The sequence below is a fragment of the Neopsephotus bourkii genome, unplaced genomic scaffold (genome assembly GCF_033783945.1).
Source record: "Neopsephotus bourkii isolate Nb327-2 ecotype Australia unplaced genomic scaffold, CSIRO-AGI_Nbou_v1 NB_575, whole genome shotgun sequence".
Lineage (NCBI taxonomy): Eukaryota > Metazoa > Chordata > Aves > Psittaciformes > Psittacidae > Neopsephotus > Neopsephotus bourkii.
In genome coordinates, this window is record NW_026901076.1 from 157,064 (window position 1) to 229,152 (window position 72,089).

General features: G+C 45.4%; 1 protein-coding gene across 2 annotated transcripts; it reads right to left on the reverse strand.

Moving 5' to 3' along the window:
- Positions 1 to 1,199: 1,199 nt before the first annotated feature.
- Positions 1,200 to 28,670, reverse strand: LOC133211156 (serine/threonine-protein kinase H1-like). 2 transcript variants are annotated; one of them, XM_061351321.1, is made up of 3 exons: positions 28,334 to 28,668; positions 26,370 to 27,385; positions 1,200 to 1,875 (listed from the first exon to the last, which is right to left on the reverse strand). In XM_061351321.1, the coding sequence occupies exons 2-3, from the start codon at positions 27,300 to 27,302 to the stop codon at positions 1,858 to 1,860; spliced, it is 951 nt and encodes a 316-aa protein (XP_061207305.1). In that variant the 5' UTR covers positions 27,303 to 27,385; positions 28,334 to 28,668; the 3' UTR covers positions 1,200 to 1,857. The 2 variants fall into 2 exon arrangements, with proteins under 2 accessions (XP_061207305.1, XP_061207304.1); XM_061351320.1 differs by lacking the exon at positions 1,200 to 1,875 and having other exon boundaries at positions 26,237 to 27,385; positions 28,334 to 28,670.
- Between the last annotated feature and the right edge of the window lie 43,419 nt (positions 28,671 to 72,089).

The following is a 72,089-nucleotide window of genomic DNA, read 5'->3' on the forward strand; positions in this document are numbered from 1 at the left end:
CCACCAGCAGATAGCATCATGTGTAGAGGAGACCCTGCCTTTGAACATCCAGCCCAGCACAGACAACCAGGGTGCCAGGAGCAGCTGTACTTCAGTGCCAATCACTTCTGAAGCAGCTCGAACCCCTTCATAGGCTGCCAGTACCCTTTTTTCAGTGGAAGTATAGCTGGCCTCAGATCCTCTGTATCCCCGAATCCAAAAGACGAGGGGTTGACCTCAAGTCTCCCGTAGAGCTTTCTGCCAGAGGCTCCAAGTAGGACCATTCTCCCCAGCTGCAGTATAAAGAACATTTTTCACATCTTGCCTGGTCCAGACTAGTCCAAGGGCTGCTGCATGAACTACAGAATCATCAAATCAACTAGGCTGGAAAAGACCTTCAAGATCATCAAGTCCAACCATTACTTTAGGGCTACCAAGACCACCACTAAACCATATCACCGAGGACCTCATCTGTATGGTTTTTGAACATTTCCAGAGATGGCGATTCCACCACTTCCCTGCACACCCTGTTCCAGTGCTTGACAACCTTGTCAGCAAAGAATTTTTTCCCAGTATCCAATTTAAACTCCCCAGGCAGAACTTGAGACCATCGCCTCTTGCTCATTTGCTTGTTACTTGGGAGAAGAGACTGATCCCCCCCTCGCTACAACCTCCTTTCAGCTAGTTCATAGAATGGTTAGGGCTGGAAAGGACCTTAAGATCATCTAGTTCCAACTCCCCTGCCATTAATTATCTCTCCTTCATTTTGTTCAAAAGCTTGCTGCTGCTCAGGGCCCCATTCAAAATCATTCTTCTTCTGGGTCACGTGATAGAGAGGACTTACAATCAAGCTGTCATTTGGGTTGTGCATTCTCCAGAACCCCACAGCACCAGATTTCCCTCCTGGCTCTTCGGCTGTGGGAGAAGAGGCCAGACGTTCGTGCTCTACTCACTATGTTCCTGGGCAGGCTCGAAGGACCACCGGAGAGGTTCCATTCAAATGGACTTTTAGGTATGAAATCGAGGAGCGACAGCAATGATGGTGGCACCGTTGCAAAGCTGACTGTGTGCTGAATGTTCCCAGCACCAGATTTCCCTCCTGGCTCTTCGGCTGTGGGAGCTGAGGCCAGACGTTCGTGCTCTACTCACTAAGTTCCTGGGCAGGCTCGAAGGACCACCGGAGAGGTTCCATTCAAATGGAATTTTGCACTGTCCATATATGGCTATTAAAGGGTAAGCGGGTTCTACTGATCACTCCTTAGCTCTCCAGCCTATGGATCAGCTTATGGGTGGCAATCAGGGAGTCTCGGTGCGATATTGCTGCCGGTGCACTACTGTGGTCACAACTGGCACTTGTTGTTCTTCGACCTGTGCACAGGTATCTACTAGAGCCTTATACTCCTGTGGGACTGTTGTGCCAGGCCATCCGACCCACACAGTCCAGTTAACATGAGTGTCTCTCTCCTCCACCTTGCTGGAGGCAGGGCCCCTCTCATAGCAATCCTAAGATTCTCTACTTACTCCTTGTAGAAAGGGATTAGAATTCCTTATCATAGGAGTTGGAGTAAAATCAGCTTTTCCAGTCCACCTGGGAAGCTGCTCACCAAAGCCTGGAGCAGCAACTTCATTGGCAGGATCATCCTTGACTGTCGTTATTCAATTCACACACCCATTCCTCCAGAACTGAGTTAGGTTTTCCATCCCACTTCCTCATGGGTCTTCTCCATGGTCCCACAGGTAAAACCATAACGTGGCTCATGGCGTGTACCTCCTCTATCTTCTCTCCCGGGCAATAGGGCACCTTCTGTTAATAGCTGAAACATTGGTTGGTACACATGAGGAGCTGGACAGATAGTCTCAGGTGTTTGACCTCCTGGGTCAGGAGTTTTTCCACAGCTGAAATGATGGAAAGCGTGAGATTGTCTTCAAACTCGGAGTTGACAACTCACTTTAGCTACTGTTGGTGGTGCTGCCTCATTCCAGGTCACTGATACCAATGAGTGGGCATATGATGATGGCACACTCCATGTAAGCTTCTACCACGAGTCGTGTACATTCAACTTCATCTGGATCTATGGGCGCATTCCCAGCATCTGGCCTATGATAGATCACCTCTAGAATAGCTAATTTCCTCAGGGACTGGATACCTCTCTCTATTGTGGTTCACTTGGCTGAGTGGCACATAATATTGTCCTTGTAGGGATACCTTTCCTTCACATCTGCCAAAAGCCACCTCCAGAGGCTGAGGGCTCATTTCCGTTTTGCAACTGCTTTGTCAATTCCCCCTTCCCTAGCAAGTGATCCCAGCTGCTTGGCTTCCCTACTTTCTAGTTTGTGACTATCGGCCCCATTATCCCAGAATCAAAGCAACCAGGTGATTATGTGCTCCCCTGGAAGACGGGTGAAACCTTTTCGCATATTCCACAACTCAGTCAAGGCTCAGGATCAATAAGTTACCTTCTTCCTCTTCCTCTGATTCATGTAGTAATAACTCTCCTTCAGATGGCACCCCCTCTAGTACACGCACTGGGTCTTCATCTTTCTTCACTACAGGAGCTGCTCTTCATGGCTCTCATTTGCTTTTCCCTTTACTTATAGGGGCAACTCACATGAGCATGGATTGGTCCTTTTGTTTAGCTGTAGTGTCTTTCACTGTGGTTGTGTCGGAGGAGCGACCCGAATCAAGAAGACAATCTCAATATGAGTTACGCTTCTTGTTCGATTTATTGCACAGGCTCACCTAATTTATACCATTGGTGATAGTTTACGTGACAACTGTACATCTTTCATTGGCTACATAAACCTGTCCACGCGCCTGTCTATACATTGCTATTGGCTAAGCTAAGTTTTACACACGTATCTCTGCAACAGCAGGGTGCATGTCTTGCGATAAGCGGTGCATTCCTTGTGGCCAGCAAGCTCCTGTTTCAACGTTCTGCTTGCATTTCTTCGACTCCAGGCCTCCTCGGCTCAGCTGAGTCAGAGGGAGTTCAAGGCTGTCTCACTCGGCTCTAATCCTGGGTTGTGCAGGCCCTCATGAGAATAACCATTGCTCCACAATTCCCCCATTTTTCTTTTGCACGACCCAGGATGCTTGCTGTCACACAAGGAAAATTTTGCTAAGTGATCTACTAAGTAAGCGTTGCAAACATTGTAATAAGCAAGGTATCAATAGTAAAACAAAACCAAAAGCAATCAATCCACATATGCATGCCTTAATCAAACTACATAGCCAACCACTTAACCCCCAGGTTGTGCTGTAGCCCATACAAACTTAGAATACGTATCTACTGTAATATGTACATAATGCAAATGCCCAAACTCAGAAACATGAGTGACATCCATTTGCCACAGCTCCAAAGCCCTCAAACCCCGAGGGTTGACCCCAAGTCCAAGTCCTGGTCCATGGTTGCTGCACTGAGGACAACTTCAAACAATTCCAGTGGCTTCAGTCCATGTCAGTCGATACTGTCGCCATAGGCCTCGTGCATTTCGATGGAACGGAGCATGTGCCATCCGTGCAGCATCAAACTGACTGACGATAGGACGAACGTGGCTTACGAGTGTATCAGATATTGCGCTACCTTCAGCTAACCCATCTTGACTTTTGGGGCTCAGAATATGAATGATGTAATATTCTGCTGAACGCTGGCGGATAGCTTGTTAAGGTTGTTGAAAAAGAGTCATAAGACGCTCATTCCACGTTTCTCTAATAAATGCATCTTCGATTTGTTGTACTACGCCCACCACACATAACAAATCGGTGACCACATTAAGCGGGATATGTAACCAACACAATATTGCCCAAACAACTGCAGTTAACTCTAAAGTTTGTAACAAATCTCCTGACCTTGCAAAAGTTTGTGATGTTTCCATTGATTGCCCTGGCACCATGTGACCACTGCACTGATTTTTTCCCTGCATCTGTGTCCTGGGTTTAGCAGCGGCAGTCATTTTTTCTCCTTCTTGGTAGCTGGTGCAGTGCTGTGTTTTGGCTTTCGGGCTGGGAACAAAGCTGATGAAAATGATGTTTTGGTTTGGCCAGGGATTTTGTGAGCCTCATGCTCTGCCAGGGAGGAGAGGAAGCTGGGAGGAGGCGGAGACAGGACACCTGACCCAAACTGACCAAGGAGATATTCCATACCACAGCACGTCATGCACAGGGGGGAGCTGGGAGGGGCTGGAAGGATGGGGGGGTCGGCGGGGTCGGACTCGTGGTTCGGCGCGTGGTATTGTGTTCCTTTCCCTTACTATTTTCTCTTATCATTGTTGTCGTTGGTGGTAGCGGTGGTGATTTGTATTGTACATTAGTTGCTAGACTGTTCTTATCTCAACCCGTGGGAGTTGCATTCTTCCGATTCTCCTCCCCATCCCTCTGGGAGCGGGGAAGGGGGGGCAGCCCCTGGGGAAGGGGGGGGAGGCTAACGTGGGCCTCGATTGCTTCCAGCCTGGCACCACTCACTGGGAGTAAGTGCACAAGTTGTCTGGCTGGGGTTAAACCACGACAATCTGTATACACAGTTAGCCCTCCCTGAATGGGTCTCATGGATAACTTTGGTCATGTTATCCATGCATTGGACAGTAGCAATGAGGCTTCTTTTCCCTTAGGTAAATCCACCGAGACTTTCCCTTCATATTGCAGCAAGGCCATCTGCAGGCTAACGGAATGCCCCATTACCCACTCTAGGTCCTCCACAGCTATAGGAATGTGAATGCTAGCTGGCTCTTCTCCTGAAATGGCAAATGTGCATGTTCTCCCTTTTCTAATGATTTGTCCAACCGCTTCCATGCGTGTTTGAATGCTCTTGCGAGCTTGCAATGGCAAAAATAACCATTCCAAAATAGCCAAGATGCCTCCCCCATTTTTCTTTTGCCATTGCAAGATCACAGCAAACACTGACTGGGCATGAGAGACGACCGTTGCTCTTCAGAAACGACTACTGGTTTGTCAGCTTGTGCACCCTTTAGCAAAGAACGTAAAGGCATTAGCTGTTCGTTAGTAATTCCAATAAGAGGCCGGACCCATTGCAAATCCCCCATTAGGGTTTGAACATCAGTCAACGTCCTCAGCTCTAGGTGCAATTCTACTTTTTGGAGCCATACAACAGAATCAGATATAAACCATCCCAAAGGTCTGGCATGGCATGTGTCCTCACCGCTCCATGCCTGCTGGGCTCCAGCCAGCAGTGGAGTTAAAGGTTCTTCTTGGTGGCAAACACAGAGGCCAATCCAGTCTTGCCCTTGATTGTGGTAGCAGGCATTTGGTCAGCCTCAATCCTTGCACCTTGTTGTCAATGCAGAGTTTCACCTGCTTCATCCAGTAACAAGTCATTATTATGGCAAGGCACACACAGATTTACATTAGCAGAGTAACTATTACAGGGTGCAGCAGCATGTTGAAGATGCTGATGCCAGCAAGGGACTAGCCAAAGAAATTTCTTACCAGTGGAATTCTCCCCCCTCTTAATTTATCATTGTATTAGAATATTTCTATCTTTTGCCTTAGCATTTTCTAGCAGCTACTACAAATTTGCATACTCTGACATCTCTTTTACAAGTGACAAATGTATACAAGGTGTAGTTTCTTATTAGTAACTGGCTAGTAAATACAGGTGGTTTTATACACAAAATCACAGCATCTAACAATAGCTACTGTACAAGCACACATATTCAAGCTGTTACTTTTCAGTTGCTCCCAAATGATGTTTAGCAATCATTGGTTTTTCTCTTTCTCTATCTCATTCTGCTTGGGGTATTCACGTTCAGCTCCTGCAGCTGAGGCATCAGGTTCCTCCATTCGTCTGTCCAGATCATGGCAAGGCTTGACAAACTTTGCAGGCATTCGCCATGGACCTGTAGGCAGGAGGACACAAATATACCCCCTCCTCCAGGTTATCAGTTCTTGAGAAGTAGATAGGTTCTGTATCTGCCACCCTGATGCTGCTTAGGTGACGGCTCGTAAGGCTTGTGGTTGCACTACCCCTCTCGCTTTCTCAATTAGCAGTTCTTGTTTCAACCGATCTATCTGTTCCTCCAAGTCTTGGATTCATCCCCAGGTTACTTTAAACATATTAAGCTTGGTTTTGTTTTATTTTGCTTTGTTTTTTTCTCTCCTCGGCTCTGGTGTCCATCCTGGTCCTTCCACCGGTGGAGCACCAGGAGCCGAATCGGAGGGCAGCTTCTTTTGGACATAGGGACCGAACTCTTATCAAATAATTTTTTTTTAATTTTTTGTTCCCGAAGGTGCTCACCCTGCTTTGCATGGCTACAAACGCCAGCCTGCCAGGCAGCAGCTACAGCTGCCTGCCTGCTTCAGCAGCAACCATAAATACCTGCCGGCAACCTCACTTTTGCATTAACCCTTTCTTGCCCGAAATGTTAAACTGCTACCCGTTAAAAACTTTTACATGAACCCAACAACAAAAAATACACAGAACACCGTCTGCCCTCAACACACACAAACACACACACGTATGGGATCCCACAAGCACACTCCACACAACTACAGTATTTGAAGAACAAAATTCAGACAATCATTACTTCCACTACACAATCCCACATACAGGAGGTGGCACAAGGACCCTGTGGAGACTAACAAGAAACCAGCTCCAAGAAGCATCATCACAGTGCGAGGAGGCAGGCCCAATCTTAGCGGCGTCCCCGCAGAGGCTCTGTCTCCCTCACATTGCATGAGGCTTGAGCTTTTATAGTGACTAAAGTGCACACTCATTCCAACACAGGTGGCCAGCCTATGTTGGAAGAAGTAGCCAGCAGTATTTATAAAGGTCTCCAAAGGTCGATAGAAACCTGGACATACTTATGTTTACCAACTTCTAGTACATGAGTATCCATCCTGAATCGTTGGTCTGAACATTTTCAAACCCTCTTTAGTGCTAATCGTGTAGTCCAAGACAAAGGAATCCAGCACATTCTGCAACATCCGGTGAAAAACGAATTGGATCTAGCCCCTACCATGGGAGAGACTCTTAAGGCCATACAGCAGGTGAAAACTGGCAAGGCAGCTGGGGTTGACGGAGTCCCACCTGAAATATGGAAGCATGGAGGCCAAGCACTTCACGCTAAATTTCATGAGCTAGTTGTGTGCTGTTGGGAACAAGGCAAAATACCGTCAGACTTTCGTGACGCAATCATCGTCACTCTGTATAAGAAAAAAGGTGTCAAGTCAGACTGCTCAAACTACCGTGGTATAACTCTGCTCTCCATTGCTGGTAAAATTCTTGCAAGAATACTATTGAACAGACTAGTACCTGCTATCGCAGAAGAACTTCTACCCGAAAGTCAGTGTGGTTTCAGGGCTAATAGAAGTACCACAGACATGGTATTTGTTCTCAGACAATTGCAAGAAAAGTGCAGAGAACAGAATAAGGGGTTATACGTAACTTTCGTTGACCTCACCAAAGCTTTTGACACTGTGAGCAGAAAAGGCTTGTGGCTGATCTTAGAATGATTAGGTTGTCCCCCCAAGTTTCTGAAAATGATTATTCTGTTACATGAGGATCAGCAAGGCCAAGTCAGGTATGGTGATGCACTCTCTGAGCCTTTCCCAATAACCAATGGTGTGAAAAAAGGTTGCATTCTCGCACCGACCTTATTCACAATCTTCTTCAGCATGATGCTCCAAAGGGCTACAGCAGACCTCGACGAACAAGACGGCATTTATATTCGATACCGTACCGATGGTAGCCTATTCAATCTAAGGCGACTGAAGGCCCACACTAAGACCCTAAACCATCTTGTCCGTGAACTGCTCTTTGCTGATGATGCCGCCCTTGTTGCCCACACAGAAGCAGCTCTGCAGCGTTTAACATCTTGCTTTGCGGAGGCGGCTGAGGTTTTTGGGCTGGAAGTCAGCTTGAAGAAGACAGTAGTCCTCTACCAACCTGCACCGCAAGAAGATTATCACCATCCCCATATTACCATCGGCGAGTCAGAGCTTAAGACAGTTCAGCAGTTCAGCTATCTGGGAAGCATCATTTCCTCGGATGCCACGATCGACAAAGAGATAGACAACAGAATAGCAAAGGCATATGGAGCCTTTGGAAAACTCCATAAAAGAGTCTGGTGTAATAAACACCTGAAGAAAAGTACAAAGATCAGTGTCTACAGAGCCGTTGTATTGTCTACTCTTTTATATGTCTTATATATTGTCTACTTTTTTATATTACTCTTGTAGTAAGTGTGGGTAAATGCCCTTCCCAAATCTTCGTTCGCGAAGTCAAGCCATGATGATGATGATGTCATGAGTATCACAGAGAGAATGTATTAAATGAGTTGTATATGGGGTCATAAGTCCTCAGTCCATCACAGTCTGCCCGATACTCCTGATAAGAGCATACGAGAGACCTTCCCACTGCGGGCCTTGATGCAGAACTTTTACTTTAACGTAAAAAAGGTTGCTGCCTTCACTTTAAGAAGGACTGAAAACATCCATAAAACGGATGCCCTAAGATCAAATTTCAATTCATTCAATCACTGACAAGGGGGGTGTCCTGGGGCAGTAATTTGTCACATCTAATATTGATGCAGAGGGTTGACCAATGTACAGGGGGGTTGTACAGGGGGGTTAGAGGACTTTGCTTGCGTTAGAGGAATTTACTTGTGTTAGAGGAATTTACTTGCCTAGACAAGGTATTGTCTGTTGTAAGTGCTTACTAAGCAGAACAAAGACACCAAGTCCTATTGATAAGCAAAAGCAGGCACCTGGTCATATTGATAAGCAGACACCTGATTATAATGATAAGTAGCTATTGATAATGAAAAGCAGGCGCCGGATACGGGAAGAAGCAGATGGTTTATGGTTGGGGCACCGACCAAACCCTAAGGCCATATGTGTAAAGACTAAAAGGTGACAAGTTCAAGAAGAGGAAGACTCATTTACTTCATCTTGAAGACCCCTACCCACAGGAGGAAAACTCATTTACTTCATCTTGAGACCCCTGCCCATGACCAGAGGGGGCACTGCGCAGGCGCAGAGGACTTTCTAGGTCATTATAATAGGTAGATGTGTAGAGACATGAATATGTTTTCGCGTATTGTGCAACCTTGTAACTTTAGAGGATAAATGTAGAGGGAAACAACACTGAGGCACGCATGGCTTTGAGGGCACGCATGGCTTTTGGAGGACCAATCCCCCGTGCGTCTTCAGCTGAATAAAGCATACCTACTTTACAACTTTAACGAAGTTGTGGAGTCTATTCCGCTATCAATTTGGCGAGCCAGGCAGGAGATCTCTGTCGACTGCAGGACCGGCTGGGAGACGGATATCCTGGGCGCCCCAGGCCGCTTGCCTGGAGGAGCTCCGCTTCTCGTCCGCTCACTGCAGGGACAGACAAAAACCTGTGCCAGCTGCGGAAAAACGGTATGCTTGAAATTTATTTTAGTAATTTTGGGGGTCTATAAGTCATACGCTTGACCCGGGGCTGCTGGTAAGGCGCGCAGAGACGTCTGGCGCACAGCGTAGTTCCCCTTGGTAGGTAGGGCTTGCAAACGGACTCGCCGACCGACAGAGCGGCCGCTAGCGACCCTGGTGGTGGGTCGGGTGAGTTCAGGAACTCCCCAGCAGGGGCTGCCGTAAACTAAGAGAGTTCCAGGTTTTGGCTGCATCTCAGATTTCGGGAGCCAAGAGGACGGTAAGCGAAACCGCTGTGTGAATGTATGGGGTGCCGTGTGTACCCTTGTATGACTGAGACGTGGCATAGCTACGAAGCGAGTGCAGAGTCCTAATCCGCGGTTCCGTATTCTCCGCGAGGAGAGCGGCCGGAGACGGACGAAGTGTTTATGTTTCCTGTCTGTTGTCTTGTGTGTCTTGTTTGTAACTAAAGGTAGTTTAAAATTAGGGGAGGGAGCAATTGCCCCTCCTATGTTGGCTAGCTTCACGCCAGACAGCAAGAAAAGATTCTATGTGTGCCTTGTGGGAGTGAAGTGTACGGTGGTATTGTGGGAGTGTAACTGTATGTGATGGTGGCATTCCGCGTGGGTACCTTGTGGGAGTTGAGTGGATGTGACGGTGGTATTGTGGCTGTGTGCCTTGTGGGAGTTAAGTGGACGTAACGGTGGTATTGTGGCTGTGTGCCTTGTGGAAGTTGTCCTGTGTGTGGCCTTGTGGGAGCTAAGTGGACGTGACGGTGGCATTGTGGACCTTGTGGGAGCTAAGTGGACGTGACGGTGGCACTGTGGACCTTGTGGGAGCTAACTGGATGTGACGGTGGCATTGTGGACGTTGTGGGGACGTGACAGTGGCATTGTGGACCTGGTGGGAGCTAAGTGGATGTGACAGTGGCATTGTGGATGTTGTGGGAGCTAAGTGGACGTGACGGTGGCATTGTGGACGTTGTGGGAGTTAAGTGGACGTGACAGTGGCATTGTGGCTGTGTGCCTTTTGTGGGAGCGTGGCTGCATTTCACATGGATATTGTGGCTGTGTGACTGTAACAGTATGTGGTGACAACGTGTCTACTGCAAAGTTTGTTTTTTTGTTATTTTAGTCACACAAAATTCTGGTGGGCTAGATATTGTTCTGGATAATCAGAAATTTCTGGCTGGCCATTTCTTGGAACTAAGATAAGTGGATTGATCTGTGGTGGAGTCACAGAGTCCTGAGGAGTTCTCGGGAAGTGAGAAAAACCTGAGAACGTGTTTGTAAAAGTATCAAAGAAGTTTGAGGAGACGTGATTACAAAGGAGAAAGTAAAATGGGAATAAACCAAAGGAAAGAAATATTAAGAAAGAGCCCCTTAGGGTGTATTTTGGTAAATTGGAAAGAAATTACAGGGCCCGAGGGCTCAGAAAATAAGAAAACCCTGATTAAGTACTGTAACCAATGGTGGCCTTTATATACTTTGGAAGATCAGGAGAAATGGCCTAAAAATGGAACTCTGAATTATAATACGTTGTTACAATGAATGTTGGTTTTGAGGTTGCCATGAAAATGGGATTAAGTGCTGTATACAGATATGTTTTTCACTGTGGGAGATCACCCGGAGTGGCAGGCAGAATGTGAAATTAATATAGCTCTGCCAGATCCCTAATTCTGGCTCTGGAAAAGGACAAGGAAAAACTGGAAGCTAAGCTGGAGAGATGTTGTTTGGCCTGGGATATTGGGGAATGATGTTTGAAAGTTATAAATAGGAAAATTATGTATCACATACCTCTGAGAGAAGCACCCTCTGTATCTGTCCTATCAGATATTGATAAGGAGGAGGAGATTGCTGTCACCTGCGGCAAGCAGCACATTCACATTCTGAGTTAAGAAAGGGTTAAACCAGAAGTGCTGTTGCAGCGGCAGGCATCTGAAACCTGAAAGGAGGGGAGCTCGCGCAGCTCCTGTGTTGTTTGATCACGGGATGGGTGCTGGGGCAGACAAACAAGTGGGAACAGACATGTTGACAGACGGGACTGAGGGGTTGTCGAATAAATGTGGACAGAAGTGCTTTGAAACTGATGGAGGAGGAATGTCGAGCAAAGGTGGGGGAAGTGGATTCTTCTCCTATGGGACCGGATCGGTGTGTGTGTGCTGTGGGGAGTTTTGAACGTTGGAAGTGAGACTGCCCTGCGGGGTAGGGAGTGCCATGGGGTGGCTCCGGTGGCTGAACTGGAACTAGGCTGACAAGGGACCTGGGGAATCTACCCTAGCAGATCCACTGGTTACATTAAATCTATGGACTAGAGGAAATAAAGTGGAATTTAGGTGGATACAGGAGCAACTTATTCGGCGTTAAATCAGAGGGAAAAGAATTTGTTACAGATGTGGGAGCTACTGGCCACCAAGAAAAAAAAAAAAAAAAAAAGTGCAAAACGATGCAACCCTTGAGGTACAAATTGGGATAACAAATACGAATGCATAAAATTTTTATGCATGCTGAATTCTCTGAAATCTTCATTAGGGCAAGAAGCAACATTTAAAGAAGGCAAAATGGAATTAAGAGTTAAAAATCAATTTTTGAGTATATCTTTAATTCAACAGAAAAAGCAAACAGGAGGACCTCCCTGAAATAGAAGAAATCCTTAACCAGGTGTATGTGGGAGTATGGGCATCTGAAGTTCCAGGTAAGGCGAAAAATGCTTTGCCTGTTAAAGTAGAAATAAAAAGGGGGACCTGCCCAATTAGAATAAAATAATATCCAACACAACCCACATTTATTTATTAATTGAATGTGAATTGGAATATAATACTCCTATCTTGCCAGTAAAGAAATAAAGTTGCAGATTGGTTCAAGATATCAGGAATCAACAAATTTATAGAGGATATTTATCCAGTAATAGCTAATCCATTTTCCTTATTGACTAAATTGAATCAGAAATGATTTGCCGTCTTGGATTTAAGGACTCTTGCTTACCATTGGCCAAAGAAAACCAGAATTTATTTGCTTTTGAATGGGAAAATCCTGACACAGTAAGGAAAACCCAATTAACTTGGACAGTATTATCTCAAGGGTTTTAAAACAGTCCTTTCAAAATCAGCACTGGAACTAGAATCATGGAAATCACCCACTCAGACAGGGACTCTGTTACAATATGTGGATGACCTATCAGTTGCTACTGAAACAAGGGAAAAATGTGTTCAGTGAATGGTGGGATTATTGAATTTTCTGGGACTGAATGGTTATTGGGTAACCAGACATAGACCCAACTAATCCAAACCCGAGTCTCCTACCTAGCATATGAAATAACAGGAGGACAGAGAGAACTTGGAACTGCTAGAAGAGAAGCCATTTGTCAACAACCATCAAGAATCTCCGTATGTTCCTGGGAGTGACTGGATGTTGCCGACTTTGGATGTATGATTATGGTGTTCCGGTAAGACCCCTAGATGAACTGCTAAACCCCTCTCTCTTTATTCATCAGAGGAGGCCTTTAGAAATTTAAAAGCAGAGCTAATGAGAGCTGCAGCTCTGACTTTTGGATATGACTAAATCCTTTTGGCTATATTCCTATGAAGAACAGGGAATAGCTTTGGTGGTCCTTACTCAGAAACTAGGACCCTATAAGAGGGCAGTGGTGCATTTTTCAAAACAGCTGAATGAAGTGAGCAAAAAATGGCCTGGATGCCCAAGGGCTGTGACAGCAGTTGTCATGAATATTGAAGAGGCTCGAAAATTCACCTTGGAACAAAGGATTACTGTACTAGTGTCCCATGTGGTATCAGCAGTCCTGGAACAGAAAGAAGCCCACTGTCATGTTTTTTAAAATACCAGGCCACCCTTGTGCAACATCATGATACAGAAATTGTGGTCAGTGTTGTCAATCCAGAATCCTTTTGCAGAACAACCAACAGAACTATTCACACCCGACTGAACTGTGCCAACCAGATTTGAAAGAAACCTCTGGAACGTGCCCTGCAATTAGCTAAAGGCAAAGGGATAAATCTTTGGACTGATTCCAAATATGCATTTGGTGTGGTCCATGCACAGTGTGCCATCTGGAAAGAATGAGGACATTTGAACACACAGGAGAAACAGATTAAACATGCTACAGAAATTCGATGACTACTGAAAGCTGTTCAGCTACCTGAGGAAGTAGCTATTATGTATTGTTGAGGGCATCAACAAGGTGAATCTGATCAGGAAATTGGAAATAATTTGGCCAATGTTGAAGCCAAATGAGCAGCTGAACAATCTAAACTCATTCCCTTAATCCCTGACGGCAAACTAACAATTGAGAAATCTAAACCTAGGTATTCAAAGGAGGATAGAAAATTGATTGGAGCTCTCAAAGGAGAGGAAAACAAACAAGATTAGGTTCAGATAGCTGATGGGCGAATTATAATCCCCTATAACCAACTCTGGAAGCTAGTTCAGGAAGAACATAAAACTCATTGAGGTAGAAACTCTTTGTATAAATACTTAGATGAACAAATTAAAGGAAGGAATCTGTATAACATAGTTCAATTAGTGACAATGTCAGCTCTGTCTCAAGAATAACCCTAAAATTGAAAGTAGAAATCAAATTGGTACAATTGGGGAGGAAGTTATCTGGGACAGCACTGACAAATAATTTTTTTCTGAATTATTGAGACCAATATTTGTTGGTGCTAACGAATACTTTTTCAGGGTGGCCAGAAGCATTCCCTTGTAGAATAAATAATGCAAGACAAGTAATTGGAACATTGTTAAACAGTGTAATACCTTGTTCTGGAGTACCAGAGGCAATTTCTTCTGACCGAGGCTCAACCTTTAGTACAAGAAATTAGCAAAAATTAGAAATTCATTGGCAACTACATGTTCCATACAGGCCAGTGGGCAAGTTGGAAAGATAATAAAACAACAGATTAGTATGTCAAGATACTGATACCAAGCCTTACCACTGGCTTTATTAAGAATTTGAACTAAACCTCGGTCGAAAGAAGAGGCTATCCCATGTAAAATTTTATATGGAAGACAATATCAGTCCCAGTTTAAAGGAGAAAGTCTTCTGGAAGTGGGAGAAGGTTATCTCCTAAAGTTTCTGATCAATCTGGGAAAAGCAATTAGAAGAAATAAGAAAATACTGAGGACAAGAGCGAGGGGCGTGGATTATCCGACTCACCCTTTTAGATCCAGAGACTGGGTTTAAGAATTTTTCAGGAGATCCTCTACGGGAGAAGTGGAGCGGACAGTACCAGATAATATTGACCACCTTTACAGCAGTGAAGATAAAGGAACAAAGAAAGCACCAGAACCAGAGAAGACATGGCAGATCGAACCTTCAGGACCCTCGCATATGAAATTGTATCAGTCATAATTTGGATTTATGTGATAACTGACATACCACCTTGGGACTAATACTTATACCTGAAATTAATGCAGAATGTTACTAAAGTTGTTAATTGTAGTGACTGTTGTGTGTGTGCACAGTTGCCTGAATCAGGGGAAGATCAGGGCCTTCCATTAATTGGCATTCCAATTTCCAACACTATCTCATGGAAAGATGTACTACACCAGGAACCAGAATAGGAGACTATGTTTGTTTAAATGCCACAGGTGTAGGTCACTATTCACATTGTAATCACACTATTAATATAGATGGTATTGTGGTTCAGTGGTGGCCTGTTCCTGAAGGGAAAGGATGGTATTGGTTAAGTGAGGGTTTAACCCTATTGCTGAACAGAGTACTGCATTTCATAGTTTTGTGAGATGGCTAATTCCATCTTTGGGAATAAGTGAATTAGAGAAGGCAATCATAAATATCGCAGCAACCATAGGAAATAGAAAGTAAAACCATTGATATAATCCCAGTGGAACAAGGATCAATGAGAACTCCTGTTCCTGAAACAGATCTGGAGGAAATCTGGAAACAAACAAATATATTTAATAAAATGGCCAAGGATGATACCTCCTGAGGTTTGAAGAAGTTACCTTCATGGTTACCTGATCTCTCCTGGTTAAGGCAACTGGTTGCAGGAATATTAATGTTAATTGTTTTAATATTGACTACTTCTGGTATAATTTTCTTCCTGGAATTATAAATGATCTATGATAAATTATGAAGATTGAAAAAGAAATGAAATGTAAATATCAAGTAGAAACAGGAAACTATTTCAAAAAGACTCTGGATGGTAATAGCAGTATATAAAATGTTGCAACAGAATTTTCAAAAGGACAGAAAAAGGGGTATAGACATTTGTTGGTACTAATAGACACCTTTTCAGGTTGGCCAGAAGCCTTTCCAAGTAGAAGCGCACAAGCCAGGGAGGTAACAAAGATATTGTTACAGGATGGTTGTGAGGATTTTGAAGGTATGTGCTCCATAAATTTATCTGACCATTCTGAATCAATTCATTCTAAGCTCCGAAAATTGCAGGAAAACATGCAAGAGCTTAGAGTTGTTGGAGGCGGATTGGATGAATGGCTAAATAACCTAGGAGTTACTGGATGGTTCAGGGAAATACTCAAACAAGGCCTTCTAATGTTGGTTATAGTACTACTCATTTTAATGATTGTACCTTGCATAATACAATGTATATCAAGATCACTTCAGAAATCGATAGAAGGAACATGGATAACTCTGTCATAAATAATATAGTAAAAGAATTTACTAACTTTATAGAAAAAGGGGGGATTGATGCAGAGGGTTTACCAATGTACAGGGGGGTTGTACAGGGGGGTTAGAGGAATTTACTTGTGTTAGAGGAATTTACTTGCCTAGACAAGGTATTGTCTGTTGTAAGTGCTTACTAAGCAGAACAAAGACACCAAGTCCTATTGATAAGCAAAAGCAGGCACCTGGTCGTATTGATAAGCAGACACCTGATTATAATGATAAGTAGCTATCGATAAGGAAAAGCAGGCGCCAGATACGGGAAGAAGCAGATGGTTTATGGCTGGGGCACCGACCAAACCCTAAGGCCATATGTGTAAAGACTAAAAGGTGACAAGTTCAAGAAGAGGAAGACTCATTTACTTCATCTTGAAGACCCCTACCCACAGGAGGAAGACTCATTTACTTCATCTTGAGACCCCTGCCCATGACCAGAGGGGGCACTGCGCAGGCGCAGAGGACTTTCTAGGTCATTATAATACGAAGCGGGGATAGAATATGAATATGTATAGGCGTATTGTGCAACCTTGTAACTTTAGAGGATAAATGTAGAGGGAAACAACACTGAGGCACGCATGACTTTTGGAGGACCAATCCCCCATGCATCTTCAGCTGAATAAAGCATACCTACTTTACAACTTTAACAAAGTTGTGGAGTCTATTCCGCTATCAATACATTTATCTGCAAAACCAGTAACCTCACGGGGGGGGAGGGGGGGGTGCTGAACTAATTCTTTTTTACAGTACACTGTTTCTTTTTACAATGTCCCATCCGTCCACAATTATAACATATCATACCTTTAGTACCCCCACAATCGCCCTAACCTTATTGTAGAAGGGGTTTAACAGCAGTGGCAAAGGCAGTAGCCATGTATCCAGCCTTTTCCTCTGCTGTGCTCACTTTAAATCATATCTGAAGTTGGGGAGTAAGCAACAATTGAGCTATCATATGGATATCATATGGTGCTAGGACATATGCAGAAAAAATATGTGCGATAATTGCCTGAGTATACAATGATTTTAATCTGTAGGATGTTACTGGTTGACGCACATCCTTTACTACCTTTAAATCCAATGCCTCCCACTTCTTTCTCTCCTGTGGAGTGTTAAACACCAGGAATGCTGAGGGACCCATAGCCGAAAACTCCCCCATAACAATTGTATCTTTGGTCATCCCACCACAAGGTTTAGCAGGGTTATTACCATAATCCCCTACCCCGTGCCCAACACCCCCTCCCACTCCCCTTTCTTTACTATTGGATTGTAGGAGGGTGGGGCAGAGGGTTTGGAGGTTTCTTTTGTTTCCAGTGCTTCTAATTTCTTCAGAAGCTGTCGCAGTTGACCATCCCTGAGGCTGGTTCGCATCTGCCGACAAGCCGAACTGTCTGAATTGTCTGAGTCGGGATCAGGAAGGGGGGGGGGGGCGGTACAAGTCTGGTTCTGCCGGAGACTCTGGGCCTTCTTCCTCTAGGTCGAAGGTGACCGCGTTTGCACTTTCTACTTGTACTTTCGGACATGAGCGCCATTTCACTTTATCTTCCCCCTTATGCTGAGGAGGCTTCTGTGATGCCGTGCCAGGCACAACGGGGGGGGGCAACTACCATAGAGGTAGCACTCTCCTCTACCTCTGATTGACTTTGTGAAGGAGCAGGGGCCAGGAAAACAGATGCCACTGCTGCCTGTTCCGATTTCATTTCCTTGAAAGTCTCAATTATCCATCTCCATAATGTAGAATACTTCAGGGCTTCCTTTGTCCCTTTACTAATCTCATCCCACAATGCCAGGCCTATACATTCCCAAAGCAAGTATTGAGAGGGCGTTAAAACTAAACGGGCTAGTGACATACAATCATTAGGTGTCATAACCTCTGACCCAAAAACATAAGACAAAAGGTGTCTCGCTGGTTCAGAGTGAAGCCCATACTGAGAGACAGTAGCCTGCAGCTGCTGCATTAGCTTCCAGTCGAAAGGATGCCACTATGCCCTGGGCTGTCCCTGGGGTGCTGTTATGGTCTGAACTGGGAATGCCAATGCCGATGCTGCTTGCCACTCACCCTCCAAAATGGCATCTCTGATAACCCCAGACCAACGACTATTTGTTGCAGTGGGTTTCACTAATACCCCATTAGTAGTTGTCTCCTGGACATCCCCCACAGGAATTCCACCCATCTCCCTTATTCCCTTTTCAATGTCCATTACAGATCGATCTGAGGGTCCTGACTTTTGAGGGGAGAGGGGTCCCGGGGTGGTCTTAGGGGGTTCCCTTGGTACGCCGTTGGGTTCCAAATCGATGTCAGACTCGTCTGTCGTGTAATGCGGGCGAGTTTCCCGGGGACGAGAATTGGGGCCCCTTGGTGTAGGTTCAGGGGTCTCCCTTTCCCCCGCCTGTGAGGGTTTCTGCAGAATGGAGGGTTTCTGCAGTTTCCTTGGCCACTTCTTCAGGTGTGTCCTTAATAGGGATAATAACACCTTTGGCTGTATCGGTCAATAGATGGTCAAAAACACGTGTATCAGGCAGGGGGGGCCCTTCTGATCCCAGCAGCTTAGTAGCTGCCATAGCCATCCTCTTCTTTGCCACCATCTGCTGCTGCTGATTTATGACCTCCCTCCAGGTGACCCCCAAGTCTTTAGCAGACTTATTCCCCCCTATGGTAGCGTCCCACAAAGAGTCCCCAATTTCCCTCCATTCATCAATGCTGAACATTAGCTGTGGGCCCTTAAGGTGTCCTTTCTCCTTCGCCCACCGACATAGCTCTCTGAGCTTTTTCGTGCTCACACTAGCCTCTCGCTTAGCAAGTAATTGTTCTAAAAGTGTGAGTGCCGCCTCTCGATCCATGGTGGATTTTAGAGTGTGGTCTTACCCGTGCAGGTGTGGGTGCGCAGGCCACATCAGCTGTCACTCCTAGCCGAGCTTCACTGCTTTTGCCAGCACCCGAGCTGCGCCGCTTTTGCGAGTAGACGCTTCCTGCACTGCCAGCTCCTCGCTTCCCCCGTCTGTGCCTTTGCTGCAATGGCCGGACACAGTTTGGAGACGTCCGAGTCCAACCTCGAGTCCCTGTTCAGGCGCCAAAAGTCAGAGGAGCGACCCGAATCAAGAAGACAATCTCAATATGAGTTACGCTTCTTGTTCGATTTATTGCACAGGCTCACCTAATTTATACCATTGGTGATAGTTTACGTGACAGCTGTACATCTTTCATTGGCTACATAAACCTGTCCACGCGCCTGTCTATACATTGCTATTGGCTAAGCTAAGTTTTACACACGTATCTCTGCAACAGCAGGGTGCATGTCTTGCGATAAGCGGTGCATTCCTTGTGGCCAGCAAGCTCCTGTTTCAACGTTCTGCTTGCATTTCTTCGACTCCAGGCCTCCTCGGCTCAGCTGAGTCAGAGGGAGTTCAAGGCTGTCTCACTCGGCTCTAATCCTGGGTTGTGCAGGCCCTCATGAGAATAACCAATGCTCCACATGGTTGGAGTGGCTGCAGTGTCCGTTGTCGGGGTCTGAGTAGCTGCTGTGCTTGTTGCTGGAGCTCAGGGAACTGCTATGCCTGGGATGTGAGTAGCTGCGTTGTTTGTTGCTTTGCCATCAGATCCAACTCCTGATCCTTACAGAACAGGGCTCCATAGGTGTAGGCTGAGCCCCAGCACACTGTAGCGAGATGTCCCTCTCTGCTATTGCCAGGACTACAGCACACCTTGTTTAAGTGTTTTGCTAATTTTCTTGCAAATTATCTTGAGTTTTACTGAATCTTTTTGCTTTGTGTTTGTGAAATAATTATCTATAGGAACACCTTGGTTTACGAAGTTAGCATATAAGTTAATACATTGTCGTGGTTTAACCCCAGCCAGATAGCTTGTTCACCCACTCAGCCCCTCTTCTTGCCCTCCCCCTACTCCTGGAGGGACAGAGAGGAGAATCAGAAAGAATGCAACTCCCACGGGCTGAGATAACAGTTTAGTAACTAAGGTATAACATAAATCACTACTGCTACCACCAATAATAGTAATGATAAAGGAAATAACAAGGGAAGAGAATACAACACCTCATCACCAGGCGACCGATAACTCGCCCCCCAGCCCGACCAAGCACCGACCGATACCTCCTCCAACCCTGCAGGCCCTCCTAGCCCTTCCCGCTAACTCCCAGTTACCTCCTGGGCATGATGTGCTGGGGTATGGAATACCTCTTTGGTCAGTTTGGGTCAGGTGTCCTGTCTCTGCTTCCTCCCGGCTTCCCCTCCTCCCTGGCAGAGCATGAAGCTCACAAAGTCCTTGGCCAAACCAAAACATCATTTTTATCAGCTTTGTTCCCAGCCCTGAAGTCAAAACACAGCACTGCACCAGCTACCAAGAAAGAGAAAAATGATTGCTACTGCTAAACCCAGGACACACATGTTGCTCTGTTAAGACAATCAGCCACACAGCTCACTCACACACACCCGCCCCATGCACAGACTCCCAAAGGGATGGGGAGCAGAACTGAAAGAATGTAACTCCCACTGGTTGAGATAAGAACAGTCCAGTAACTAAGGTACAAAACCACTACTGCTACCATCAATAATAATAATGATAAGGGAAATAACAAGGGGAAAAAATACAATTGCTCATCACCCACCAACCAATACCCAGCCTGACCTGAGCAGCGATCTAGCCCTTCTGGGTAATGATTCGGAGAAAACTCCAGGAACAAACTTGCCAACAGAAGTTTCAAGCTGACAAGCAGGTATTCTTTATTACGGCCCCGGGAGACACGGGGGATAACTCCAGCTAGCATGTATCTCCCTAATTGCCCCACAAGCCATCCTTTTATAGCCCCTGGGCATACATACATATTCACAAGGCTACATATGGATTACATCATTTTCCAGAGAGTTCCCCGCATGCGTATAGAATTGTGGTGGTGGTCTCTGAAGGTCGTTTACTTCTTCCAACAATCTTCATCACTTCTGGCAGCCTTTGAAGCACGCGCAGTAGATGCTCATATCAGTGTAATTGGTTCGTTAGCACCAGAGACATAATAATCCTCCCATCCTCCTACTTATCTGTTAGTTCAACTGTAGCCCATCCTGGACACCTGCCATTCCCAGATACCCCTTATCCCTGTGTCCTGTTTTTCTAGGCTGTTTTTTTTTTAAAGCTATGTCAACTATACCGATATATCTTGTGAGAATTCTCAGTATGTTCTCTAGCTGCACTCTCTTTATATATTTTTCTCTATGTACCCTTCACCTCAGTAATTTTCCATTGTTACTGTTACAAAGCCATCAAACTTAACACTACTTAAAGCTACTTCTAAAGATTTCTATATCCCATTTTGCAATTTCGTGCCCCCCCTTGTCTCAGTAACTGCCCCCAGTCCTACATCCTGGGCATGACGTGCTGTGGTATGGAATACTTCTTTGGCTAGTTTGGGTCAGGTGTCCTGTCTCTGCTTCCTCCTGGCTTCCCCTCCTCCCTGGCACAGCATGAGATTCACAAAGTCATTGGTCAGACTAAACATTACTTAGCAGCAACTCAAAACATTGGTGTTATCAGAGCTGTTCCCAGGCTGAAAATAAAAACCACAGCACTGCACCAGCTACTAAGAAGTTGAAAAAATGACTGCTACTACTGAACTCAGGACACTCTGTTACTCAAAATCTGACGCTGTGTTGCTTAAGTCCCTGTTTTCTGTGACTTACTAGGCTTAGTCCTTACTCTCTAGACAATAACCAAAGCACCTAGGGTCTATTGTACATAGGATGAGCTATTTCACAACCTGGCAAGGTAGAAATCCAGCTGGCCAACTTGGCAACAAAACTTACTTTTAAGGTGACCTGAAGTAAACAGCCTTCATTATAATACTAAAAAACACACCCACAGATCAAGAAGAGCCTCACCCAAGCGAAGACCCTTCCCCCACGCAAGCATAGTAGCAGAAGAGAATGACACTGCAGATATTATAATTGCACATACATCACTAACCAATCATTGTAACGGGGAGCGTAATATCTTGTAATTTTTCTGTATAAATGCAAGGATGAAATCACCATTGGGTGTGACCAATTTGTGGAAATTCCACCTAGCACCCAGCGCTGCAATAAAGAAGTGCCTGCTGCTTAATGCTACATTAGTGTTAAGGAGTTTCGTTCTCCCAAACGTTGGTGACAATTTTTCTAGATTCCACTTTTGTTCAGGAGTGAAGTTTCAAAGCACTGGAAGGGCCCATTGGCCTAGGAGCTCGCCCATAGAATCCCACACACCCTGCCACTCATGACTGTCCAGCCTCAGGGAAAATCATTTGGTGGTCCTCTTAAATCACTGCTTAACTTTAGACAAGACCCAAGCTCGACCCTACTTATGAAATCAGATAAGATCGAGCATTCTCAAGGTGGTAAATGGTTAAAACACATGCAATATGCTGATTCCCAGCAAAAGCAGCAGGCAGGTTTCAAGGGTATCCAAAGAACATCCAAAGGCTTTAGAATTCTCAAATACTGCTGTAAATAGCCTGATGGGGGAGCAGAGGGTGTGAAGGAATGTCTCTTTCATAGGCTGACCCCCCTGGGGAGGATAAAAAGATAATTGCTTAAAATTCCCATTACATGTCTCCTATAGTATAGAGGTGATGACCTCACTGAGAATGCATGCTAGACCAGTTTCATGATCAATTATTTTACTGTATGACAAGTCACTGCCATTAGGTACAGCAAAAGAAGAACCTTAGCCCAGGCCCCCCAGCTGATAAAACACTAAAACAGTAAATACTGGCTGTAAGTAAGGTATGACATGCTGAAACTCTGAGATCAAGAGCAACAACTTTGAGAGCCAATAAATCAGCATTGTGACGAGTGACTATTAATCCAAAACAATGTATCCTTACCACAAATACGATTAGGCACACGCTGGACAGATCTGTCGTTATCTCAACTCTTTGGGCCCCACATTGTGTGCCTCAAAGAACTGTCGCCGTTTAAGCCCTGCTGGCAACTCATAACCACGCAGCCTCTCACTCACTCCCCCATTCTTCCCTCCTACTGTGGGATGGGAAGGAGAATCCAAAGAATGTAAATCCCATGGGTTGAGACAGGAACAGTCCAGTAGCTAAGGTATAACACAAAACCACTACTGCTACCACCAATAATAATAATGATAAGGGAAATAAAAAGGGAAGAGAATACAACTGCTCACCACCCGCCAACCGATACCCAGCCCGATCCGAGCGGCGATCTGGCCCTTCTGGGTAAAATGCTGAAACTCCGAGATCAAGAGCAACAACTTTGAGAGACAATAAATCAGCATTGTGACGAGTGACTATTAGTCCGAAACAATGAATGCTTATCACAAACACGATTAGACATACTCTGGTCAGATCTGTCATTATCTCAACCCTTCATGCCCCATGTTGGGCACCACAAAGAACTGCCGTGGTTTAAGCCCAGAACCATGCAGCCACTCGCTCAATCCCTCCCCCTTCTTCCCCCCCACTCCTGGGTGATGGGGAGGAGAATCGAAAGAACGTAACTCCTACAGGATGAGATAAGAACAGTCCTAAGGTATAACATACTAAGGTATAACACAAAACCACTACTACTACCACCAATAATAATAATAATGAGGGAAATAACAAGGGGAGAGAATACAAAACTAGAAGAGGAAAAAAAAAACAAAAAAAACCCAAAAAAAAACCCCAAAACCAAAACACCCCAACCAATAAACATAAGTGATGCCCAAGACAAACACTCACCACCTGCCAACCAATATGCAGCCCGAGCCAAGCAGCCATCTGGGCATTCCATGTAACTCCCCCCAGTTTCTATACTAGGCATGATGTGCTGTGGTATGGAATACCCCTTTGGCTAATTTGGGTCAGGTGTCCTGTCTCTGCTTCCCCCCAAGCTTCTTGTGCCCCTCCTCTGTGGCAGAGCATGAGACTGCAAAGTCCTTGAACAGAGTAAGCATTACTTAGCAACAACTAAAAACATTGGTGACTTAGCAACAACTAAAAACATTGGTGTGTTATCAGCATTGTTAGACTGAAGTAAAAAACACAGCACTGCACCAACTACTAGGAAACAGAAATATAACCATTACAGCCAAATCCAGGACACCTCCTATGCTAGTGCCAATACTCATCAGTTTGATTTAATTGGAGATTCACCCATTAACACAAGCTGGCCTGACAGCTTCAAAGCAGAAAAGGCTTACTGACACTTCTGAAAACCCTGCAGAGTGAGATTTATTTAAAAAAAAACATGTCCTGGGTTCAGCAGTAGCAGTCATTTTTCTCCTTTTTAGTAGCTGGTGCAGTGCTGTGTTTTTGACTTTCAGCCCGTGAACAACGCTGATAATACTGACGTTTTTTAGTTGCTGCTCAGTAATGTGTACTCTGACCAAGGACTTTCTGGGTCTCATTCTCTGCCAGGGAGGAGGGGAAGCTGGGAGAAAGCAGAGACAGGACACCTGACCCAACATACCCAAAGGGGTATTCCACACCTCAGCATACCAGGCCCAGTATATGAACTGGAGGCGATTAACTGGAAGGGCTAGATCACTGCTCGGGTCAGGCTGGGTATTGGTCAGCAGGTGGTGAGCAGTTGTATTCTCTTCCCTTGCTATTTCCCTTATCGTTATTGTTATTGGTGGTAGCAGTAGCAGTTTCCTGTTATACCTTAGTTACTGGACTGTTCTTACCTCAACCCATGGGAGTTACATTCTTTTGATTCTCCTCCCCATCCCTCTGGGAGCAGGGGGTGAGGAAGAACTGGGGAGAGTGAGTGAGTGGCTGCATGGTTCTGATTTACAAGCTGGGCTTAAACCACAAAATAAACAAATAAATAGGAAAAAAACACAAAACAAAACAAACACAACCCTAAAGCAGCTTAATATGTTCCAAAACTTAACATGTTAGTCCTTCCTTCCATCATTAAAATGCCAATATACCTGTCACACCTAAACACATGAGAACAATCATTAATTTATTCTGGGGTTTTGACGGTTGTCTTAGTGTCACTTCAGAATAACAAACTTAGCCACTCAGTAACACTTTCCTAATGGGTTTCCGCTCACAAAGCCATGGTGCTCAGGAATCTAAATGTTTTCCTCTGTTATTAGAGCTTATATGTCGGAGTGGGAGTTGGGCCCGGAGTAACGACGCAACCTCAATACGAGTATGATCGTTCTCCCTTATTGTTTGCATACACAGTGTTTATATAGGATTCTAAATAAGCCACATGCCTAAAGCAAAGCTATCATTGGTCCCCAACAACTGTTCACGCGCCTGTCTATATACTGCTATTGGCTAAGCTAAGTTTTACACACGTATCTCTGCAACAGCAGGGTGCATGCCTTGTGATAAGCGGTGCATTCCTTGTGGCAAGCAAGCTCCTGTTTCAATGTTCTGCTTACATTTCTTCGACTCCAGGCCTCCTCGGCTCAGCTGAGTCAGAGAGAGTTCAAGGCTGTCTCACTCGGCTCTAATCCTGGGTTGTGCAGGCCCTCATGAGAATAACCATTGCTCCACACTTATAAAAGCTTAATTTTTAAATTTTGCCAGTGAGGGTTATAGGCAAAAAACATAACTTACAAATCTAGATGCCCCCACTTTCTATAGGTGTGATTCTTAGTGAGGTTATGCCTGCGCTTGGCAACTGCGCTGGTAAAAAAAGTGGCTGATAGCTGAGATCTCCCACCATGATTAGAAGCAAGTTTGCAGGAGCTGTGGCAGCGGTGGAGTGATGGGACTCTGGGAGGGTAGGGGCACCCATCTTCTGCCTAAAAAAAAACCAGAATAAATAAATATCTATCTCCCAAGGTTCCTCCTTCCATAGTTATCTAAGACTACTCTTCAATCCTCCAGTTCGTCACATACTCAACTTAGGAGATAATGCAGATCTATTTTAGAAATGCTCACGTCTTCAGATGCAGAAGCAAGTGCCCCTTTGTCTGCAATAATTTCAGCAAAGGTGTTTTTCAGACTACACTTGGATTTGTATCAGAAATCAGACAAGGTATGTACATACCACACTGCAAACACTCACCCTGGCACGAGTTTTCACATGAAAGCATCAAGCAACAGCTTACCACAGCTGAGGTCTCCCCAGCTAGAAACTCACAAGCATCACAGTTCTGCTCTACAAGAAGAGACCTTTCTTTACACACACATTTTTAAAAGGAGCTCACTATGCTGCTCTGAAAACAGTTTTGGAAAGCAGAGAGAAAACAGGAAAGTATTTTAAAAGCCAGAATCACAGGGGTTTTTAGCCCTGATGATGTTACCACACTGCACACAACAGCCAGCTTCTGCTCCTTACAAAGACCCATCTACAGAGAGCTTCTTGCTTCACTTCCCCTCACCATAACCCCTGGCACACTCACCTCGCCTGAGTAACTGTATTTTCCTTTCAGGATCTGCCAATACAAGTGGGTGCGGTTGTCATCTTCAAAGGGCATAGTGCCACTGAGAAGAATGTAGGAGATGACACCGAGCGCCCACATGTCCACAGAGTTAGTGTACGGCTTCCTGACCAGGATTTCAGCAGCAATGTACTCCAGGGTCCCACATGTATTTTTCATCAGGCAGTCATCTCCCTTCTTCTGAGCACTCGCCAGTCCAAAGTCTGTAATCATGATTTTGGAATCTGTTCCTGGATGGTAGTACAGGAGATTCTCTGGCTTTAAGTCCCGGTGTGTGATACCCAGCATATGCAGATACTTCACACCATCCAACACCATCTGCAGCACCCGTGTAGCATCTCTCTCTGTGAAGGAGCCCTTAGCAATGACTCGATCAAACAGTTCTCCTCCAGTTCCCAACTCCATCACCATGTACACACATTCCTGGGTCTCAAACACCTCAGTCAGCTGGATGACGTTGGTGTGGCGAACCCGACGCAGCACGCTAAGCTCCGATTCACACACCTCCCTCCCCTCCCAGTATTTGGTCTCTATCACCTTGATGGCATAGGGCTGCTTGGTGGCCCTGTGTTCCACCCGTACAACATGGCTAAAACTCCCTCTCCCAATCAAGGCTTTAATGTCATACTTGGCTGTCACTCTAGTGTCAAACTTGGCACAGTATTTAGCCACTTTGTTCTTGCAGGGCTCAGGCTGGTTCAAAAGAGCAGGCAGGTGGTTCCCAGGGTATGGGTTAGAATGCTGTGGAGGTGAAGGAGCTTTGATCTCGCAGTGATCCTTGATGAAATGCTTATATCTGTCATCGTGGCTTGTGTAAGGTTCAACTTTTTTCACCAGGTCTAGATGCTCATCTCTGGGGAGCTCTGGAAGCACTTTGCTTGCCCCACAGCCCATCACTGAATGGTGTTAATTCCCTACCAAGACATTTTCCCAGGGCAGCAGCAGCAACCACATCCAGGGCAATTTCCACATTTGAACTTTAAGAAAAGAATGAGACAAACCAAATAAGTACCACAAAGAAGGAGTTTGGGATGTTCACTGCACTTCACTGCAGAGCATGCACAGTGCTTTGCTGCTTTCATCACAAGCTACTGGTAATAGTGCCTGTAAACCCAGAGTCATGGTCAGAACAGATGGCCCTGGAAATCAAACAGTATCTCTTTTTATAAAGCACAGCTTGTTTACTGCTCCCAGCTGAGCACTGAAGCACAGAGTTACAGAATGGCTGAGGTAGGAAGAGACCTCTGCAAGTTCTCTTAACCAATTAAGCGGCTGTGCCTGGACATTACCAAATTTTGGGGAGGAACTTTTTACAAGGGCATGTAACAAGACAAGGGGAAATAGTTTTAAACTGAAAGATAGGAGACTGAGATGAGATCTTAGGCAGAAGCTCTTCCCTGTGAGGGTGGTGAAGCACTGGCACAGGGGTTGCCCAGAGAAGCTGTGGCTGCCCTATCCCTGGCAAGTGTTTAAGGCCAGGCTGGATGGGGCTTGGAGCAACCTGCTCTAGTGGAAGGTGTCGCTGCCCATGGCAGGGGGTTGGAACTGGATGAGCTTTAAGATCCCTTCCAACACAAACCAGTCTGGGATTCTATAACTTGTTTTTACTTCGTTTTCCATATGGAGCTGCATGTAGGAAGCGCAAATGGAATTTCTACCAGCTGTTCCAGACTAGGAGGAGGTCTTGCTCACCACACTGTATTCCAACAGAACCAAATCTGCTGCACTTCAGCAAGTCTTGATGTGCCAATTAAAACAATACGTCTGGCTTAGGAGATGAAGAAAATGCCTGTCTGTGCCGTGGCAGTTAGCCAGGAAGATTTAAATTTCCACTCTTTGGCTCAGAGCCCATCAACATGGTGGCTGAGCCTTCATAGAAGGCTATGGAGATGCTGTTAGCCTTGAAATGTAATTGGAGGACTTACCACCACCAAGCGTATGTTCGCTCATTCACCACCTCTCCAAGGAGCCAGTCAGCATGAACAGCAGGAAGGGAACCCTGTCTGGTCTTCCATCAGGAGGATTACATGGAGAAATACATGTTTTTGAGGGACAGCTGGAAGAAGTTTAGTCTCTACATCTAACCTGGAAAGAAAACAAGGCTTTAGTTGAGATTCAGTTTTAAAATCAGACATCAAAGTAACTCCTCATGGAAATTGAGCATGCACAAACAGTAAACAACTTCACAGAAAGCTCAACTGACTTACACCAAGGGCTGTCCTATAACGGGGTGCTCATTCAGATTCAAGTACCATGACAAAAAAGAAATCAAGAACTATAGCTAGCCCTGAATAATGCCTCCCACTGAGAGTTCTTCCCAGTATTGCTGTACCTTAAAATGGATTAAGTTAAAAGCAAAATCAAATGAGAGCATCCAGAAACAAATTATTAGAGTAATTCCACACATAGAGAAACACTTATGTAAAATGTCCCACCTGTAAATAAAACCAAGAAGGCTCAAACACTAAACTTGAAAACATTTTATATAAATCCATTAACAACATTAGCTGAGATCAGGCATCAACTACCAGTATATGTCTGTAGCTTCTTCCTTGTATATGTAAGGGTTTCAGTGAAGCTGATAGAACCACACCACAGACAGCAACAAAATGCTTAACTCTACGTCAGTGTGGTGGAAATGCTCCTGTTTAATGATAACCAGGAGTTTGGAGGAAGGAACAAAAGCACTGGAGAAATGGGGCATCCCAAGCCCCCTCTGAGAAGGACATCACTCAGCAGGTGCCAAACCATGGGAGAGGACAACACACCCAAGCTGTGTCTGTGAGGAACATGGGGTTTATGTTTCAATATCCTCCTGTTCCTCTCCTTAGCATCACCAGCACATCGCATCCCATGACTCAGCAGGGCAGCACCTCAGCGCTTGCTGATCCAGAAGCTTCCTTCAGCTCTCTGAAAAATATCAGGGCCTGAATGGTTTAATACCCAAGGGTGGCCCCATGGTGAGAGATGTCAGGCACTGATTAACCCACCTGAGGCTGAGCAGACCTTCACCAACAATTAGATATCTCACAACTTGAAGTGATTTAATTCGGCTTTCCTCTGAGGTGTCAGAAAGGAAATTTGAAGACACCAACTCTTAACTTCATTACGAGATGCTAACACACATCAACCTCTGAACTACACCCACACAACACAGCACCTTACCTTTAGTGCTACTAATAAATCTCAAACGTGCCTTTTACTGCTTGACATGAGCTTAGCATGAGCAGTCACCTGGCTGACACGGAAACCCGGAGCTGCAGCACTGCAGACTGCTGTGCCGGAGCCGGTGGCAAGCCAGAATCGGTCAGACCGACCGGGATTCCTGGTTGTTCATAACTGAGACAAAGCTTATCAGCTTGAAAACTTTGTTGGCAAGTTTGTTCCTGGAGCTTTCTCCGAATCATAACTCACCCCGAACCACACCGAGTCACCTTCCAGGGAGGGGACCCAAGGCCGAGCCAGCAGCTCATCCCGCGGCAGGCTCGGCTCCAGGCCTAGAAGCACCGCGCCCGGTCCGGCCCAACCCAGCGGTCAAGGTCCCCTCCCCGGGCTGAGCCGCCGGGGCCCGCCGTGCCCACGCCTCCCAGTCCACAACGCTGCCACGCCGCGGGGCAGAGCCGCCAACACGCCGACAGGGAGGGAGGGAGGGAGGGAGGGAGGGAGGGAGGGAGGGAGGGAGGAGAACATAGAACCAGAGCTACCTCACCCAACCAGACACTCACTCAGTCCCACACTCACATCAACCTACCCCAACCCGCGGCTCGACACCGCCTCCTGACGTTATCACCGAACGCCGAGGAGGGGCAAAGCGGGCGGGGACAATCGCGCGCGGGGATTGGCGGAAGCGGTGCCAGGGCTAGGCGGGGCTCTCTACCGCCCCCTGCCGGGCACACTGGAAACACCCGCCCCGTGGTCCTCCCTGACTCACCCGCCAGTTTGGGTTGGAAGAGAGCTTAAAGCTCATCCAGTTCCAACCCCCTGCCACAGGCAGGGCCACCTTCCACTAGAGCAGGTTGCTCCAAGCCCCATCCAACCTGGCCTTGAACACTACCGGGATTGGACATAAGAAGGACATGGAGCTCTTGGAGCAAGTCCAGAGGGGAGACTGAGATGAGACTTTAGAAAGTTCTTCCCTATGAGGGTGGTGAGACACTGGCACAAAGTGCCCAGAGAAGCTGTGGCTGCCCCATATCTGGCAGGAATGATGAGCTTTAAGATCCCTTCCAAGCCAAAACAGTCTGTGATGTTGTGATTCTATGGAACATTCACAAGTCCCTTGGAATCCAGACCCTCTCAGTGCTCCAGGACTCCCTCAACTCCACAGGCCTGAGGACCCCCTCAGGCCCCCAGGCTGAGCAGGAATCCCCCCGACAGGGCTGGCATTCCTGTTCCCCACAGTCCTGCCTTTGAAGGGCTGCCCGAGGAAGGACAACTCCTTGCCTCACTCTTGGAGCCAAACCCAGCCCAAGCATATTACCAGCAGTGCCTGGGATCGCTGCTCCCACCAAGGGCTTCCCGACAGGCTATGGGGCTCTGGGAAAACACTCCCTTTGGAAGAAGATCACTAGAAAGCATCACCTCTTTTCCTTGGCAGGGAAAACCCGGTCTCTGTGGGTTAGCGCTTGTGCACAAGAGAATAACCAGACACATTCATTTCCCCTTTCTTTTCCCCAGCTACTAAGTGCCACAAAACTCACAGAGCTTGCTTGGCAACTTTCTTCCTCACACCCTTTCCCCATCCTTAAACTAGGCACTCCACACTTCAGCCCAAGATGACCTGAAAGCAGTTGGACAAGGGAGGGATGACACCTCCTTGCAGCAATGTTGATGGCACTTCATACTCTGGGAAAGACACAAACATGACACCATTGGGCTCGTTTTCCATCCTGTCTGTTGCATCATTCCCAACACAGTTCAGGTGGAGGAGCTATTTCATGCTCCTTCCATGCCTTTAAAAATAGCTGGCTTTATTTTAACGCTCCTGGGTTCTTTGGTTGTTTAAAATGCTTAGGAAGTCATACTGTATCAATTTATACTTGCTGATGCATGCAATTGTCATCAGTTGGTACATTTTCAACCTTATAACCCCTCCCATTTTCTATCTGGAGATAATTACACGGCCATACATCCTCACACTGTCCCTGGGAGGTGGCTTAGCCTCTGTCTGATATGTAAAACTTTGCACATGTCCCTGTCCCCTCTTCATTACGGGCTGTAGTGATAGGACAAGGGGGAATGGGTTCAAACTTAAACAGGGGAAGTTCAGGTTACATATAAAGTAGTTCTTTACTGTGAGGGTGGTGAGGCCCTGGAACAGGTTGCCCAAGGAAGTTGTGAATGCTCCATCCTTGGCAGTATTCAAGGCCAGGTTGGACGGAGTCTTGGGTGACATGATTTAGTGTGAGGTGTCCCTGCCCATGGCAGGGGGGTTGGAACTAGATGATCTTAAGGTCCTTTCCAACCCAAACCATTCTGTGATTCTATGATTCTATGATCCCCTTATTTTAGGCTGTTTCTCAAGGTCATCCCAGCTTGGTGCCACCAGCAAATTAAAAAGCATGCATCTCTCCTCATCAGCCCAGCTGCTACAGATGGGTGTCCAGCAGCAGGAGGCCTCACCTTGCCCACAGCTGCTCAGACATGGACAACCACTCTGCAAGTACAGGTTTCCCCCAGGGCTTTGCATCTTCTATTAGTCACTTCCTCTCAGCTTTGCTTCTTGACCAACTCATGAGAACACCAAATGAGGCAGTCACTAATTGTCAGCACAATGTCAGAGCCAACACCTATCAAACTCTTGGGCTAGAAGCATGGATTTATGAAAACTTCATTCAGAGCAGCTCTTCCTTGTGTTATTCATGACATGGTAATTCTCCAAGGGCCACTGGAGCCAAGAGAATGTCACACCAGGCATCTGCATAAAGACAACACATCCACCCTGGCAAACTACCCAGGGATGAGGCTAAGGGCTGGTAGATTGCTGCAGGAGGTAGGGGGGGGTGGGGGGGGGGGTGGGAGTGAAACCTGGAATGGAGCTGGAGAGTGGGCAGGGATTTTCGGGAACCATCCTTTCATCTATGATGTGGTGAACTGCCTGCTGGTTTGGGCACCCATTTTGAGTTTGGGGTGTGGAGACAGTGTTCTCACAGGAGAAGGGATAATTGGTACATAAATCCTGAAAGATACAGCAAGGCCATGAGAGGCCCGAGGAAGCCTAAACAAGCAAGATAAGAAGAAGCTGGAATTAACGGAGTTAACGAGAACTGTGGAATGTTGGCAAGCTTTCGAGGTCAAGTTCTCACACCCGTGCTTAACCAATTACATGTTAGTCACTGGGGGTCTTCAAGACATGTATCCAATCATAATATGCCAAATCATTGTAAGTGCATGTAAGAAATAGTATATAAGGGGTTAAGGCTTTGTAATAAATGGCTTTTGTCTGATCAAATTGATCTCTGACTGGGTCCATATATTTTCTGTGGCAAATGGCACCCGAACAGGGACCACCCCTATTTTTCATATTGAAACTGAAGGAATTAAAGCGTTTGGCACTGAAGAAAGTGGAAAACGCAGAGCTGCAGGGATGTCGGCTGCGTTCGATCCGGCAGGACCAGGATCGGGAGGTAGATGCCTCAGAATGGAGCCTTGTGAGCCCAGAAGACACTGCGCAGTGCAAATAAGGTAACAGCCAACAGGGTCTGCAAGAGGGTTAGGATGGGGAATCAATTAAGTAAAGAAGAAATTGTCATCCTTAAGCTCTTCCAGCATATCCTCTCACTGAGAGGGATAGAATATGACGATAATCTGTTAGAAAGACTATTGCTCTGGAGTAAAGAAAAAGAGCTGATCAAGGGGGTTAATGAAGCTTTTGATCTTGGGACCTGGAGAAAAAAAAAATAAATAAAATTGGGGCACACCTGTGGGATGAAGTTACTTGTGGGTTTAAGGAGGCAAAGTCTCTTGTTGCCCCCTGGCTACTACTGAAAGAGACTCTAGCCGCAATTAAGGCTGAGCTCTCTCTGACTCACCTTCACAACAGCAGGGCTCAGCATCTACACTAGATTCAGCACCCGGCGCTACAGCCATGGTAGTGCCGTCTGTTTTGGGCATAAAACATTCTGGCCAAAAACCACCATAAGGTACAAATGTTTGAGGACTCTGCGCCTTTCCCCTGTCCTGTGTTGACAACGCCTTTACCAGCGGTAGCTGCAGCTGATACTCGGAAGCCAGTAGCGGCTACTGAGCAACTGAAACAAACTGATGTTAACACTTTTCCTGCTGCTACTGCCCCTAAACTTAATCTCCAAGATTTTTTGCTGGGGTGAGAGTCTCCTAAGAAGGAGAGTGTAACTCCAAATAAATACCCACCTCTGCCACCTATACCACCGCTTGCATTGCTCCCATCGGAGCTGCAAAATGAATGGGACTGGGGACAATGGACAAAATCCTTAGATAAACAATTACAGGACTTGCAAGACCATGTGGACAAATTGGGACAGGAGAGGGAGCAAGCCCCAGAAAAACCAGAAAAACTGGATAAGATCAGTCCTTGTGATGTGCCATTACTTCCAACTCCTACATCTAATAAAGTTAATCCGAGTGCCATGAGATGGCAAGGCTGCATTCAGGGTTATTATAAATACTCAGGGACAGCCTGTCTGGATTCCTATGGACTGGAAAGCTATGACAGAAATTAAGGGAGCAATTACTCAGTATGGGTTGTCTTCCCCATATACACAGCAAATGTTATCTCCTTTCTTTTCAAGTACTGTTCTAACTCCAAATGATTGTCTCTGAGTGGCTGCAATTTTATTAACTCCTTCGCCATCTGGCATCTAATGCTAAAGAATCAATTCTTATATCTCTGGCTATGGAAAATGCTAATCCCGCTTGTGAGAGTATTTTGCAGTTTTTGCCAAAATTTGCTGGTCCTCAAGAAATTATGGATGCATGTTCTAAAGTGGGCACAGCAGAGGAAAAGGCTGGATACATGGCTACTGCCTTTGCCACTGCTGTTAAACCCCTTCTACAACAAGGTCAGGGTGATCGTGGGGGTACTAAAGGTATGAGATGTTATAATTGTGGATGGACGGGACATTTAAAACAAAACAGTGTACTGTAAAGAAGATTAATTTAGCAACCCCCCCCCCCCCCAGGGTGGTTTTACTGGTTTTGCAGATAAATATATTAAATGTGACAAATTTTGCCACAAGACAATTGAATGTCGTTGCTTTGCAACCTGGCTTGTCTAGCCCTTCAATGATACCTCAGGGTTGGGATTTAACAATTGATTTAAAAAGACTGTTTATTCACAGTTCCTCTACACCCAAGCAATTGTGAAAAATTTGCTTTCTCTGTCCCGGCAATTAACAAAGGAGAGCCTGCTAAGAGATATGAATGGGTTGTTTTACCTCAATGTATGAAAAATTCTCCAGTTATTTGTCAACTGTATGTTGCCTGGGCATTGCAACCAATGCGACAAATGAGGCAGTCACTAATTGTCAGCACAACAGTGAGCAGGCAGGTGGTTCCCAGGGTATGGATTAGCATGCTGTGGAGGTGAAGGAGCTTTGATCTTGCAGTGATCCTTGATGAAATGCTTATATATGTCATTGTGGCCTGTGTAAGGTTCAAGGCAGAGATGCAATGTACAGATGGGCTTGTGATGAAGGGGTGGACTTAACAATGGACACTATTGGTTCCGTGGCCTATGCATTTACTGCTTACACTTTAGTTTGACCAGGCAGTCCTTACTCAGGTATGTTGGTCTCCTTCCTTCCTTGCCTTATTACTTACACATGGGAATTGAGAACTCTTGCACTCTAAGAAAAATGTCCTCAAAAAGCTGTTCCAAATCCCTTCGTCCCCCCAGCCTGTATTGATACCAGGGGTTGCCTCAACCTTGGTGCAGGACCTTGCACTTGGCCTTGTTGAACCACAAAGTGCATATGGGACCACTTCTTGAGCCTTTCCAGGTCCATATGGATGGCATCTCAACCCTCAGATGTGTCAGCCACTCCACTCATTTTGTCATCTTCAAATTTCCTGAAGGTGCACTTGATCCCACTATGTCATTGATGAAGATATTAAACAGTACTGGTTTCAATACAGACCCTTCTGGAACACCACTCCACTGATCTCTATCTGGACACTGAGCCCTTGACTATTGCTCTCTGGATGTGACTATCCAACCATTTCCTTATCCATTGAACAGTCCACCCATCTGTCGTGGTTTAAACCCACCCAGACAGCTTTCACTCACTCCCCCCCCACTTCTTGCCCTCCCCCTACTCTCGGAGGGACGGAGAGGAGAATCAGAAAGAAATGCAACTCCCACGGGTTGAGATAAGAACAGTTTACTAACTAAGGTATAACACAAATCACTACTGCTACCACCAATAATAGTAATGATAAAGGAAATAACAAGGGAAGAGAATACAACACCTCATCACCAGCCGACCGATATCTCGCCCCCCCAGCCCGACCAAGCACCGACCGATACCTCCTCCAACCCTGCAGGCCCTCCTAGCCCTTCCCGCTAACTCCCAGTTACCTCCTGGGCATGATGTGCTGTGGTATGGAATACCTCTTTGGTCAGTTTGGGTCAGGTGTCCTGTCTCTGCTTCCTCCCGGCTTCCCTCCTCCCTGGCAGAGCATGAGGCCCACAAAGTCCTTGGCCAAACCAAAACATCATTGTTTTTCAGCTCTGTTCCCAGCTGAAAGTCAAAACACAGCACTGCACCAGCTACCAAGAAAGAGAAAAATGACTGCCACTGCTAAACCCAGGACATTATCCACCCCTTATTCCATACCATTCACGTCATGCTCAGATCCCACATTTTCAATATACCATCACTCTTATCTAAGTGCACTCTCATCGTAGTGCATGGACCAGTCCCTATAAAGCTGCTGAGTCCATCTGGTCCATGATGTCAGGCTCCATCTCTTGTAACAGTCTTTCAGAGCACAAGAGGCTATGTGCAGTGCTCACACACATGAATAACATGGGCAATAATGTCCATTGCTAAGTCCACCCCTCGATCATGAGTCCATCTCGATGTTGCATCTCTGCTCTGCTGGCCTTAAGGGTCATGGGCCCACCAGGCTCAAAATAATTCACTGTCCCCTTCAGCAGTTTCTGCAACTTGTAGCTGGGGACTCCATACAGCTGCCTTCCATCTCCAATGCTTCCAAAGCATTGGAGAGGCCCAGTGGAATAGATACTCACCCATACTGTCCCACATGCCCTGCCACTCATGACTCGCCAGTCTTGGAAAAAACCTCTTGGTCCTCATATATTGTTGTCTAACCCCAGACAAGACCCAGACCCAACTCTGCTTAACTTTTGAGATCAGACAAAATGGTGGTGGATAAAACACACTCTGTATGTGTGCCAACATGCTGATCCCCATCACAATCAGCAGGCAGGTCCCCAGGGTACCCAAAGGCCATCTAAAACCTTCAGAACTCTCAAACGATGCTGCTGTACTTGTCTCTGGGGCTGGTGTAGCTGCTGTGCTTGCCGGCTCTCCCACCACCAGCTTCTCTTTTCCTGAGCCCAGCTCTTCCTCCTCTGCCTTGTTGGGAAATGCTGCGGGGTCTCCTGCATCCTCCTGGGGCTCGGCGGGCGGCTTCCGGGCAATGCTCTCGGCCGTCACGGAGCTGAGCTTGGCCGCGGGGCTCAGCTCCTCCGCCGCCTTCTCCCGCTGCTCGGCAGCCGCCTCCTTCCGGTCCTCGACCGCCCCGACCTCCTCCACCGGCAGCCGCTCCCTGCCGGCCTCCGGCCCCGCTTGATCCCCGGGGCCGCTCTCCCGGGCCGCTTCAGCAGCCGCCGGCCCCCGGGGCCGCGCCCCCTCAGTTTCCCAGAGCCTTACACAGAGGGAGGCGAGGGCCAGGGCCAGGACGGTGAGGAGCAGACGGACTGCCAGGTACCAGTCCATGGCCACGTCCGTCCCGCTCTGCTGCTGGAGCCCGCCCATATTACAAGTCATTGCCATAAAGTACAGTGAGACAGGAACCTTAGCCCAAGCCCCACACTTGATAAACACTAACACAGCAAATACCGGCTCTAAGTAAGTTACAACATTCTGAAGCTGTGAGATCAAGAGGAACAACTCTGAGAGCCAATAAATCAGCATTGTGACGAGTGACTATCAATCCAGTCAGATCTGTCGTTATCTCAACCCCTTTGAGCCCCACGTTGGGCGCCAAAAAGAACTGTAGTGGTTTAAACCCACCCAGACAGCTTGTGCACTCACTCCCCCCCACTTCTTGCCCTCCCCCTACTCTCGGAGAGATGGAGAGGAGAATCAGAAAGAAATGCAACTCCCACGGGTTGAGATAAGAACAGTTTAATAACTAAGGTATAACACAAATCACTACTGCTACCACCAATAATAGTAATGATAAAGGAAATAACAAGGGAAGAGAATACAACACCTCATCACCAGCCGACCGATAACTCGCCCCCCCAGCCCGACCAAGCACCGACCGATACCTCCTCCAACCCTGCAGGCCCTCCTAGCCCTTCCCGCTAACTCCCAGTTACCTCCTGGGCATGATGTGCTGTGGTATGGAATGCCTCTTTGGTCAGTTTGGGTCAGGTGTCCTGTCTCTGCTTCCTCCCGGCTTCCCCTCCTCCCTGGCAGAGCATGAGGCTCACAAAGTCCTTGGCCAAACCAAAACATCATTGTTTCTCAGCTCTGTTCCCAGCTGAAAGTCAAAACACAGCACTGCACCAGCTACCAAGAAAGAGAAAAATGACTGCCACTGCTAAACCCAGGACACCATCAAATCCATATATCTCCAATTTAGACAGAAGGATATTGGGGGGACCATATCAAAGGATTTACAGAAGTACAGATAGACAACATCAGTAGCTCTTCTCTTGTGTTCTGATGTAGTCATTCCACTTACCTTCTCCTTGCACAGCCTTAAGGCAGGGCTGTTGCTCAGCCTGGGACAGTGCACAATACCACACATCAGTCTTCTGCTCACATTCCCAGATATTGCGCTGCTTATTCAGCTCCTCTTGTTACATAGCTACTTGTCTGAAGAGCTCTTCCAGCTAGGCCCACTTGTGCAGCTAAGACATCCACTGCTGCCTTCAGGTGCTAGGGGGACTTCAGATACTGGAGCTCCATGCAGCCTGAGGTCTGAACAGCTGTATCAATCCTTGGAAGGTCTGTTTGGGGGGAGATGTCAGCATAGGTAGGGTGTAGTGCTTCTGTTCGTATTACAGCCACAGCCTTGCAGTTGCAGCAGATGGACACCATTTTTTTCAGTAGATCACCTCAAAGCCCCAGGACAGAGGAGAAAGAGACAGCGGGTACCAGCAAGAGGTGAAGGAAGAAAAGGGGCCCAACTTCAGGCAACAGAAGGCACAGTCTGACATTTAAGAGTGCTTCAGTTCCAATTAATGATTGCTTCTTGGCATGTGTCTGTAAATATAATCTATGGCAAGAATAGAAGCTACTATGGTAAGTAAGCCTACTCCCACCTTGGGAGTCTGTGACTGATAATGCAGAGTAAATACCCCCAACTCCTATTGACTTCATTTGAAGTAAAAGGCCCTTTGCACCTTGCAAGTGTAGCTGGCAGCATCACATTTTCAGACCCTCATCTGTACTAGAATCACTATTCATTGAGTTTCTGAATGAATTATTGTGTGGGTTGTGTTTGAAAGCTAATGGTAAGTGGGCTGCTTTCTTTTAATAATCTCCTTTCATTCTAGATATAAAAATGTTACTTTTCTTTCAGATGTTTCAGGTGTGCTCAGTCCAACATATACCAGTACCATATGCAGCATTCCCACCTCTGATTTCTAATGACCCATTTCTTTTGCATCCTCCTCATTTCTCTTTGCATCACACCTCTCACCTGACACCTCCAGGGCAATTTGTTCCCTTCCAAGCACAGCAGTCATGCTCAGTAAGTAATGCTGCTTATCCCCTTTCCTAAAATATGGGGGTTGATTAGCAAATAATGTTCTTGTTCTTCTAATAACATTCTGCTTGAAAGAACAACCAAATCTGATTTAGAGTAAGTAATAAAGTTTTGTAGCAGTGATACCTGAGCAAGATTTAGTCTGAAGAAAAGAAAAAAAATAAATTGCTTTGAAAGTAATTTTGATTCTCTTAAGATTTCCTCAGCTGTTGCCCACTCTGTTTCCCTGGAGTCCTGTACTCCTGTCAGTCTGACATAAGTTTGCTTCATGTACTGCTTCTGCAGGTAATGATCTTCCAGAAAGTAAAAGAGAATATAGAGATCTAAGTGTAGTGTAGCATTGGTCTCAGAGAAAATACTTTGTAGAGACAGAAAGGCACAAAGCATTATTTCTGTTGCATGCTTCAACTACATTAATTCACAATTTATTTAAAGTGACCACTGTATTCCCCCCTGAACACTAGTGTGAAAAGTGTTACTTAAACCTTCTACAGTCTACTGGAACATCTTTTCTTCCCTGCTTATGAAAATAAATGACTCTTTTAACTTAAACAAACTTGGCTGAAAAGTTAATGCCTTCATAACAGGGCTTATGCAAACATGAGAAAAGATGCTCTTTTGGACAAGGGAAAAATTTATATTTTTAAATTTTCATTTACTAATCTTCTGTCAGCCACCTTTGTGCCTGTTTCTTTGGAGCCGTACTATTTCATTAATACAGAAATACAAAATAATTTCAGTATTACTAACAAATACTGCTGCATTAAACGTCAGGTGTTGGCACTATTGTAACAATTTCATTATAGTCATGGGGGAACAGTTCTACATAGTTTTCTCTAGTAATCAGTATACCTTTGTTATAAATTGTGACCACAACGGATCATAATCCAATTAAAATTTTATTAATTATAGCAAGTAGAATATGAGCAAAGACAGCGCTGGACGACAGGGGAGTCTGCGCTCCGCCAACTGCCGTGCTGAGCAATTCAAACAGCCTCTTTTTATACATTTTTTTCTGTCAGTTCCTGGAACATCTTTGCAGTTATCTTTAAACAACATCCTGCTCATATGTCCTTATATGGAGTTGTTCTTCTTATTTCTGCCAGTTCCTGGAACATCTTGCAGTTATTACATAGCATCTTTTATGCTTGCAGAAGCATTACACAGCATCTTTTATGTTTGCAGAAGCGATATCTGGTCCGGCCCAGACACGGACAGGATCGACAGACCGAGAGCTCCCCCTCGACTCTGTGGGCGGTGGTGCTCGGTCGCTCCCAGTCGGTGTAAGCGATTGCGGTTATCTCATCTTGTGCAAGCTATGTCTGGTGGTTGTTTGCAGAAGCAATTTCATGTCTTTTATTGCCTAACTTTTACATCGAGCTTAACATAAGTCTTAATAAACAATATCCTAGTCTATAGTTTCTCACAATCCCCCCTTTTTCTTTTTATCCTATTATTGTTTATTAGACGCTGCTTTCATTCTCGGCACTGCAAATAAACCTTTTTCCACAATCCCAACATTTATCATAACACTCACAAGGTAATACCTCACAATTACAATAGGCTTAGCCCCCACGTGGCATAACACATTCACAACAATCTTCATTCTCATCAATAGATACACTCTTATATTTTGCCCCAGACCTCGTAGTTAAAATAAGCAGTTTAGCTATGACAAACCGTTCTCTAATAAAGCGTAAAATATAACGTAATATACAAGGCCCAAATATAAGTCCCAGAATCAACATTATAAGCGGTCCTGCTAAAGCAGACAACAAAGTGGTTAGCCAAGGTGAAACATTAAACCAGTTTTCATACCATGACCTGCCCGCCTCACGATCTTTCTTACATTGATCTAACCTTTTCCGGAGTTGTAATATTTTGAATGGCATGTGTTTCCTGTAAGTTATATATCTTCCATACCATAGGTTCATGAGGGTTTCCATTTGCTTGGGTTATTATCAATAACAAAACTAACGGTATACCAGGAAAAAGGGTGTCTGTTAATTTTGCCAATTTAAGTATATTTTTACCAGTCCTGGGGAAGTTTGGCCATTGCTGCTTTTGTGTCCCATTGTTCTGGTTCTTTTCTCCACAATTTGTTCCTCCTCTGCCTCGCTTGTCGACTCGGTTGCTTCGAGCCACGGGGTGTACCATCTTCTCGGCAGCAAGGGAATTCTTCAGGAGAACAGTTGTTTCGGGCTTTCTGCCTGTTTACATAGGCTTCCCACTTTGCAGCTTTAACTAATGGGGCAAAGCAAGACACGGTTAGTACTTCCCTTCTACACTTTATAACCAAAATTTCAGCTACACAGGGGACTGGTTCGTTGGAGTGGTAACAATAATATTGAGGGTTTATTCCTTTGGCAAAAATCTCCCACCACTCATGGGATTCCCGAATAATTTCTTGTTTAGACTCTAATTGTTTTAATTTCCACTCAGTGAGAGTTCTTTGGATTTTCCAACACTGTGTGCAAACTCCTATTGGAGGGTATCCATATTCACAGTGTGTCCACCATTTATCCTGACATACCTTACACCTAAAACAAGCAAATGGATAACAATTGCAGTTCAAATTATTACACTTAATTCGTATATCTAGAATACATATATTATTTACATCAGTATATCTTCTATATTCACTATTGTGTGGTTTCATAAGTTTAGCAATTTCCTTCAACACACTTTGTACGCTTCCATATATAATAGAAAAAAGAGAAATAATTATAGCAAATATAAACAGCAATACACACTTTATACCAAAAGGTAATGCAGCAAAATAATCAAATAAAGTCTTTATCATTACGTTATCTTTTCAGGGTTATCTTGGTGTCACCTGGAGTACTGATTACTTTCCAGTGGGATCTCGTCACTGGGCCTTTAATGCGACTGGCATGAGTCCATCCACGCGCAGCAGTTCGGACAGCTGTTTCTTCAAAAACCATTAAAAGCAATCAAAGATTTCCCTCCAATTATTAGAGTAGAAAGACTTGACCATTCCCAGAGTAAAAAAAAAAAATAAATAATCTTATTATCACAGACTACAGTCTTTCAAGATAAAATACAGAAATTAAAATGTAAATAAAAATTTAATTAATTATTTTTTAAATACAAATTATCAACTTTGTATTAAATTATCAAAAAGCAAAAGTAAGATTACTAATTTTCAAACCATATCTGAATGAGTAAAATTGGAGATGAGGAAGTATCTTCGCCAGTTTGGAATCCAGCATCCATACAACACACAAGCCATACTAAAAGCAATTATTACATTTTACTTTTTTAAGAGTAGATATCAATTGGAATAAAAATGCTAGATTACCCAGATAAAAATTTAATCATAAAAAAATGAAATTATTTATCTTCATCAAAACATTTAATTTAGAAAAACTATTTCCTATTCATAGGCCAAATTATTTATATACAATATAGTGTATATATTACATAATTAAGTTCCAGGTTTTTTTTTTTTTGTTTGTTTGTTTGTTTTGTTTTTGTTTTTTTTTTTCATAGGCTTCAACAGAATGCTTAAATATTCTGGATTTACCCCAGAGTACAAGGGCTTTCCTCAGTCGTTCCAGCCACTCAGTAGGGCTTTCATCTTTCTTTTGAATTCCATTAAATGCTTTATTGATATTCTGGCCACGGGGTACTGCTTCTCTAATTCCCTGAATTACTATAGTTCTCAGGTCCTGCATATGAGTTCTATGCACCGGATCCTGATTATCCCAATTAGGTCTTTGGAGTGGCCATTTAATATCTGCTTGAGGTCCCTGGTCATGTTGAGCATCCCACAGTCTCATTCCTGCTCGTCTAATCATATCTCTTTCCTCGGTAGTAAATAATTGACCAAGGATAGATTGCATCTCATCCCAAGTATAAAGGTTTGGTCCCAAAAATTGATCTAATCTTTCTGCCACTCCAAGTGGGTCCTCTATTAAGTTTCCCATCTCGGTTCTTTTAAAATCTCGAAGGTCAGCCGAGTTTAAGGGTACGGAAATATATCCGATCACAGGTTGAGGTCCCCCCATGGGTATTTCCCTTAGGGGGTACATCTGAGCTGCCCCTTTTTTACTTCTAGTTACGCGTCTAGGAGGAGGGGGAGACCCTTGTTCCGATTCTGGTGGGGGAGTGGGTGCTCTGGGGACCTCTGGAGGGGCTGCGGGAACAGGAGGAGGAATGTAAGGAGGGGGGATTAGAAGGGTTTCGTCTAACTCTTCCTTCCTTTTCTTTTGTTTAGTTTTTACTTCATTCAGTGGGTAAAGTCTAGCTCCCGGTCTTTTTAGCCACACTTCCGCATACTGACTCTCCTCCGGGTTAAGGGGTTTTTTATTATTAACCCAGAGGTTTAATTGTTGTCTTACCCAATCTTCTTCTGACCCATAAACTGGCCAAAAGACATTTTTAGAAATCTTCTTCCCTCCCCATATCTTAGTACAATATTCTATCATTTTCTGCTTATCTTTCCCTAGGATTCCAGGGAAATATCTCCAATTGTCTAAGATATATGCCAGAGGGGTATTCTTAGGTACAGTGGGTACCCTTCCCATGGGAGTCGAAGGCTTGCTGCCCTTCGCCCCCATCTTCTGGAATATCCACAAACACACACTCACTCACTCCTCTTGTTCCTGGCCCAGTCCCTCGCGGGAGATGGAAAATGCAGTACTTAAGAGTCCACACTCGTTTGGTTCAGTATATCGAACCTCTCACTCGTTATATTCCAGGAAACCCAATCCCGCCCGAACGGCAAACCCGCGAATAATTTCGCCGCGAATAATTTCGCTCTGCGAATAATTTCGCAATATACTCACGCGTCCTGCGTCTTCGTCCGGACTCCCGTGCACAGAATCTTTATGGGATTTTACCGGTTTCTCCTTTGCTCATTATTCTAGAATTTAGGTTCGTCGGTAAGGTTGGGGTAAGCTGTTGATCGCGGGGCCGCGAAATGTCGCGGGGCGCCTCCCCGGAGGACCAAAGCCCACCGTTCCTCATCTGAGTCACGGCACCAGAAATTGTTATAAATTGTGACCACAACGGATCATAATCCAATTAAAATTTTATTAATTATAGCAAGTAGAATATGAGCAAAGACAGCGCTGGACGACAGGGGAGTCTGCGCTCCGCCAACTGCCGTGCTGAGCAATTCAAACAGCCTCTTTTTATACATTTTTTTCTGTCAGTTCCTGGAACGTCTTTGCAGTTATCTTTAAACAACATCCTGCTCATATGTCCTTATATGGAGTTGTTCTTCTTATTTCTGCCAGTTCCTGGAACATCTTGCAGTTATTACATAGCATCTTTTATGCTTGCAGAAGTATTACACAGCATCTTTTATGTTTGCAGAAGCGATATCTGGTCCGGCCCAGACACGGACAGGATCGACAGACCGAGAGCTCCCCCTCGACTCTGTGGGCGGTGGTGCTCGGTCGCTCCCAGTCGGTGTAAGCGATTGCGGTTATCTCATCTTGTGCAAGCTATGTCTGGTGGTTGTTTGCAGAAGCAATTTCATGTCTTTTATTGCCTAACTTTTACATCGAGCTTAACATAAGTCTTAATAAACAATATCCTAGTCTATAGTTTCTCACACCTTCCCTCAGAAACTGTCTGGGCTGCTTTCTTAGCTTAGGTTGCTAATTTAGCTTTGGAAATAAGCTCCCTTGTTAACTCTGATATTTTGATTTTTTGCTGTCAAGTCTTACTAGAAGAATTATTGCCTTTAAAATGCTGACTATTTAAAGTTTGTTCAGCAGAATAGCAAAACAGTTTTCCTTTCCTTCCACAAGATGACTTTCATATCTATTTTGAAGCATGTGGAATTCAGTACTGGAAAAAAGAAGGTGAATTAGTGAAATAGTAAAGTTAAGGTTTTCTTAAAAAGTTAGACCAAAATTAGCTGAGATTTGAATTGATCTTTCCTAATAGCAAAAGTATAGCTACAAGATAATGTATCTAGTCTAAACATGGCAATATTTCTAAGTACAGATCATTGTGTTTATAATGAAAATTTTTGCTTCGCAGGGAAATGCTGAGTTGTTTTTGTAAGAAACTTCTTAATCCTTTATTTATCAGTGTGCCTTCGATTATTCCTTATGGTAGTGAAGTAGAACTATTTTCTTCAGTTTGAGAACATGTCTCTATTAAGGAATTCAGTTGCTGCCTTATATATGAAGTCTGATGAAAGGGATCATAGGATCACAGGATCAGAGAATAATTCAGGGTGGAAGACACCTCAGGAGGTCTCTCATTCAACCTTCTGTTCAAAACAGCTATGAGGTCAGGTGAGGGAACTCATGGCTTTATCCAGTTGGGTCTTGAAAGCCTCCAAGAACGGAGGCTACACAAACTCTCTTGGCTCCTGTTCCATTGCTTGACTGACCTCATGGTGAAAACACTTCTCTGTTTTTACCTAGAACATCTTTTGTTTTGACTTATGCCCATTGTCTCTTGTTCTTCCACCATGTACCACTATAAAGAGCCTGGCACCATCTTCTTGATCAAATCTCTGCAGGTACAGGAAGGCCACTGTTAGGTGTCCTTTCCCCCTCTGCCAAGCCTTTTCTTCCCCTGACAGAAAAAGCCTGGATCCTGATTTGTAAAACTCGCTATGAACTCACCAACAAAGTTTAAGTTGACAAGCAGGTATTCTTTATTGCAGTGCTGGGAAATACGGGGGATAGCTCCTCCCAGCGTGTCTCAGCTGAACCTCAAACAGACTGTGGTTATATTGTTGCTTAACATGCATATTCATTAAATTACATACATATTCATATGCCATCCGAGAACAGCTTTACATAATTCCACACCCATTTCTGCATGCGCACAACAACGTGGCAGTGGTCTTCAGAGGTAGTTTACTTCTTCCAACGATCTTCTTCACTTTCTGGAAATCTTTGAAGCATGTGCAGTAGATAAATGCTTGCACCAGCTTAATTGGTTCGGTAACACTGCAGACATAATCATCCTGTCCTTCTACTTATCAGTTAGCTTAGCTGCATCCCATCCTGGACATCTGCTAGTTTCAGATGCTCTTTATCTTCATGTCCTGTTTTTCTGTCCTGTTTTTAGAATCATAGAATCATAGAATCATAGAATAGTTAGGGTTGGAAAGGACCTAAGGATCATCAAGTTCCAACCCCCCTGCCATGGGCAGGGACACCTCGCCCTAAACCATATTACCCAAGGCCTCGTCCAACCTAGCCTTGAACACTGCCAGGGATGAAGTATTCACAACCTCCCTGGACAACCTATTCCAGTGCCTCAGTACCCTAACAGGAAAGAATTTCCTCCTTATATCCAATCTAAACTTCCCCTGTTTAAGTTTTAACCCATTCCCCCTTGTCCTACCACTACAGTCCCTAATGAAGAGTCCACCCCAGCATCCCTATATGCCCCCTTCAGATACTGGAAGGCTGCTATGAGGTCTCCACTCAGCCTTCTCTTCTCCAGGCTGAACAGCCCCAACTTTCTCAGCCGATCTTCATAAGGGAGGTGCTCCAGTCCCCTGATCATTCTCGTGGCCCTCCTATGGATTTGTTCCAACAGATCCATGTCCTTTTTATGTTGAGGACACCAGGACTGTACACAAAACTCCAAGTGAGGTCTCACAAGAGCAGGACAAAGGGGCAGGATTACCTCCTTCGACCTGCTGGTCACACTCCTTTTGATGCAGCCCAGGATACAGTTGGCTTTCTGGGATGCAAACGCACACTGACGGCTCGTGTTCATTTTCTCATCGACCAGCACCCCCAAGTCCTTCTCCGCAGGGCTGCTCTGAATCTATTCTCTGCCCAGCCTGTAGCTGTGCCTGGGATTGCTCCGACCCAGGTGTAGGACCTTGCACTTGTCATGGTTAAACTTCATGAGGTTGGCATCAGCCCACCTCACAAGCGTGTCTAGGTCCCTCTGGATGGCATTCCTTCCCTCCAGCGTATCAACCGAACCACACAGCTTGGTGTCATTGGCAAACTTGCTGAGGGCGCACTCAATCCCACTGTCCATGTCAGCGACGAAGATGTCAAACAAGACCGGTCCCAACACTGATCCCTGAGGGACACCACTCATAACTGGTCTCCAGCTGGACATTGAGCCATTGACCACAACTCTTTGTGTGCGGCCATCCAGCCCGTTCTTTATCCACCAAGTGGTTTTCTTAAAATAATTTTTGTACTAAGGTCATAAGGACCTAAAACTATGCCAACTGCAATGATTTATCTTATACAAGGATTCTTATGTTCTTTGGCTGTATTCTGACTAGTTTTTGTGAAACATTTGCCTCAGTTACTTTCCATGGCTATTGTTACAAAGCCCTCAAACTTAATGTTACTTAGAAATTAATTTACCTACTTCCAAAGGATTATATTTCATTTTGTACTTCCCTGTCTCAGTCCCTCAAGCTCTTCTAATAGGACAAATGCTCCAGTCTCCTGACCATCTTGGTGGCCCTCCTTTGAGCTTGTTCTACTTTAACAATGTCTTTTTATTGTGTATTTGGGTACCCAAAACTGGATATAGTTGTCATGGTTTAAGCCCAGCCAGCAACCCAGAACCATGCACCCACTCGCTCACTCCCCCCCACCCCTTCCTCCCCCCGCTCCTGGAGGGATGGGGAGGAGAATCAAAAGAATGTAACTCTCACTGGCTGAGATAAGAATAGTCCAGTAACTAAGGTATAACAGAAAACCACTACTGCTACCACCAATAATAATAATGATAAAGGAAATAACAAGGGAAGAGAATACAACCGCTCACCACCCGCCAACCAATACCCAGCCTGACAGGAGCAGTGATCCAACCCTTCTGTGTAACTGCCCCCAGTTTCTACAGTGGGCATGACGTGCTGTGGTATAGAATACCTCTTTGGTTAGTTTGGGTCAGGTGTCCTGAGAGAGACTGTGTGGCTGATTTACGTCTGAGCCTAAACCACAACACCAGTGGATCTCCTAGGGTAGATTCCCCAGGTCCCTGTCAGTCTAGTTCCAATTCATTCACTGGAGCCACCCCATGGCACTCCCCGCCCAGGGCAGTCTCACTTCCAAAGTCCAAACTCCCCATAGCACACACACCAATCTGGTTCCACAGAAGAAGAGCTCACTCCCCCACCTCCACCTGACATCCCTCTTCCACCTCTGCCTCCCCAGCAGTCATGCTCAAACACAGGAGCTGCCTGAGCTCCCATCCTTTCCCCCTTGGTTTTACCTTCTTTTTTTTTCTCACAGTTGATCACTGTGCTCTGCAGCAGCTGCAGATGCCTGCCTCTGCAACAGCACTTCTGTTTTAAACCTTTCTTAACTATGAATGTGAATATGTTGCTTGTTGCCAGTGACAGCAATCCCTTCCTCCTTGTCAAAATTAGGTTGGACAGATGCAGAGGGTGCTCCTCCTGGAGGTACTTGTGATACATAATTTCCCCCAATATCACAAGCTGAACAACATCTCTCCATCTTAACTTTCAGCTGTTCCCTGTCCTTTTCCAAAGCCAAAATTAAGGGATCTGGCATGGCTATATTAATTTTCCATTCAGTCTGTCACTCTGGGCTGTTTCTTAAAGTGAAAAGCATATCTGCATACATTACTTCATCCCATTTTCCTTGCTGCCTCAAAACAACATTAATTGTAACAATGTATTATAATTCAGAGTTCCATTTTTAGGCCATATCTCCTGATCCTCCAGAGTGTACAAAGGCCACCACTTTTTAAAATATTTTACCAATGTTTTCTTATTTACTGAGCCCCCAGGAGACCCTCCCAGTTCTTTCCAATGTGCCAAAATGCACACTAAAGCACTCTTTTTCAAGATCTCTCCACTCTGCTGATTTTCCATTATGGAAAATCCTATGGAGCCCTGTCCTCAGCAGGTCCTGCACTTGAGCAGAGAGGGTCCCACCTGGGTTGCCAAATTGATTCAGAGAAAACTCCAGGAACAAACTTGCCAACAAAGTTTAAGCTTAAGCCTTCTCCAGGCTGAACAGCCCCAACTTTCTCAGCCGATCTTCATATGGGAGGTGCTTCAGTCCCCCTGGTCATCCTCGTGGCCCTCCTCTGGACTTGTTCCAACAGTTCCATGTCCTTTTTATGTTGAGGACACCAGAACTGCACACAGTACTCCAAGTGAGGTCTCACAAGAGCAGAGTAGAGGTGCAGGATCACCTCCTTCAACCTGTTAGTCACACTTCTTTTGACGAAGACCAGGATATGGTTGGCTTTCTGGGCTGCAAGTGCACACTGCTGGCCTGTGTTCATTTTCTCATCCACCAACACTCCAAAGTCCTTCTCCACAGGTCTGCTCTGAATCTCTTCTCTGCCCAACCTGTAGCTGTGCCTGGGATTGCTCCGACCCAGGTGTAGGACCTTGAGCTTGGCATGGATAAACTTCATGAGGTTGGCATCAGCCCACCTCACAAGCGTGTCAAAGTCCCTCTGGATGGCATTCCGTCCCTCCAGCATATCAACCAAACCACACAGCTTGGTGTAATTTGCAAACTTGCTGAGGGCACGCTCAATCCCACTGTCCATGCTGCCGACAAAGGTGTTAAACAAGACCGGTCCCAACACCGATCCCTGAGGAAAACCACTTGTTACTGGTCTCCTGCTGGACATTAAGCCATTGACCACAACTCTTTGCATGCGGCTATCCAGCAAGTTCTTTATCTACCAAGTGGCCCACTGCGGGGAGTGAACGTGAACAGTTTAGGAGTGAGCTCTGAGGCCTTAGAGCTTAACAAGCCCTGAGGTGATGAGCTCAGGTGTTGAAGGACAGGGAAGGTCAGAAAGCAAGCCTAGGGAGGATGGGCCAGGATGTATTTGTGGCAGGAATCTCCGATGGAGGCCAGAGGATGTGGGGTTTTTGAGAGGGTCTCCAACATTCTGATTGGACTATTTACCTGGAGAGTTTCACAGTGGCCAGTGAGATTGAACGTTGCATGTATGTGCAGACTGGGAAAGTACTGAACAAGGGGATAAAAAGGGCTTGGTGGTAATAAACGGGGATTTGAGTATCTGCATTAACTTGAGTCTGTGTCGTGAAATGCCACAGTCCACCTATCAAATTGATGTCTCTCCAATTTAGAAGGTTGGGGCTATTCAGCCTGGAGAAGATCCTCCACTTACTTCTTGTACAAAGGGATAAGAATCCCTTATTGTAGGAGTAGGAGTAAAATCAGCTATTCTAGTCCATGTGGAAAGCTGAACACCAAAATCTGAAATGATGGAAGGGCTAAGATTGCCTTTGAACTCTCGGAGTTGACAACTCACTTGAGGAGATAGAGGAGCTGGGATAGAGAACAGAAGAGAGGACTGTCCTGGGTTCAGCAGTAGCAGTCATTTTTCTCCTTCTTAGTAGCTGTTCAGTGCTGTAGTTTTGATTTCAGCCTGGGAACAGTGCTGATAATGCCGATGGTTTTACTTGTTGCTAAGTAATGTTTACACCGACCAAGGACTTTCTGAGTCTCATGCTCTGCCAGGGAGGAGGGGAAGCCGACAGGAAGCAGAGACAGGACACCTGACCCAAACTAGCCAAAGGGGTATTCCATACCACAGCACGTCATGCCCAGTATATAAACTGGGAGCAGTTACCCAGAAGGGCTAGACTGCTGCTGTCACGGTTTAAACCCAGCCAGACAGCTTGTGCACTCACTCCCAGTGAGTGGTGCTGGGCTGGAAGCAGTAGAGGCCAGCGTCCCCCCCCGGGGGCTTCCCCCATTCCCCGCTCCCGGAGGGATGGGGAGGAGAATCGAAAGAATGCAACTCCCACGGGTTGAGATAAGAACAGTCCAGCAACCAGTGTACAACACAAATCACCACTGCTACCACCAACGACAACAATGATAAGAAAAAATAACAAGGGAAGAGAATACAATAGCATCCGCCGAAAAACCAGTCTGACCCAGAAGACCCCCCGTCCTTCTGGGTACCTCCCAGTTACATCCTGTGCATGACGTGCTGTGGTATGGAATACCTATTTGGTCAAAACAGCCTAGAAAAACAGGACACAGGGATAAGGGGTATCTGGGAACTGCAGGTGCCCTCAGAGACCACCACCACAATTCTGTACGCATGCGGGGAACTCTCTGGAAAATGATGTAATCCATACGTAGCCTCATGAATATGTATGTATGCCCAGGGACTATATAAGGGTGGCTTGTATAGCAGTACGGGGACACACGTTAGGAGGATTTATCCCCCGTGTCTCCCGGCGCCGCAATAAAGAATACCTGCTTGTCAGCTTGAAAACTTTGTTGGCAAGTTTGTTCCTGGAGTTTTCTCCGAATCAGTTTGGGTCAGGTGTCCTGTCTCTGCTTCCTCTCGGCTTCTCCTCCTCCCTGGCAGAGCAGGCTCACAAAGTCCTTGGCCAAACCAAAACATCATTGTTATCAGCTCTGTTCCCAGCCCAAAAGTCAAAACACAGCACTGCACCAGCTACCAAGAAAGAGAAAAATGACTGCTGCTGCTAAACCCAGGACAGCTGCTCAGGTCAGGCTGGGTATTGGTTGGTGGGTGATGAGCATTTGTATTCTCTCCCCTTGTTATTACCCTTATCATTATTTTTATTGGTGGTAGTGGTAGTGGTTTTGTATTGTACCTTAGTTACCGGACTGTTCTTATCTCAACCCATGGGAATTACATTCTTTCCCTTCTCCTCCCCATCCTTCTGGGAGCGGGGGGAGGAAGAAGTGGGGGGAGTGAGAGAGCGGCTACATGGTTGAGTTACCAGCTGGGCTTGAACCATGACATTTCTCTAGGTAGGATTGAACAGCTGACTGGGGAGCAGAAGAGGATGGAGGTTCATTGGAGCAGCTCCCAGAGACTGGAGGACTTGCATACCGTTTGCTTCAGCTTTACATCCACTCTCCCAGCCTCACAAGGTCACACCTGCCTCTGCCATCATGCCATCATACCATTACATACCCCAGAACTTCTGAAATGACCCCATCCCATCAGGCCCAAGCACACCCATCTCCAAGTAACCAGCTCCAGCAACAGGAATGGCTCATACCAGGTTGGGAGGCAGGCAATGGCTGCTGTACATAAGGTGGGAGAAGGGCATCACTTTGGGTGACCAAGGCAGCAAGGTGAGCAGTCATCAGGTGTGTCTCAGTTTTACAAGATTACTTTGCTTGTGCAAAGCAGTAACAGGCCACAGGGCCCCCATGTGCCCTCATAAAGGGGCATATCAATAGCATGAAGCACCTCAGTGTCCATACAAACCCTCTTCCCAAATGGATTTCCATCTTTTGCAGCTCTGCAGCAGTGCTGGCACATCTCCATGCCCTGTCCACACATTTAACTTTCAGGTTCCGGTGCCAAGAAGCTTTTGCCCAGCATCATCAGAAGGAAGTTGCTTTCTGAGGCCACATTGCTTAAAACAAGTCACCTCCTTGAAAATTCACCCATATTCCAGGTTGTGGGTGACAGGATAGAAATAGTTAACAAAATGGATCCAGGCGCTATCGCCCTGGTATGGATTAAGCCCTCGGAACAGTGAAGAAAACACCAGGTGTTAATGCCCTGGTTGGGCCTAAGCCTTGGGAACTGTAAAGAGAACAATGAAGGGTAAAAATTGGTTAGCAAAACAAAGCAGTTTGCAAGATAAAGCAGGATGTGCATCTCAAGACAGACCAAGCAATGTGAATATTTGTAACCCTTAGTAGTTTTGCTAAATTGGGATGATAAGGAAGCGAGAGAGTGGAAAGTTACTGCTTAGCACTTAGTAGACTATAAAGGGGATGTGAGACACATAATAAAGGTCTTCAGATTTCAGAAGAGCTGGAGTCCGTCTTTGATACACCACAAATGGCACCCGAACAGGAGGAACTCCGGCTAAATCCTTGGAGTCAGTGACCAGTGGCATAGATCGGCTGAATTCAGAGGAGTCTGATGGGAGAGCACCAAAGTTGTCTGGACACAAACCTAACACCTGGGAGAGGTGAGGAGGCCAGTGGGGGAGCACCGAAGAGGTCCAGGCATAACGATCACCTGGAAGAGGTGAGCAGCTGGGAATGGGACTATGGGGGGATTATTACTAAGGAGGAAGCCTCCATTTTACAGTATCACAGTATCACAGTATGCTAGAGATTGGAAGGGGCCTCAAAAGATCATCTAGTCCAATCCCCCTGCCGGAGCAGGAACACCTAGATAAGGTTACACAGGAATGTGTCCAGGCGGGTTTTGAATGTCTCCAGAGAAGGAGACTCCACAACCTCCCTGGGCAGCCTGTTCCAGTGTTCTGTCACCCTCACTGAGAAGTTTCTTCTCAAGTTTAAGTGGAACCTCTTGTGTTCCAGTTTGTACCCATTGCCCCTTGTCCTATCATTGTTTGCCACTGAGAAGAGCCTGGCTCCATCCTTGTGACACTCCCCCTTTATATATTTATATGCACTAATAAGGTCACCCCTCAATCTCCTCTTCTCCAAACTATAGAGACCCAGCTCCCTCAGTCTTTCCTCATAAGGGAGATGCTCCACTCCCTTAATCATCTTAGTTGCCCTGCACTGGACTCTCTCCAGCAGGTCCCTGTCCTTCTTGAACTGAGGGGCCCAGAACTGGACACAATATTCCAGATGAGGTCTCACCAGGGCAGAGTAGAGGGGAAGGAGGACCTCTCTCGACCTACTAACCACCCCCCTTCTAATACACCCCAGGATGCCATTGGCCTTCTTGGCCACAAGGGCACAGTGTCGGCTCATGGTCACCCTGTCGTCCACTAGGACCCCCAGGTCCCTCTCCCCTACACTGCTCTCTAACAGGTCGTTCCCCAACCTATACTGGAACCTGGGGTTGTTCCTGCCCAGATGCAGGACTCTACACTTTCCCTTGTTATATTTCATCAAGTTATTCCCTGCCCAACTCTCCAGCCTGTCCAGGTCTCGCTGGATGGCAGCACAGCCTTCTGGCGTGTCGGCCACTCCTCCCAGCTTAGTGTCATCAGCAAACTTGCTGATAGTACACTCAATTCCCTCATCTAAATCACTGATGAATATATTAAATAATACTGGTCCCAGTACTGACCCTTGAGGCACTCCACTAGATACAGGCCTCCAACTAGACTCCGCCCCATAGACTACAACTCTCTGGCTTCTCTCCTTCAGCCAGTTCACAGTCCACCTCACTACCCGATCATCCAGACCACACTTCCTCAATTTAGCTGTAAGGATGCTTGTGGGAGACTGTGTCAAACGCTTTGCTGAAGTCAAGGTAGACCACATCCACCGCTCTGCCATCATCCATCCACCGTGTTATTTCCTCATAAAAGGCTACGAGATTGGTCAAGCATGACTTCCCCTTGGTGAAGCCATGTTGACTGCCCCTCATAACCCTCTTATCCTTGATATGCCTTAAGATGGCACCAAGGATAAGGTGTTCCATCACTTTCCCAGGAATGGAGGTGAGGCTGACTGGTCTATAGTTACCCGGGTCCTCCTTCTTGCCCTTTTTGAAGACAGGAGTGACATTTGCTTTCCTCCAGTCCTCAGGCACCTCTCTCGTTTCCCAAGACTTGGTAAAAATGATGGAGAGTGGTCTAGCAATGACCTCCGCCAGTTCCCTCAGCACCCGCGGGTGCATCCCATCTGGACCCATGGATTTATGGTTGTCCAGATTGCTCAACTGGTCTCTAACCCATTCCTCATTGACTAAGGCAAAGCGCTCCGTTGACATGACTTCATCTGAGGTCTCAGCAGTACAGGGCTCTTCAGAACTGCCTCCGGCAGAGTAGACAGAGACAAAGAAGGCATTCAATAACTCTGCCATCTCTGTATCTTCTGTCACCAGGGCACCCATCCCGTTCATCAGACTGCTCTTGCTGCTCCTGAGGTTCTGACGCCTGATAATTCTGATGCTGACCTGGATAGTCCTTTTGACCCAGGGCCTATTGATCCGGAAAAGGAGCCTGATTTATATCCTCCAGATCCTCATGATAAATGGGCAGCTGTAAAGGGAGAAGTGAGATGGCTGGGGGTTGCAAATTTATTGTGTGCTTTCCCAGTGATCTATGTGCTGGTTCAAGACTTGCGGTGGGGAGGTCTCTCATATGCTCTTATCAAAGATAACATCAACATCAGTTGGGGGCAACTGAAAAGTAGCAACTTGAATATGTGTGCTTGTAACGTAGCTATTATTAGAGGCTGTGATTTTGTGTATAAAACCACCTGTATTTACTAGCCAGTTGCTAATAAGAAACTATACCTTGTATTGTGCAGATTTGTCACTTGTAAAAGAGATGTTAGAGCATGCAAATTTGCAGCAGCTGCTAGAAAATGCTAAGGCTAGAAAGATTCTAATACAATGGTAGTGTTATAAAACAGGTAATGGAACAAATTAAGAGTGTGGGAGAACACCACTGGTAGGAAATTTCTGTGGCTGGTCCTTCACTGCCACGAGCATCTTCAAAGCACTGCTGCACCCTGTAGTAGTTATACTGCTAATGTAAATCTGTGTGTGCTTTGTGCCACAGAAAATATATGGACCCAGTCAGAGATCAGTATGATCAGACAAAAGCCATTTATTACAAAGCCTTAGCCCCTTATATACTATTTCTTACATGCACTTACTGTGATTTGACATATTATGATTGGATACACATCTTGAAGACCCTTAGTGACTAACATATAATTGGTTAATCACAGGTGTGAGAACTTGACCTCGAAAGCTTGCCTACAGTCCACAGTTCTCATGAACTCAGTGAATTACAGCTTCTTACATTGCTTGTTTAGGCTTCCTCGGGCCTCTCATGGCCTTGCTGTATCTTTCAGGATGTATGTACCAATTATCCATTCTCCTGTGAGAACACTGCCTCCACATCTCCCCCTTTTTGTTTTATATATGTTTTGGATGACACTACTTGAGCAGGGGATTTGGGCTAGATCATATCTCCAACATATGCCAACTACAGGCTGCTGGGCCTGTCCCCTTTTTTCTGCTGTATGGCTCTCTGATAACAGGGGAGGCCATCCTTCATATCAAGGTCTGGCATGGCATGTGTCCCAAACGCTCCACGCCTGCTGGGTTGCAGCCAGCAGCGGAACTAAAGGTTCTTCTTGGTGCCAAACACAGAGGCCAACCCAGTCTTGCCCTTGATTTTGGTAGCAGGCATTTGGTCAGCCTCAGTCCTTGCACCTTGTTGTCAATGCAGAGTTTCACCCGCTTCATCCAATAACAAGTCGTTATTATGGTAAGGCACACACACAGATTTACATTAGCAGAATAACTATTACAGGGTGCAGCAGCATGTTGAAGATGCTGATGGCAGCAAGGGACTAGCCAAATAAATTTCATACCAGTGGAATTCTCCAACCCTCTTAATTTGTTCCATTACCTGTTTTATAACACTACCATTGTATTAGAATCTTTCTAGCTTTTGCCTTAGCATTTTCTAGCAGCTACTGCAAATTTCTAACATCTCTTTTGAAAGTGACAAATCTATACAATACAAGGTGTAGTTTCTTATTAGCAACTGGCTAGTAAATACAGGTGGTTTTATACAAAAAATCACAGAATCTAACAATAACTACTTTACAAGCACACATATTCAAGCTGTTACTTTTCAGTTGCCCCCAAATGATGTTTTGCAGTCATTCGTTTTTCTCTTCCTCTATCTCATTCTGCTTGGGGTATTCACGGTCAGCTCCTGTAGCTGAAGCAGGTTCCTCCATTCATCTCTCCAGCTCATGGCAAGGCTTGGCAAACTTTGCAGGCAGTCGCCATGGACCTGTAGGCAGGAGGGCACAAATATACCCCCTCCTCCAGGTTATCAGTTCCTGAGAAGCAGACAGGTTAAACGAGGAGTTTGCTGCATCATTGCCCTTTTTTTTTTTTTTTCTCTGCCACCCTGATGCTGCTTAGGTGACGGCTCATAAAGCTTGTGGTTGCACTACCCCTCTTGCTTTTTCAGTTAGCAGTTCTTGTTTCAACCGATCTATCTGTTCCTCCAAGTCTTGGATTCACCCCCAGGTTACTTTAAACATACTAAGATTTTTTTTGTTTTGTTTTGTTTTGTTTTGTTTTTTCACTCCTCAGCTCTGGCATCCATCCTGGCTGTTCCACTGGAATCCGAGGGCAGCTTCTTTTGAACATGGGTACTGAACTCTCATCAAATACCTGGTGGTTTTTTTTTTTGTTTGTTTGTTTGGTTGGGTTTTTGTTTGTTTGTTTTTTTTCTCACCCTGCTTTGCCCAGCTACAAACACCTGCCTGCTCTGCAACAGCTACAGCTGCCTGCCTGCTTCAGCAGCAACCATAAATACCTGCTGCAAACCTCATTTTTGCATTAACTCTTTCTTGCCTAAAATGTTAAACTACTACCCGTTAAAAACTTTTACATGAACCCAACAACAAAAAATACACAGAACACCGTCTGCCCTCAACACACACACACACACGTATGGGATGCCACAAGCACACTCCACACAACTACAATATTTGAAGCACAAAATCCAGACAATCATTACTCCCAGTACACAATCCCACGTACAGAACGTGGCACAAGGGCCCTGTGGACACTAATCCCATGTTTCACCAGACTGATACATAGGGTTGTACAAAACATGCCATTGGAACCAGAAAATAAGGGAGGAACCCACTCGTTAATGTTATTAAAAACAAAGACAACTCCATTATTATCCGCTGCTCAAAAGGCAGTTATTAAATTGGAGGCCAAGACACGAATCAATAAGTTACACAAAAACAAAGGGGGCAATTGTGAGGTATACAGGAATGATTCCTGTCAGCAACTTAGGAGTCCTTGTCATCATTGAACTTTGGGTGGAATCGAAAATCCTTGAAATCATTGTGTCATGTGTAGAATGCATAAGAATGATCAGATTATCATAGATGTTCCTGTCAATACAATGATGACAGAGAAGAAGAAACAAACAAATAATCCTTCTTAATCAAACACTTTGTTACTTTAAGGGGTACTTTAACTACTGGAATGTCTCAAAAGCTTTGCTAATTAAAGGGGTACTTCGTTGTAACTGCTTGAATGCCTTAAGGGGGTTAGGTAATCAAGAGATACTTCCTGTTACAGGATGAGGTGAAACTTGTGTATTGAATAAGTAACTATATAAGAAATGGAATTTAGGGGGCTAAGATGGTGGTTAAGCTTGTGATAGACATCCCCTGTTAATGTATTATTAAGGAATTCAATAACTTTTTAAGAAGTTTCTTCACCGGAAGATAAGACCCCAGCAACAGGAGGAGACAATGAAAAGGAACCATGTTGATATTCGGGCGAAGGAGATGACAGGATTGGCTGAAACCCAAGACCGAGGAGTATAAGAGACTGTACCCCAGAAATCTCAGCATGCGTCTTGGGTGGAACGGAGACTCCCTGGCGCACTCAGCGCTTCTTGCTTATTGCCTCTTGATATTAATCAATTGTAATTAAAAAATTAACTGAATCAGATCATGGCCAAGACGGAATTTTTATAAAAACACTAACAGGAAAACCAGCTCTGAGAAGCATCATCGCAGTTCGAGGTGGCAGGCTCAACCTCAGTGGGCATCCCCTCAGAGGCTCTGCCTCCCCCACATCGCATGAGGCTTGGGCTTTTATACTGACCAAAATGCACACTCATTCCGACACAGGTAGCCAGCCTATGTTGGAAGAAGTGGCCAGCAATATCTATAAAGGTCTCCAAAGGTCGATAGAAACATGGACATACTTATCTTTACCAACTTCTAGTACATGAGTATCACAGAGAGACTGTATTAAATGAGTTGTATATGGGGTCCCAAGTCCACGGTCCGTCGCAGTCTGATACCCCTGATAAGCTCATACGAGAGACCTTCCCACCACCAGAAAAGCACACAGTACGTCTGTATCCCACGCTGGTCTCGCTTCTCCCTTTACAGATGTGCATTTAACATGAGGATCTGGGGCATGTAAATCAGGCTCCTTTTCCAAATGAATAGGCTCCAGGTGAAAAGGACCATCCATGTCATCATCAGAATTAACAAGCATCAGAACCTCAGGAGCAGCAACAGAAGTCTGACGGATGTGCACAGGCTCCTTCTAGGGGTCAATAGGGCCTGAGTCAAAAGGATCATCTTCATCTCTGTTCTCAGTCTTCGCAGCCGCGGTGGCAACTGGCACAGGTTCGGAGGGAGGGGGGGCGGTGATGGTGGTGTGTTTTGGTTTTTTTTTTGTTTGTTTGGGTTTTTTTACTTTTACGTAAAAAAGGTTGCTCCCTTCACTTTAAGAAGGACTGAAAACATCCATAAAACGGATGTCCTAAGCTCAAATTTCAATTCATTCAATCACTGACAACGGGGGTGTCCTGGGGCGGTGCTGACTCTTTCCAGGGTTTCACCCATCAGGCTGGCACCCACCGCACACCGAAATCTGTAATTACACACATATAACCTCGACCAGTTAGTTTTGCTTCGTAGGACCTTTCCAAATGCCGGTTTCCAAATCCTTGTACTGGACCAGAATACCCAGAGTTTTAGTCATATAACCTGAACCTAATGCCTGACCATGTATTATAGCAGGGGGGTCATTAAAGTCTCCTGTCAATCGCAAAAAAATCATAACATACACAGCTTTCTGTATCCTTGCTATTGGTGTAAGTCCTTCTTCCCCTGTTTTTTGTTTTTCCAACAACTGTTTCAAAGTTTGATGTGTTCGTTCGATAATAGCTTGTCCTGTAGGAGAATGAGGAATACCAGTGATATGAGAAATACCCCAAGTATTCAAAAATCTAGAAAGTGTTGAAGAGGTATAGCTAGATGCAGTCTGTTTTTAGCTGTAAAGGTATTCCCATAGCTGCAAAGCAACCACATAGATGTATGATTACATGGCGTGCAGTCTCACCAGCTGTGAGTGGCCCAGACAAGGTGAGAAAAAGTGTCAATAGTAACATGGACATATTTCAATTTCCCGAAAGAGAGTACATGAGTCACATCCATTTGCCAAAGCTGAAGAGGCTGGAGGCCTTGAGGATTGACTCCAAGGCCTATACCTACTGCTTGGCCTTGACAATCGGGACAAGATTGCACAATGCCTCGGGCATCTGTTAGGGACAGTCCAAACTGTAGAACTAACATCTTTGCTGATTGATGGAAGAAGGCATGGGATGCTCGAGCTTGTTGAAAGATATTTACAGAGGGTCCTGCCCATGCTGGGGCAAATAATTTATCCACTTTGTTATTGCCTTCACTAAGGCTTCCTGGAAGGCCTGAATGACTGCAAATATGCATAATAAAATATGTACATTTACAAGTATTCACAAGATGTAATAAGGTTTTTAACAAGATCCACAACCTGTGATTAGTGTATTCTTGTAAAATTGCCCTTTCTATATGTTGAACAATGCCTACAACATATAAAGAATCATAGACAATATTAAGAGGGGTGTCAGGCCATCGTTGAAATCCTGCAATAACAGCACTTAGCTCTAGTGTTTGTAGCGAATCAGAAAAATGACCAAGTATCTTTTGCTCTTTCCAACCATCATCTGTTTGCCAAACATATCTGGCTGTGTGATTGATTTTCTTGCATCTGTAAAGACAGTTAATCCTACAACAGGTTTACTAGGATAAAAGGTAACATCTTCAAACTGATTATTCTTTAGCATTGTAAACATATTATGAGTGGAAAATGCATATTAAGAGGACCAACAAAACCTATCAGAGCAAACTGAAAAGCAGAGCTCGATTGTTGTGCCCAGTCTAACCATACCCTGGTAAGTGGCAAACAAATTTGTGATGGATCACAGCACATAATTTCCTGACAACGTGAACGACCTTGTACAATCAAAAAGAGCAAATACTTCTGAGTAGTTACAGTTTTACGTAGGAAAATCCATTCTAAAATGCATAAAGGATCAGTCTTTTGAAGATCCCACTGTGCTAGTAGCCTAAATGGATAATACTCACTGTTGACAACAAACAGAATAACCTGTAAATCTGGATTCCATTGAGAAGCATAAAAGGGAGTGATTTTAGTCATGATGTGATCTAAGGCCTCATACTGAGCTTTTGATAGAACACTTTGTTGTTTTTTTTTTTTTTTTTGCCTTTGACTTACCCTTTAGAAGGGGCATGAGATCGGTCAGATCATCATTTGTGATTCCACACAAAGGACAAATCTACTGAATATCACCCATCAATTTCTGCACGTCAGACAAGGTTTTTATCTGTGTGGTAATTTTAACTTTTTGAGGCCTAATTTCAGTTCTGGAAATGATACACCCCGGATATTTCCAAGGGGCTTCACATTGCACCTTGTCTGGTGCAATTACCAGTCCTGCTTCTGCTAATTCTGATTGTAGCAGGCAGAGCAGATGGTCCTTTTATAAATCTTTGCCTGCAATTAGGATATCATCCATATAGTGATAGATAACACATTTTTGCAGTTTTTGTTGGATCGGTTGCAATGCCCAGGCAACATACAGTTGACAAATAACTGGAGAATTTTTCATACCTTGAGGTAAAACAATCCATTCATATCTCTTAGCAGGCTCTTCTTTGTTAATTGCTGGGACAGAGAAAGCAAATTTTTCACAATCGCTTGGGTGTAGAGGGTTTTTTCACAAAAAAACAGGCCTTTAATTCAATTATTAAATCCCAACCCTGAGGTATCATTGAAGGGCTAGGCAAGCCAGGTTGCAAAGCAACGACATTCAACTGTCTTGTGGCAAAATTAATAATTAATTAACATTTAATACATTTATCTGCAAAACCGGTAACACCACCCTGACAGTGGCGGGTTGCTGAACTAATTATCTTTACAGTACACTCATTTCATACCTTTAGTACCCCCACGATCACCCTGACCTTGTTGTAGAAGGGGTTTAACAGCAGTGGCAAAGGCAGTAGCCATGTATCCAGCCTTTTCCTCTGCTGTGCCCACTTTAGAACATGCATCCATCATTTCTTGAGGACCATCAGATTTTGGCAAAAACTGCAAAATACTCTCACAAGCGGGGTTAGCATTTTCCATAGCCAGAGACATAAGCATCGATTCTTTAGCATTATATGCCAGATTAGGCAGGATTAGGTTTTCCTGCTTCCAGCACAGCTTTCAGAGCAGCTAAAGCCAATTGCTGTGCTTGTTGTAAAACTTCAATTTTCATACAAGCTTGTACTCCATCAGGGTGAAATTGTCCCTTTCCCAATAACATTTCAGATGAAACACTGTGCAAAGGGTGATGAGGATTACACTCTGAATTATCATCTGCAGCCCTTGCAGCAAGCTCCTCAAACCCACTTTTAAAATGTAGGAGCTGTGAAGGAGTTAATAAAATTGCAGCCACTCAGAGACAATCATTTGGAGTTAGAAAAGTACTTGAAAAGAAAGCAGATAACATTTGCTGTGTATATAGGGAAGAAAACCCATACTAAGTAATTGCTCCCTTAATTTCTGTCATAGCTTTCCAGTCCATAGGAATCCAGACAGGCTGTCCCTGAGTATTTATAATAACCCTGAATGCAGCCTTGCCATCTCATGGCACTCGGATTAACTTTGTTAGATGTAGGAGTCGGTAGTAACGGCACATCACAAGGACTGATCTCATCTGTATTTTTTAGGTTTTTCTGATTTTCTGGGTCTTGCTCCCTCTCCTGCCCCAATTTGTCCAGGCAGTTTTGCAAGTCCTGTAATTGTTTATCTAAGGATTTTGTCCATTGTCCCCAGTCCCACTCTGGTGGGAGCAATGCAAGCGGTGGTATAGGTGGCAGAGGTGGGTATTTATTTGGAGTTACACTATCCTCCTTAAGAGACTCCCACCCTAGCAAAAAATCTTTCAGATTAAGTTTAGGGGCAGTAGCAGCACGAAAAGGGTTAACATCAGTTTGTTTCAGTTGCTCAGTAGACGCTACTGGCTCCCGAGTATCAGCTGCAGCTACCGCCGGTAGCCCTAGCAGGCCATCCGTCCTTCCTTCCTTCCTTGCCTCCTTCATGCTTTCTTTGACTGGTAGCATCCCCTGCCAGGCCTGCCAGCCTTCTTTCCTTCCTTCCTTCCTTCCTTCCTTCATTCCTTCCTTCCTTCCTTCCTTCCTTCTCTGATTGCTGGCCTCCACTACCAGGCCTTCCTTCCTTCCTTCCTTCCTTCCTTCCTTCCTTCCTTCCTTCTCTGATTGCTGGCCTCCACTACCAGGCCTTCCTTCCTTCCTTCCTTCCTTCCTATCTTCCTTCCTTCTCTGACTACTATCCTACCCTACCAGTGTGTAATTCCTTCCTTATTCCCTTCCTTCCTTCCTTCCTTCCTTCCTTCATTTTGTGACTGCTAGCGTCCCCTACCAGTCCGTCTGTCCTTCCTTCCTTCCTTCCTTCTTTGACTGCTGGCCTTCCCTACCGGGCCTTCTTCCTTCCTTCCGTCTTCCCTTAATTCCTTCCTCCATCCCTCCCTCCCTCCCTCCTTCCTTCCTTCCTTCCTTCCTTCCTTCCTTCCTTCCTTCTCTGATTGCTGGCCTCCACTACCAGGCCTTCCTTCCTTCCTTCCTTCCTTCCTTCCTTCCTTCCTATCTTCCTTCCTTCTCTGACTACTATCCTACCCTACCAGTGTGTAATTCCTTCCTTACTTCCTTCCTTCCTTCCTTCCTTCCTTCCTTCCTTTTTTCCTTCCTTCCTTCCTCCCTCCCTACCTCCCTCCCTCCCTCCCTTCCTTCCTTCCTTCCTTCCTTCCTTCACTCCTTCCTTCCTTCCTCCTTCTCTGACTGACATCTTGCCTACCATTTCCTTCCTTCCTTCCTTCATTCCTTCCTTCCTTCCTTCTTTGACTGCTGGCCTTCCCTACCGGGCCTTCTGTTCTTCCTTCCTTCCTTCTTCCCTTAATTCCTTCCTCCATCCCTCCCTCCCTCCCTCCCTCCTTCCTTCCTTCCTTCCTTCCTTCCTTCCTTCCTTCCTTCCTTCCTTCTCTGAATGCTGGCCTCCACTACCAGGCCTTCCTTCCTTCCTTCCTTCCTTCCTTCCTTCCTTCCTTCCTATCTTCCTTCCTTCTCTGACTACTATCCTACCCTACCAGTGTGTAATTCCTTCCTTATTCCCTTCCTTCCTTCCTTCCTTATTCCCTTCCTTCCTTCCTTCATTCCTTCCTTCCTTCATTCCTTCCTTCCTCCCTCCCTCCCTCCCTCCCTCCCTCCCTTCCTTCCTTCCTTCCTACCTTCCTTCACTCCTTCCTTCCTTCCTCCTTCTCTGACTGACAGTCTTGCTTACCAGGTATTCCTTCCTTCCTTCCTTCCTTCCTTCCTTCCTTCCTTCTTTGACTGCTGGCCTTCCCTACCGGGCCTTCTGTTCTTCCTTCCTTCCTTCTTCCCTTAATTGCTTCCTCCATCCCTCCCTCCCTCCCTCCTTCCTTCCTTCCTTCCTTCCTTCCTTCCTTCCTTCCTTCTCTGACTGCTGGCCTCCACTACCAGGCCTTCCTTCCTTCCTTCCTTCCTTCCTTCCTTCCTATCTTCCTTCCTTCCCACTCTGTCCTTCACTCCATGCCTCCTTCCTTATTCCCTTCCTTCCTTCCTTCCTTCCTTCCTTCCTTCCTTCCTTCCTTCCTCCCTACCTCCCTCCCTCCCTCCCTTCCTTCCTTCCCTCCTTCCCTCTCTCCCTCCCTCCCTCCTTCCTTCCTTCCTACCTTCCTTCACTCCTTCCTTCCTTCCTCCTTCTCTAACTGACAGTCTTGCTTACCAGGTATTCCTTCCTTCCTTCCTTCCTTCCTTCCTTCCTTCCTTCCTTCCTTCCTTCCTTCCTTCATTTCTGACTGCTAGCGTCCCCTACCAGTCCGTCCATCTGTCCTTCCTTCCTTCCTTCCTTCCTTCCTTCTTTGACTGCTGGCCTTCCCTACTGGGCCTTCTGTTCTTCCTTCCTTCCTTCTTCCCTTAATTCATTCCTCCATCCCTCCCTCCCTCCCTCCCTCCTTCCTTCCTTCTTTCCTTTGTTCCTTCCTTCCTTCCTTCCTCCCTCCCTCCCTCCCTTCCTTCCTTCTCTCCTTCCTTCTCTCCCTCCCTCCCTCCTTCCTTCCTTCCTTCCTTCCTTCACTCCTTCCTTCCTTCCTCCTTCTCTGACTGACAGACTGGCTTACCAGGTATTCCTTCCTTCCTTCCTTCTTTTCTTCCTTCCTTCCTTTCCTCCTTCCTTTCTTCTTTCCTTCCTTCCTTCCTTCCTTCCTTCCTTCCTTCCTTCCTTTCTTCCTTCCTTCCTTCCTTTTTTCTCTGACTGCTGGCCTTCACAACCAGGCCTGCCTGCCTTCCTTCCTTCCTTCCTTAATTGCTTCCTCCATCCCTCCCTCCCTCCCTCCTTCCTTCCTTCTTTCCTTTGTTCCTTCCTTCCTTCCTTCCTTCTCTGACTGCTGGCCTCCACTACCAGGCTACTTGCCTTCCTTCCTTCCTTCCTTCCTTCCTTCCTCCCTCTCTAATTCCCTCCCTCCTTCTCTGACTGACAGTCTGCCTTACCAGGTATTATCAAATCATCAAAGAACATTTTCACATCTTGCCTGGTCCAGACTAGTCCAAGTGCTACTGCATGAACTACAGAATCATCAAATAAACTAGGATGTAAAAGACCTTCAAGATGATCAAGTCCATCCATTACTCTAGGACTAGCAAGACCACCACTAAACCATATCACCGAGGACCTCATCTGTATGGTTTTTTAACATTTCCAGAAATGGCGATTCCACCACTTCCCTGCACACCCTGTTCCAGTGCTTGACAACCTTGTCAGCAAAGAATTTTTAACCAGTATCCAATTTAAACTCCCCAGGCAGAACTTGAGACCATCGCCTCTTGCTCATTTGCTTGTTACTTGGGAGAAGAGACTGATCCCCACCTCGCTACAACCTCCTTTCAGCTAGTTCATAGAATGGTTAGGGCTGGAAAGGACCTTAAGATCATCTAGTTCCAACTCCCCTGCCAAAATTATCTCTCCTTCATTTTGTTCAAAAGCTTGCTGCTGCTCAGGACCCAATTCAAATTCCTTCCTTCCTTCCTTCCATCCTTCCTTCCATCCTTCCTTCCTTCCTTCCTTCCTTCCTTCCTTCCTTCCTTCCTTCCTTCTCTGACTGCTGGCTTCCACTACCATGCCTTCCTTCCTTCCTTCCTTCCTTCCTTCCTTCCTTCCTTCCTTCCTTCCTTCCTTTCTTCCTTCCTACCTTCCTTCCTTCTCTGACTTCTGGCCTCCACTACCAGGCCATCCTTCCTTTCCTCCTTCCCTATTTTTTTCCTTCCTTCCTTCCATCCTTCTTTCCTTCTCTGAATGCTGACCACTACCATACCTGCCTGCCTTTCTTCCTTCCTCCCTTCCTTCCTTCACTCCTTCTATTTTTCCTTCCATCCTTCTCTGACTGCTGGCCTGCACTACCAGTCCTTCCTTCCTTCCTTCCTTCCTTCTCCCTCTGTCCCTCCGTCCCTCCCTGCTTTCCTTCCTTTCTTCCTTCCTTCTCTGAATGCTGGCCTCCAATATCAGGCCTTCCTTCCTTCCATCCTTCCTTCTCTGAATGAAGCTTCCAATACCATGCCTGATTTCTTCCTCCTTCCTTCCTTTTCTAACTGCTGGCCTGCACTACCAGGCTACTTGCCTGCCTTCCTTCCTTCCTTCCTTCCTTTCTTCCTTCCTTCCTCCCTCTCTAATTGCCTCCCTCCTCTGACTGACAGTATGCCTTACCAGGTATTCCTTCCTTCCTTCCTTCCTTACTTTGTTACTTTTGTCCTTCCTTCCTTCCTTCCTTTTCTTACTGGTGGCCTCAAATACCAGCCCTTCCTTCCTCTCTCCCTTCCTTCCTTCCTTCCTTCCTTCCTTCCTTTTTTCGTTTTCTAACTGCTGGCCTCCACTTCCGGGCTATTTGTCTGCCTTCCTTCCTTCCTTCCTTCCTTCCTTCCTTCCTTCCTTCCTTCCTTCATTCTTTCTATCCTTCCTTACTTCTCTGTCTGATGGCTTCAACTACCAGGCCATCCCTCCTTCCTTCCTTCCTCCCTTCCTTCCTTCCTTCCTTCCTTCTTTCCTTACTTCTCTGACTGCTGGCCTCCACTATCAGGCCATCCTTCCTTCCTTCCTTCCTTCCTTCCTTCCTTCCTTCCTTCCTTCCTTCCTTCCTTCCTTCCTTCCTTCCTTCCTTCCTTCTCTGACTGCTGGCCTCCACTACCAGGCCATCCTTCCTTCCTTCCTTCCTTCCTCCTTCCTTCCTTCCTTCCTTCCTTCCTTCCTTCTTTCCTTCCTTCCTTCCTTCCTTCCTTCCTTCATTCTCTGACTGCTGGCCTCCACTACCAGGCCATCGTTCCTTCCTTCATTCCTTCCTTCCTTCCTTTCTCCTTCCTTTCTTCCTTCCTTCCTTCCTTCCTTCCTCCTTCCTTCCTTCCTTCCCTCTCTTACTGCTGGCCTCCACAGCCAGGCCTGCCTGCATCCATCCTTCCTTCCTTCCTTCCTTCCTCCTTCCTTACTTCCTTCCTTCCTGCTTTCCTTCCTTCCTTCTTTCCGTCTTTCCTTCCTTCTCTTACTGCTGGCCTCCACTGCCAGGCCTGCCTGTATCTATCCTTCCTTCCTTCCTTCCTGTCTTCCTTCCTTCCTTCCTTCCTTCCTTCCTTCCTTCTTTCATTCTTTCCATCCTTCCTTACTTCTCTGACTGGTGGCTTCCACTATCAGGCCATCCATCCTTCCATCCTTCCTTCCTTCCTTCCTTCCTTCCTTCCTTCCTTCCTTCCCTCCTTCCTTCCTTCCTTCTCTGACTGCTGGCCTCCACTACCAGGTCATCCTTCCTTCCTTCCTTCCTTCCTCCTTCCTTCCTTCCTTCCTTCCTTCCTTCCTTCCTTCCTTCCTTCTTTCCTTCCTTCCTTCCTTCCTTCCTATCTTCCTTCCTTCCTGCCTTCCTTCTGTTACTTCTGGCCTCCACTGCCAGGCCTGCCTGCATCCTTCCTTCCTTCCTTCCTTCCTTCCTTCCTTCCTTCCTTCCTTCCTTCCTTCCTTCCTTCCTTCTCTGACTGCTGGCTTCTACTACCAGGCATTCCTTCCTTCCTTCCTTCCGTCCGTCCTTCCGTCCTTCCTTTTTTCCTTCCTTCTCTTACTGCTGGCCTACACTGCCAGGAATGGCTGCATCCATCCTTCCTTCTTTCCTTCCTTCCTCCCTTCCTTCCTTCCTTGCTTCCTTCCTTCCTTCCTTCTTTCTTTCCTTCCTTCCTTCCTTCCTTCCTTCTCTGAATGCCAGCCTGCGCTATAGAAATTCCTTCCTTCCCCCCCTCCTTTATTCCTTCTTTCCTTCCTTCCCTCCTTCTTTCCTTCCCTCCTTTCCTCCTTCCTTCCTTCCTTCCTTCCTTCCTTCTTTCCTTCTTTCCTTCCCTGACTGCCAGACTGTCCTATCAGATCTTCCTTCCTTCCTTCCTTCCTTCCTTCCCTCCTTCTCTTAATGCCAGCCTGCGCAATAGAAATTCCTTCTTCCCCCCCCTCCCCCCCCCTTTATTCCTTCCTTCCTTCCTTCCTTCTTTCCTTCTTTCCTTCCTTCCTTCCTTCCTTCTCTGACTGCCATCCTGCGGTATCGGAAATTCCTTCCTTCATTCTTTCCTTCCTTCCTTCCTTCCTTCTTTATTTTCTCTCTGACTTCCAGCCTGTGCTATCAGAACTTACTTCCTTCCGTGCTTCCTTCTTTCTTTCCTTCCTTCCTTCCTTCACTGAATGTCTACCTGCGCTATCGGAAATTCCTTCCTTCCTTTCTTCTGAGAGAAAGGGGCACAAAATCACAAAATGGGATATAGAAACTTTTATTTCATTCATTTATTTCATTCCAGAAAGAATGTGGACCTTTGAACACACAAGGGAAACAGATTAACCATGCTACAGAAATTCTACAATTACTGGAAGCTGTTCAGCTACCTGAAGAAGTAGCTGTTATGTACTGTAAAGGGCATCAACGAGGTGGCTCTGATCAAGAAATTGGAAATAATTTGGCCAGCAACTGAACAATTTCAAATCATGTCCTTAATCCCTGATGGCAAACTAACAATTGAAAAATCTAAACCTAGATATTCAAAAGAGGATAGAAAATTGATTGAGGATCTAAAGGGACAGGAAAATAGAGGGTTGGGCTCAAATACCTGGTGGGCGAATTGTAATCCCCTATAACCAGCTCTGGATGTTAGCTCAGGAAGAACATAATAAAACTCATTGGGGTAGCAACTCTTTGCATAAATATTTAGACAAACAAATCTATACACCACAGTTCAGTTAGTGACAAAACAATGTCAGCTATGTCTTAAGAATAATCCTAAGACTGAAAATAGAAATCAAACTGGGACAATTGGGAGAGGAAGTTATCCGGACAGCAGTGGCAAATAGATTTTTCTGAATTACCAAAAAAAAAAAAAAAAAAGGGGGGGTTATCGATATTTATGGGTGTTAACGGATACTTTTTCAGGCTGGCCAGAAGCATTCCCTTATAGAATAAATAATGCAAAACAAGTGATTAAAATATTATTTAACAAGATAATAAGCTCATTTTGGGGTACCAGAGGCAATTTCTTCTGACCAAGGCTCGCACTTTAGTGCAAAATTGTTACAAGAAATTAGCAAAAAATTAGAAACTGATTGGCAACTACATGTTCCATATAGGCCTCAGGCCAGTGGGCAAGTAGAAAAGATAAACCATCTGATTAAACAACAAATTAGTAAAATATGTCAGGAAACGAATTTATATTGGTACCAGGCATTACCACTGGCTTTATTAAGAATTCGAACTAGACCCTGGTCAAAAGAAGAGGTTAGCCCATTTGAGATTTTGTATGGAAGACCATATCTGTCCCAGTTTAAAGGAGAAAGTCTTCAGGAAGTGGGAGAAGACTATCTCCAACAGTTTCTGATCAATCTGGGAAAACAATTGGAGGAGATAATAGGGAAAAGAGCAAGAGGTTTGGATTATCCAATTCACCCTTTCAGATCTGGAGACTGGGTTTATGTTAAGAATTTTTCAGGAAATCCTCTACAGGAGAAGTGGAGCGGACCGTACCAGATATTATTGATCACCTTTACAGCAGTGAAGATAAAGGAATAACCTGCTTGGATACATTATTCAAGAATAAAGAAAGCACCAAAGCCAGAGAAGACAGGGTGGATCGGACCTTCGGTACCCTTGCGTATGAAATTTTGTCGGTCATAATTTGGACTCTCATAATATCTGGCGCACAAGCTTGGGACCAGAATTTATACCTGAAATTAGTGCAGAATGTTACTAATGTTTTAATCATAGTGACTGTTGGGTGTGTGCACAGTTGCCTAAATCAGGAGAAAGCCTGGATCTCCCATTAATTGGAGTTCCAATTCCTAACACTGTCTCATGGACAAATTTGTGGGTGAACACTAGCAATCTGTATTTGAAGGAAAGGTTAACATTTGAAATAGTCAATCCTAACCCAGGTAATAAATACTACACCTGTGCACAAAGATGTATTACATCAGAAACCAGGGTAGGAGATCAGGCTTGTTTAAATGCCACAGATGTAGGTCACCATTCAAATTGCAATCATACAATTAATATGGATGGTATCGTAGTTCAGTGATGGCCCGTTCCTAAAGGGAAAGGATGGTATTGGTTATGTGGAAAAAATGCTTATAAGATTCTACCCCCAACTGGAAGGGGGCATGCACCTTAGGTGCTGTAATACCCAATTTTACTATTATCAACAGGTACCCTTCCAGGACCTGGATTAGAAATTTTGCTAAACGAATTAAGTGAGGGTTTAACCCTATTATTGAACGGCACAACTCATTTCACAGTTTTGTAAAAGGGCTAATTCCATCTTTGGCAGTAAGTGAATTAGAGAAGGCAATTGTAAATATCTCGGCAGCCATAGAGGAAATGGAAAGTAAAAACATCGATATAATCCAGACAGAACAACAAGAGATAACTAGCCTATCTAAGGTGATGTTACAAAACTGAATGACTCTAGACATGTTACTGGCATCACAAAAAGGGATTTCTTCCATAATCAATGAAAGCTGTTGTTCCTATACAGACTAAAGTAGCAGAATTGAAACAGATCTGGAGGAAATTTGGAAACAAACTAAGATATTTCCTGAAATGGCCATGGATGACACCTCCTGGGGTTTTGAAGAAACATGGAAAAAGTTAACTTCATGGTTACCCAATCTCTCCTGGTTGAGGCAACTGGTTGCAGGAATATTGGTGTTAATTATTTAAATACTGATTACTTGTGGTATGATACAATGTTCCCTCTGGTATTGTAAACGGTCTATAATAAATTACGAAGAATGGAAACGGAAAGAAACTAAGTGAAACTGATGTGGCCTATTGTGTACAAGGGGGTTGTCAAAATGTACAGGGGGGTTGTCAAAATGTACAGGGGGGTACTGCTTAAGTCATAGCTGGTTTAACGAGCTCAGCAGATGTCTTATCAGACAAATACCAGAACAAAACCTCCTAGTGAGGAGAATGGGGGTTGTACAAGGAGTACTGCTTAAATCATGGCTGGCTTGACAAGCCCAGCAGTTGCCTTATCAGACAGCACTAAGATAAGGCTTCCTAGCGAAGGGAATAGCTCATTAAACCAGCTAGACATGGACCAGACCCATCCAGCTCCTAAAGAGCATGCGTGAGGACCAGAGGTAAAAAGTTCAAGCCTGAGGAAGACTCGTTTACTTCATCTTGAAGACCCCTACCCACAAGAGGAAGACTACTTACTTCATCTGAAGACCCCTGCCCAAGACCACCAGGAGGCACTGCGCATGCGTGGAGCGCCTTTTAGCTCATTATAATACGAAGCGGGGATAGAATATGAATATGTATAGGCGTATTGTGCGACCTAATAC

What these genes read in the sequence shown, in the direction of transcription:
- LOC133211156 (XM_061351320.1), bottom strand. Translation starts at nt 27,302, where the DNA reads ATGGGCTGTGGGGCAAGCAAAGTGCTTCCAGAGCTCCCCAGAGATGAG.